Consider the following 72,089-nt stretch of genomic DNA (forward strand, 5'->3'; position numbering starts at 1 on the left):
TGGCCCTACACTAGTGTTTCCATATGAGCTACACAGTTCCTGTCTCTTCCTGCAAAATTCCTCAGCACAGTATTGCTGTGATGCTGTAGCTCTCGGATACCCAGCTGCTCAGTGCCTCTGTCTCTGAAGCAGGTTCTTATCCTGTGCTCCATAGCTGGCCCCCCCGACACATGCTACGCCTCGGTGTCATGCCATTTTTGGTAGCAGCTTTGATCTTCCCGTAGGAATACCACATGAGAGCTGATTTCTCCAACTCCAATACTAGTATTCATGTTAAACCATGCCAGTTCCTCATTTCCACAGCTCCTAAATGATCAGAGAGCCAGCTTCCATCGCCATCCCTTGTTACTTTTGCTCTTGTGCTGCCTCACTGCAGATAGTAGCACCACTACCGAAGAACATTGAGGGCCATCTCTACAGTGTCCCTAGTAAATCAGAACTGTAATAAGAAATACTGAGGCCCAGATCACCTGAATTAGAAGGAATACCAGAGCACTGAGGCAGATGGCGCAGAGGAACACTAGCAGCAGTGTAAATACAGCTGGTGTGTGCTCCATTGAGTTCCCCTTGCAGCCAGCTGCAAACAATTGTCACAGCTTATCTTCAGATCCCAGTTTTTAGGCACTGACACAGTCCTGTCCTTTTCATATTCACTAATACCACAGAGCACAATAATAGTATTCCACATCTAAATTGTTCCATGTTGAAGCTTTCAGTGCTTGCATGCATGCAGAATGAAGGGAAATGGCAATTGTGGCTAGTTGAATACTGGACTATTGGTTTGGGGAACTTACTCTCATGGGGAAACATCAGCTTGTTTGATGTAACAAAAAGTACCCTTGGAAGAAATGAATACTTATGTCCCTATCTGATAATTCTGCATGGGAACTGTGGAGAGTAGGTGCAGCACCCAAATTTAGACTTAAGCAGTCAAACCTCCACACAGCAGATGCATAAGTTAAAAGCTCTTCATACCTTCCAGCTGGAGCAGAGACAATACTGTAAGGCAGAGCATATTTACTGGGACAAGTAGGCTGCAGAAGGGAGAAGAAAGGAAAGATTGCAGTTTCTTCTCCCTCTTAGCATTCTCTTAGTTGAGGAGTATATTATGCTTTTGATTTTACGAAGCAAGATCAATAACTGATCAATCATAAGTAATTTTTGTTGCTGGAGAGAAGCCACTCTGGATAACAAAGATGAAGGTTGACCTGTAAAAAGTTACCAACAGACATTACGATATTGAATGACAGGACAAAAAACAGAAAATGAAATTCAGTGTGGATAATTGTAAAGGAATGCACATGAAAAAAGTCATGTTACATATATACATACATGTATATATACACATATAATGTGTATATAATTTATTTATATATGTGTATGTATGTATGTATGTATGTATATAAAATTATGGTCTTTGAGCCAAAATTTACTACCAAAGAGTGAGATCTAGAAGTTAAATATTTCCATGAAAACATCAGTTCATTTCTCAGTGGTGGTCGAATAACCAAACTGAATGTTACTAGGAAAGGAATATCAGTTATATAAACTGCAAATATTTAATAGATATACTATTTAGACAATGAATTCTAAGGGCGGCAAATGGGAGAAATGGAGTTCATATTACAGAGAACAAAAGACTATAGCGAAATATGCTTCATAAATAGAAGTGGTGATATGACCACCAAAGAACATAGCATATAAAAGATACCAGTTTCGTTTGTAGCAGCTGAGGTAGTGATGATTCCCTGAACTTGTTGCTTCATATGCAAAATGCAAAACCAGCCACGTTCTGCGTAAAATTGGACAACAGTTTCAATGACAGAAGAGACAAATGGCACTCTGTAGAGATTTTTTTTCTGATACTACAAGTAAGCAAATGAATTTTATACCAAAGCAAAGGGCAGAATTATAGCACTTCCACAGAATTATGGAAGTGATATAGACAAATTACATCAGAGCTAAATTAATCACATGCAGCCAGGGCAAAATCAGCCTACATGGCTGGTAAAATGATGCTGGGTTGGTGTGGACTGCATATCCTTGAGTCAAAGGGCAGCTTGCAGGCTATCAGATGATATAAACTTGTGTGTTGAAATTTAAGCATTATGTTCTTACAGCGAAGCTACATCAAAGCTTTGCAAAGTCTCCACATCCATTTTTCCTCTGGACTTTTCTGTCTTTTCATTCTTTCTGTCTCTTTTCTGTCTCAAAAATCCTGACCTACTGGATTTTTATTAATGACAGCTCATATCTGCTTTTTTGAACATCCAACTGGGAGCAGGAGATAAAGCTTTTGTACTCACGGGGACAATGAAGAGGTAATGTCTCAGGCTAGATGGTAAGCTCAGCTGTTAAGACTGTTAATGGAGGAGGGAAGAAATGTGTAGGGCAGCAGCAAATATCAGCATAGGGAGTTCACTCCCATACACCAGTGCCGTAAGCGTTGTCTCCACTTATTCCTTTTATTTGCACCTCTCCTTTATTTCCCCTTGGCTTAGCAATCTTTTCCAGCTCAGGCCTAGTGCAGGTAGCACCTGGCCATGGGATGACATACAGTAGGTGGGTATCCCTACTCACTTTCCCAGAGTGGCAGCCTCATTTTCAAGGCCTTCCATGGTTGTTTTTTTTTTTTCTTCTCATTTCATGTTGAAAATTCAGTTCCTGACTCTTACCCTTCCAAGAATCTCCTTTCTGATCAGAGCCCTCAATGTGGGAAAAGTTCCTTACAAAAATATTTTTAGCTGTATTACTGTCTGCTGTCAAATCTCACTTTGAGTGATGCCTGTAGACAGCTTACAATCAAGCCACCTCACTGATCATCACAAAGTTACTGTTTCCATGTATTCTTTCTTGTATTTTACTCTATGGCTTTAACTTACTTGAGATGAGAATAGGGCCTCTGTCCTGCATTTGTGTAGCACCCAGAACAGCCTGGGACACCTTCCCTGTGCTATGATAAAAAAAATATATTGTCTGAGCAATAAAGAGAGAAAACTGAACTTTGTTTTATTGTCTCCATTTACCCAGATTCAACTTAAAGAGAGGTGAATCCCTCTGCAAATGCGAGGGGATCAATATTATTTGCCTACAATGGTTTCTATTACAAATTCAGAAGTCTCTGGAGCAATGAAGCTGTTTGAGAAAGGTGACCAAAATTAACCAGAACAAAAGACTGGGATGGGGCATTACTATAGCTGCTGGTCCTGTACCTACCCAATATCCTACATCAGGATAGAAATTCAGACAGACATTGCAGGACAACATGCAAGGACATGAGAGAAGCCATAAGCAGACCTAATTATTGAAGTGAAACTATTATTTAGATTTAATACTAAGAAAATGTTAAAGGAAAGCTAGAAGAGAAAACAACTATGTGTGAAGTTGCTTTAACTAGAACCCTTCTCCCCACACACTTACAAGCATACCATCTCCTCTCAGGTTCTACGGCACGTGGTTCTTCATTGTGTTTCCAATATGTTTCATGTTAAATAGTAAAGTGACTATGTGACTCTATCATATGCTTTGTGATGTTTATACTACTTAATTTATTAGCTTTACATCTAAAAACTATGGTGAAGAATGGTGACATATGAAACTACAGAGGGAGGGTACAGAAAAGCTTATTTTACTTCCAGCCATTCAGAGCATACTGAGCATCAAAAAATCTTTAGGGACAAACAGAAAAAGAGGAAACCATGAGACAGATGTCTCAAGCAACATCTTGCCTCCAGAAGAAGCTAAGCCTCACATCATACCTTCTTCTGGGAAAGTAGAAGAACACTTGCCTCACTAATCTCTGCTTAGTATCTTCACAACATCTATGAATCTTCCCAAAGACAGGGAATTGACCACATATCTGCTCAATAGGATGGGTTTTCTTTCTTTTCCCTATATAAAGAAAGGTAAAGGTCCTGATTTAGCACATTAGATTTTAGCTCAAAATTACATTAAATAATCTGTATTGGGTTTTCTCAAACCAAAAGTAAGAAAGTTTGAATCACTCAGTAGGCTTGTTATTGTCTTAGAAAGTTCACCCATCCAGCATACTCTGAGTGTTCTTTGTGTTCTTCAGCTTTTTCCCTGTGTGACTCCCTCTTGCTACCACCAGACTACAAAAACTCATTGCCAGATAAACCATTTTTTCTGATTCTCCTTTCATGGTTTTCAGTCCCTTGAGGAGATGGACTTTTATTTAAACTGAGAGGAAAAAAAAATGGAAATACAAAACCCAGAGTCAAGACAGAGGCTTTTCTCAGAGCCTCTGATCTCACTCTAATTTGGACTTGCCTGGCCTCATCCTTTCTCCTCTGGCTGCAGCACTTCTCAACGACCCACATATTTGTTTTGGCCAATATTCCTTCTAGGAAACACATTACTCACAGAGAAATAGGGTTATCATCTCACCATTCAGCCACTGGGATTTCATATGTGCTGCTGTATCTTCAGTAGGGATATTGCTTTCAACTTTGCTTTTATCAGAAGAACATGATGGCAAAAGGCTTGAGAAACAACTGCATGATGAATAAATACAAACAGCACAGGACAACCTTCTAGCCATGATTACCAGGGGACTAACTAATTCAACAGCTTTGATGAAAGAGCTGGTTAAAAACAGCTGCTGTAATACATTGTTGCCCAGAGAGAATGTGATAGTACCTGGAGAAGCCATGGGCTGGATGGAAGTATCATAGGACACACCACATCTTTGGTGGGGAAAGACACTGAAAAATGTAGAAAGAAATGAACACCTTTGGATCTGTGAGCTAATAAAGCAGGTGTTAGCTGTTTAACAAGGAATCCTATGGCTGAATTTCTCTGCTGTTCCGTAGACGAAAAAATGCTGGCCTTAGAAGGTAAGGGGCCTTAGAAGGTAAGGGGCTCATGAACACCACACAGAGGGAAAGGCTAGAGGCAACATCTAATCTGAAGAGATTAGTTTGAATGTTCAGTTAATCACACAAATTATGATTCGGGCACAGTTGTCAGTGATGTCCTTATTCTAGGCCTGTCCATAAAAACCTCACTTTATGTCAAGTTTTTTGTAAAGCAATCATATAACCTTGCAATAGAAGAGACAAGAAAAATGAAAGCAAATGTTATCATCATAATTTGATTTTAAATAAGAAAGATCTAGCAATTGTGCTTTGGTTTCTTTCCAAATATTTAAGCTTGACATGTTTTCAGCCAAATTTCAGCCAGATCATTCTGCTCCTTGGTTTTATGACATTATACTTCAAACTATTTTCTCCTCTAGTGGGCTATGTTATTATGCTCTCTTCACTCTCACAGACAGTGTCCTGTTGTGCACAGTAGACACACATACATAGGCATTCTCCTTTACGCCCTAATCAGCTGAAGAATATCTGAAGAAAATTTACATTTTGAAAATAAAATGCTGTAAAAAAAAACAATCGTGAATTTGAAGTTCTCAGTGGAAATTATTTCAAGTTCACTAGATAAATTAAATGTGAAATATGAAATACATAACCCCTTAATAAGTTTAAATAACCCTCCCTGAAAAATAGTTTATTTTTATGTTCTTTATTCCATCAAAACTGCATTGCAGTTTTCCAGTCTTTATATTTACATTATTTGCAACTCTTTCCATAAGTGCCAGTACAAATGTAACTGATGATAATCCAGAATAGTCATACAAATGTTCCTGAAAGCAAGGTGCATTTCTGAGCATTTTTTCTGATGCGAAATAATATATATGTATATATTAACAAAGCTTCATAATATAAAATATCTTCCATGGCAAGTAAAACTTCCCCACTTGCAGCTTATTCAGATTTCAGTTACATAGACTTCTGCATTTCAAGTTAGTGCAAATAATGAAAGTAAGAGCCTGAGCAAAATGATGTAAATACAATGGAACAAGAGAAACAGCAAAATTTTACCAACTCCCTGCATATGATTATAACATTTAATTAGTATATTATTAGTATTCTTTATATACAATGTATTTAAATAATTGGCTTGTCTGAACTATAGGCAACAAATTTACAAATTAAAATAAAATAATGTTTCACACAAATATGGAATGTCCGACATATATATGAAAATAAAATGCATCTAGTAACAAAATGTTTTAAATCAAAAAGGTACAAGATGTCTTCTCTGTCTTGGAAAATTTCAAGGCACTTTCTCGGCAAATCAGATTTCTCTCCTTAGTAGAAAGTCTGCAAGAGAAAGAGATATGCCATTTTACAACTAGTTTCAAAACACAGAGGCAGATTGCTCTGTATAATTCTGTTTATAAATCACAGTTTCCTGTGGATTGCATAATCTTAATTCCAGAATGCCAAAGGATCTTGATCTCCTGTGAATAGTAATGAGTTTTGCATTGACAAATCCTCAGTGTTGATGCTAAGAGGTTTAACATATCATAGTCCATGCTGCACGTGTTACAAGAAAATTTTCCATGCATATAGTCATGTGCATTTCCAGATTCGGGATTCCATCAAATGCTTTATTGCCACTTGCAGGTATCTCCTACCACCACACTGTGTGGAATAATCTCCCAAAAGATGAATTAGACAAAATTTACAGAGGCTGTAATGACAAATAAGTGGTACAAACGGGTATTAAAAAGCTTCCCGCATTGTGATTGGTGTAAGCAGCCTGCGAGCTCCCCCAAGGAGCCGCCACCCAGGGCGCCTCACCGGCGGCCTTCTCCATGGTCCTGAAACCGAGCCGGCGGATGCCCATTCAACTCTTACCAGACCTTTTGCTACCAATTTCTTTAGGAAGACTGGCTTTTCCAACCTAAAACTTAATTTCTAAGACGAACACACCACATCCCCTTTTTGTTCCCAGGCCCTGACAGGGGAGGGAAGAAAAAATGTGCATAACAGGACTGCAGTTATTCTTACAGAGAAAATGAGGGTTATTTTAACCCACGCAGAGGAAATGTTATAAAGTGCTTGTAGGCCTTTCGAACAGGTAAGCCTCCTTCTTGGAGACAAGAGAGAATCTCCAAGACTCTCCCAGATGTTAAGGCAAGGGAAGATTCCCTTGTGTAAAGCAGGACTCTGAGCATGCCCTCTCTAAGCTACTGTGAGGGTGGTGAGGGAACAGATCCTCTGAGCCAAAAGGTGGAGTAGAACCAATTATATAATCACCCTGGAAATGCAGCATTATTGAGGGAAGGACACATACCACTCCTGCACCACCCTGTCTAGCCAAGGGGGGAGGAGAGGGGCTCCCGTCACCCTTCATCCTTCTCAGATAAATATTTCCATTCTAAGAAGAAACTGGATAAGAGAAGACATGAAAAGCTGAGCCTGCCTTACTTCTAGTGGAAAATACCCATTCAATATCTACCTGGTAGAGGAACAGAGCAAGGGACCCCACACAGGCAACTGGGATACGCTCAGATCATAGCTCCACTTTTTCCTATAATGTTTTGCTTATTTTTAACAGAGTAGATAGAAAGTCAGCCTAGATACAGTTTTTAATGAACACAATGCACATGAGCTGCTAATGTTGCTTACCATTTAAACCTTCCCTTCCCCACACATCAGCTGACTGAATGCATTTTTGACAGGCAAATTAGAACAGCTGCATTTACAAATCAGGAGCAACTTTTGATCCTTTTCACATTATAAAGCTGGAAATAGACTGGGATAGATGGTTTTGTACTTTAGATACAGAGGCAGATCTTTGACTCATCCTCTTGAAAGAACAGGGAAAAACGTACTGGAACACTCAGAAATCTTTCTGGAATACCTGAGCCATGAATCTAGAGGAGGAAAAGGGATATAGAGGAGGGGGGAAAAAGAGACTAAATAGGTGATAGGAAGTGCAGAAAATGAGAGACTGGTGGTACACCTTAAAGAGAGTTGAGATTTGAAAGAGAAAACTAACAAATTAACAAACAAGAATGTTGGGCACCCAAAGAAAATGAATTAAAGGAGAACATTCAGAAAAAGCTTCCTGCCCTTAGTCACAAAAAGAAGCAATGGCAAAGCAATTTGCAAGAAGCAAATTGGCAAAGCAGTGAAATCCCTAGTCAGTTGCTGGTTCAGTGTCCCAGATATATTCAAACCATCTGGAAGACCTGGAAGGTAAGAGACCAAGCAGACTGAAAATGGTTAGGAAAAGAAAAGGAGAAAGAAATTATGGCATTTCTTCACAGCACTGAAATGTTGACATATTCTTCTAAGTTTTTTCTTACAGTCACCAAAATGGATCCCACCTCCACTTGAGAATCAAATCAGCTAACGTTGACTCACATCCTACTCTTCTTATTTTGATTAGTATGAATTGAAGTCTTGATTCAGGAAGAAGTGATATATACAACTCCCCCAAGCTCCAGGCTTGCAGTACTTTTCAGGAGGAGGTGGGGAGAGGAAACCATGCTACTTTCCAATGACATATTTGAAGATAAATAAATAGATTTATTTTCCCCAATTTTTATAGTTCATTGCCCAATAGTAACTAATGCAGTTTTTCAAATTAGTCTGAGAAGTGTATACATGTTATTGATATTCAAGGTACTGGAGAAAACAACTCTCTCAAAGACATTCCTTTTATCAGTGGCACTGCTGTTTAAGTAACATATTAAATATGCTAGCCATAAACAACAAAGTACTGGTACCTTTCACAGCCTGTTACTTAGTCTTTAATTTTGTCATATCTTTATGTTCAGTTTACTCCCATCACCATGAGGTGCTGTTACCTTTAGACTAGTTCTCAGGAGAAGCTTTGGGAAGGAAAAGTGACCCTGGAGATGAATAAGAGGTGACTCAGAGCATAATTACAACCTATGGTGCCGCAAGTTACTGGTAGGACATTACAGTGGGGTCAAGCCCAGAGGTATATGCGCTTCCATGTATTTCTATGAGAAACCAGTCAGTCCTTAGAAGAGCACAGCACTGACAGAACTGCATGCTGACGTACTCTGATAATACCACATTTCTGTATGCACTCCTGCTAACAAGGTACAAGCATATAGGGAGTTATCAGACCATGCAACAAATAAGAAAATGGGGGTGGGGGAGATTATACTTACATAGCAAACATCCTAGGACTGTGTACACAAAGGGCTCATTGCTAATCTTGTTAGCAATCTTGCACACCTTTTATAATCTATAAAACAAAATTATCCACAGCAGTAATGAGTATCAATTGCCAGATATCCTGGAAAAACTGCATAAAATTAAGTGTTGAACTAGAACTTCAGACACTCTAACAATGAAATTGTTTTCTGATGAAAATTCATGAAATTATTTGTGCAAGATGCAAAACTATATTGTACCTCATCACAGTTAGGACTCTTGGGGAAATGTCAGTGAAGACAGCAGTTCATCTTTTACCAGTTAGCTTCCTCCTAAGAGGTAGAAGACCTAGTTGAATTCCCAACCTTATCTGAAGGAACTCATTAATTGGGAAGGTGTTCTAACCAGAGACTATGAGGTATTTTGAGGTGCAGTTTTCTTCTCTTACTTGGTAAGCATTTGTATTTAAACTTACTAGAAATTGTGCCAAACTGCAGTAGACTGAATGATAAGCTGGGTTCAGTGCTTTAGGGTATGTTTATTTGTACAGAATATAAATATGTCAGTAGGAGACAAAGTAACCCATCTATGGACATCCTATGGCAGCTAGGGTTTCCCTGAAAGAAAATTTCAGATCCCTCTAAAGAGATAGGAAAAGATCCTGGCTATGGTCAGCATTAATAGCTATTCTAAAATTTGAGTGTTTAATAAGATGGAGACAGTTCTGAGGATTTAACCCTTCTTTTTGGATCAACAGAGCACTTCAAGTTGAATGAAACTCTTTGTCTGCTTTGGGTTTGGTTGAAGAAAAGGAGAAAAAAATCTGCTTTGGTTTTAATCACGTTTTTTATTTTACTTTTGTTTTTTGTTTTGAAGGTTGAAACTTAAAAATCAGTTCTTCACACAGCCCTAATTACAATCTTGTTATTAACTTTAACAAAAGCTGTTTAAGTAGAAGAGAAATATTATGACTGTATTTCTTCATCTATAATGTGAAATAACCAGACAAGAAAGGGGAGTCCAAATAATATCCATGTACCATGTATCCATGCACTTAAGGTATGCAATATGCAACCTGCATGTTATCTTTGTTATGCAATATGCAATAGATACATGTTTACCCTGCTCATTATGCCTGCTTACAAAGCTGTATGTTTATCCTTTGAGGATCAGTCTGCATTCCAAATTCTGTTCTATTGCTTCCAAAAGCCAGCAGTGTCACTATTTTTTCATGTTAAGCCCTGAAAAATTTCCAAGCCATACTGCTCTGTAGTGTGTGCTTACATGCCACTAACAGATTTACCTGTTCTAATTAAATGGTATTGCTTATTTTCCACTCAGTGTCTTTGAATTGTCCCTTCCACTACAGAATGCTGGAGTAAATTCTCTTTAAGAAATTTCCATTTTGATTTTTTTTATTTGTTTTTTCATTTAATAATGTCTTAGGACAGTTTTCTTTTTCAGTAAAGCTCTCTGGCAAGTTTGCATTCAGGCCCTGTTAAAGTAAAACTGTTGATCTCATACCGGAATTTTGTCTTTTAAGAATTGCATTTATCAGTATTAGAAATGATGACTTAATAGATTCTTGTTCTTTAACAGTGGGCATAAATTAGAAAATTTTCATCACAAATGGGCATTTACTGAAAAACAATATATAGCCATGCTGCTGATGGTTAAGAGAATGTTGGGAATTGTTCAGATTTTAACTCATTGCGTAAATTAAAGAGTAGAGCTAAAAGGAGAGGGAAAGAGAATATGGCTTCATATCCCACCTCTGCAAAGGCACACCTGACTGATTTTACAGAGTCTAGTTTTAATTTCATTTATGTTAGTCACACTTAGAAGGAACTCTGTTACATGTAATTGACTGTAATTGCAGTAATAGAAAATCTTTGTAAATTAGAAGACCTTGGGTATATTCCATAGTACAGTGCTAAAGTAAAAAGCCAAAGTTACAAAAAAAACAGTCCATCAAAAAATTAGCAGGAAAAGCAAGTTGTTTTTAAAAAAACTATCACAGAATTAAAATGTACTTTAGTTGCTACTTACAAGCTGGTGTTGAACAATCCCTTGTGTTGTGATACAGTCGATGAAAGTGCTTGCTACACTCTGATGAAAATGTGACTGGTCCTGTTTGACAGTAAGCAGGAGTTAATCACAAGCCATCAGTGAAACTATTTTGCAGCTTCAAAGACTGACTTCAATACAGAGAATTAACTTTAATATTTTTTGATAAAATTATGCTCAGTTCTTTACTACAACTTAAAAAATTACGATGCAACACAAGTATAACAATATATGTGACTGAAATAACAGAAAAGAATACTATTACTATGCTACTATGGTCATGATCTGGGTAATAGAAATATGGCCCTTGGAAATGATGGGCTGCTTTTGCCTTGAAATTCCAGCAGTTCAAAATTAACAGCATAACTTGCAATATGGTAAGAAATAGAATGATATGGCTACAACAGTTTGCTCAGTAGTCAGTATTCTCACATAGAAGGAATAATGTAGAAGGAATGTGCATATTATTTCTGAAGTTTATAAAAGCAACATTTTAAGCCAATGTAAGTTTCTAAGCCCTGGAAAGATGAAGTATCTTCGATTTACAATTTGCATGTAGATGATTTATGAGGTTCCTAATATACAATGTGGGTGTTTGTTAAGGAAAAAAATACAGCTGAATATTATCTAGGAACCTTGGGGGATGAGGGGACAGCAGTGGCTGTTGTTTACCTTGTCTTTAGTAAGGCTTTTGCCACTGTCTCCCATAACATCCTCATAAACAAACTTATCAAGTACAGACTAGATAAGTGGTCAGTAAACGTGGATTGAAAAGTGGATGAACTGCCAGGTTCAAAGGGTTGTGATCAGTGGCATGAAGTCCAGATGGAGACTAGTCACAAGCGGTGTTCCCCAGAGGTCTACGCTGGGGCCAATACTGTTTAATATCTTCATTAATGTCTTGGATGAAAGATCATTAACCTGCAGCAAGTTTGCAGATGACACAAAACTGGCAAGAGTGGCTGATACACCAGAGGCAACTGCCATTCAGAAGGACCTTGACAGGCTCGAGAAATGGGCTGATAGGAACCTCACAAAGTTCAAAAAAGGGAAGCGCAAGTCTTGCACCTGGAGAGGAATAACCCCATGCAGCAGTACATGCTGGGGAATGATGCATTGGAGAGCAACTTTGCAGGGAAGGACCTCAGAGTCCTGATGGACAACAAGCTGAACATGGACCAGCAATGTGACCTCGTGACAAAGGCAACCAACAGCATCCTGGGCTACATCACAAAGAATGTTGCCAGCAGGTCAAGGGAGGTGATCCTGTGCTACTCAGCACTGGTGAGGCCACATCTGGATTACTGCGTCCAGTTCTGGGCTCCCTAATACAAGACAGACATGGATGTACTGGAGCAGTCCAGCAAAGGGCTACAAAGATGATGGAAGAACTGGAGCATCTCTCATATGAGGAGAGGCTGAGAGACATGGGAGTGCTCAGTCTGGAGAAGAGAAGGCTCAGGGGGTGATCTTATCAATGTGTATAAGTATCTGAAGGGAGGGTGTCGAGAGGATGGGGCGAGGGTCTCTTCAGCAGTGCCCAGTCAAAGGACAAGAGGCAATGGGCATGAACTGAAACACAGGAAATTCCTCTTGAACATAAGAAAACACTTCTTCACTATGAGGGTGACAGAGCACTAGACCAGGTTGCCCAGAGAGGCTGTGGAGTCTCCATCCTTGGAGATATTCAAAACCTGACTGGACAGGGTCCTGGGCAACCTGATCTAGGTGACTCTGCTTGAGCAGGGAGGTTGACCCAGATGGTCTCTTCCAAACCCAACTATTCTCTGATTCTGTGAACTCGATTTCCTGTTAAAGTAGTCCTAGCTGCAGACCTGCAGGGGGCAGCATGGCTTTTAACGTTTGGTTGAGGCAAATCCCCATGTGCCCAGGGTGTAGAGTGCTGTGTTTCTGCTTTTCCAGCCTGTGCTTCCTTCTCTGGATATAATGGTCAGTGTTATCTATCTGCATTAATATTTGATAAGAACGAATAGCTACACAACTCTGCAATTTTGATTCTCCTGTTCCCTCACACCACTGATCTCCAAACCATGGCTCATACATAACAAGTTGCTCAAGAGCCCTTCCATAATTGCTGATGGTCCCAGGAAAATATTACTGGTGGGATCCAAGTTGAAAAGGAGAGCAAAATATAATGTCCACATCATGTAACCTGCTTGGTAATACTACCTTTGAGAGCTGGGGACCAGTTTTCTGTGATTTAGACAGAAAACACTGACACTAACTGAACAAGACTAAATTTAACTTGCATCCTCTAATTTCAGCACATTTAGCAACCCCAAACAGGACTTTATAACTTGCTTCAGGTTATACTACAAGATGATCCACATGTGAAGCATGACTGCTATGACTGACATTACAGTCAGATAAAGCTGTCAAGCATTTCTGGGCAACAATTATTTATTTCACCACTTGAGAGGTGGTTTACCAGCCTGGTAAAACATAAGAAGCCAATTCGAGCTAGGCAGTGGATTCAGCCTACGCCACAAGCTTGACAGAAGATTCTTTACTATTACAGTGAATGCACTTGAACACCGTTCAGTGTTAATAGTAAGATGTAGATTTTCTGGGATATTTCAGCCACAGATAAGCTTTTGAATAAACACGTCAAAGCAGCCTTTGCAAGTATGAACTGGAAGACTGTCACTATGTTTTATCTGAGTGAGTAACTAGGCTCTACAGAAAGTATGTAATCTGAAATTATCTCAGATATATAGAGGTAGCACCAGCTTTTGTTACTAAATAGATTCCATTTCCCTTCAGATAATATATGGTTTTCCAACTCTCTTCCTTGCCATCAAAAATAGTTTATTAATTTTATTTGTGCTTTATAGGACGTGTGTCAGCTGGCTTTTCAAGCTGTATTGATAGATAGCTTTAAAAGTCACAATATTATTTATGATTATTCCTAGGGTCGAGGATTTTTACATACAGTTCTTATCTGGCTTGAAAATGTGGAAAATTTTCTTGGCATATTAGAAGTGTAGAATAATTTTCTTAACTCTGAAACTGTAAAGATAATGGACTGTAAAGATAATATTGATATCCCCTTCCTTCCCTCTTTTTCTACACCTCCATTCATTTAGGATGTCCTAACACTTGAACTAGTAAGGAATATATCTAAACAGTTTTTATAACTAAGTTGATAGAGAAAGGATTACAATTTGAATGGAATCAAGAAAAATAAAGTTAGACTGTATTTTAAGAAAAAGCCTACAGATTACAGGATCTAATAAAGCTGCGGAACAGGAAAAACAAGTATAAAATCCCATCACCGAAGACCTTAAGAGCATAACTGAAAAAAAAAAGGGGGGGGGGATGTAGGCAAGAATTCTGGGCCAACAAAGACATAAACTTCAAGAATTTTGGATTGAACCTGTTTTCCTTATTCCTTCCTTATTCATTCCAGACAGTCTTTGTCAAATAACTTCAGAATTTTGATGGCAACTACTTATGCAGAACAGGACTATTCATTTAATCAATGGCTTCAGAAATAGGCTTTTAAGTATTTTTTGCCATTTCTCCTTTCTGTGATTTAGTTTTGTGAAAGACTTTCGCTATTGTTTGTGAGTAATGAAACTTGTCCTGTGTGCATTTTTTAGCCTCTCCCATTTCTTATGTTGTGCTTGTGACAGTAGCTGAGCAGTTTCCAAAGTTAAAAATGAAATAGAAATGGACTGATATCAGATAAGCAAAGCTTTCTTGCCTGTCCTCCTGAGGAAAGTAATTTTCAGTATTTCTGTGCTACATAGAAAAGCACAGTGGGAATATCTATGTTCTTTTTGTTTCTTTCTCCTTTGGATTGAAAATGGTGAGGCTTGTAACTATACTGTAATGGTGAAGGGCCAGCCGGGTGTAGCACCTCTCCTGTAGATGCTGTTAGGCTGCAGTTAACAGTTGGCAGAAAGATCCTGAATTTTGTCCTTACGTTAAAGGTTTGATGACACCTACCCCTTGCAAAGGAGACAACAAATGCTTTCCTTTCTTATTAAGGACTGTCATAATTATCTCCATTTCTCTTTTTCTTGCTCCAACAGCCATCTATTTCTCTAGTTTTTAGTTTCACTAATCCCAATAACATTTAAATACCCCAACAGATTTGCAGTGTCATATTCATCAGAGATCTTCATTCTTCTGAATTCCAGAACATTTGGAGCAGGAAAATAAAGATTCAAAACCTTTGTGACAAGCTGCTGTTGGCAGCTTTTTTGCTTATAACCAGAAGGTACAATATTTTCCCCAGCAGTTACAAAATAAAGTCCCAAGGAAAGTATGTTACACAACTCCCTTTCAGTTTTCAAGTATGAAAAAGTATTTGATTGTAATTATCTTAAACTTTCATATTTGTAACAGTGAATGATTTTTCTGATTGATTTTTTCTAATTGATTTGAACTGATTTAACCTTTCTGTGTTTTATTTGTTTGCCTCCTTAAGATAAGTGTCCACAAGGATGAACCACAAGATAGAGATAAAAGACAAAAAGTGCTTCCCTACTACTGTGAAAACTTACACAGGCACATAGATCTGTTTCTGAGTGATATCTACAGCTCAGAGAGAAGTTTTAAAATTAGTGGACTTAAATAAGGTAGGACTGACAAAAATTATGGACAAAATACATATTTATTTAAAGATAAAGATATACCAAGTTCTCTGGCTGAAATATTACTGTCCAGAAATAGCAGATAGGTGTTCATTATATCACATGTTTTAACATCTTACTGCAAATTGTTTGCAATTAGATATACAATGGGTACATACTTCTATACGTTCAGTGTAGCTGCAAATCCACAACCCCAAAATATGGTGATATAAAGAAAACAATAAATTTGAAATCATGAATGTGTTAACTTACCATATTTTTAAAGGTATTTTAGGCTAAGTTACTCAAAGAGAGAATCAAATCTCCATGTGATTAGAGTTCTTTAAAAATTTCTAGCCCTAAGCAATAAAGATTTAACTTCAAAAATGTTAAATTCAGTGCAGAACCTCAGAAAAGCTAATGGTGTGACTATTTTCTTGTGTCTATTTAGAATATGCATATATAGGTAAATTAAGAGCAAGCAGCTTGCTTTACCTGTAAAATGCTTTATGAACTTGTCTTTTAGACTGGAATCTCTTGGAAAAATTTCTGAGGAGAGAAGAAAAAAAATTATTTATGTAGTATAGAGATAATAAATGCCCTGAAGGCATAATATGCTCAGAATTGTGCTGTAAAGTCACACAGTAACTTCCCATATTAATCCAGGTACTTTCATACTCTATACTTTGTGTAAACAACATTACAAAATGTTTCAGGTAATTTGCAGATGAATGCCAAATGGTCATCCTACAACAGGCTATCAGATCTTCTGCTAATCATTTCAACACATCTTAGGGCTGAGGGGAGCTATATTTTTAGAAAGACCCTAAATAATATAAACATGTTATCATGTATAACAAGTATTTGAGTACCTATGCAAATTATATAAAATACCTAGATAAATGCAAACCAAATAGCATACCTTGGGTCTTGAAAAGATAGGTACGTGAAAAGGAAGGTCTCATACAGATCATCTAAGATAAATATGAGCCATATATATTTTCATTGTCACTATTAGCTAAAAAATAGTACTCCTCTCCTCTGAAAACTTTTGTGAATTTCAAAATGCTCTCTTTCCATAAGTGTTTTATTTTCCCCCCAGAAGACACAAAAGAGAGTACATGTCTCAGAATAGCCACAGCAATCAGACAGAACAGAAATTTCAGCTCATACGAATACTCTACTCACTAGGTTATTTTGTCATGGGATGCTGCCTCTGGCTTACAACAGAAACTTCTGATGCAAATAAATATTCTCAGAACTAGTAAACTTCCCCTAAGCTTCACAGCTTTTTCACTGAAAAGCTGTTTTCTTAGAAAATTCTTGGGTAGCTGTAGTCATAACTGCAGACAGTAACCACTGTCTCCCTAAGTATATAACAGCTGTGTATTATGTTAAATTCTTTCTTACCACTAATACAAGGAACATGATAAACTTAGCATTATGGAGCCAGATAAACATATTTAGTCACTAAATGCATTTCCTTACTGCTTATGTTATTTTAAATCATTGTATTATCCTACTGTTTTGTACCCAGTTCCCACAAACAGTAGGAATTTGCTTTACTTGTATTTTATTTTATTATTAGCAATGAATTGAGGATGCAATGAATATGAGCAATGAATTTTCTGAATTAACATTTAGCTCAGAAGAGAGCAAGCTGGTAATCTGCCAAAATAAATACCACTGGCTTTAGGCAGTTTCTAAGGGGACATATGAGTGTATTTTTAGGCTGGGATTTTAAGCTAAAATGAGCAAGTCTTATTGAAGCTCAGCAGGATTAGAGGACCTAATTTACTTAAGATTCATTGACAACCGCAGTCTGAACTGGCATAAATTTAATTTGTTTCCTCATTTCAAGTGCAATACTACCCCTTCCCAATTAAACTTAGAATTTTATGGACATGAAATTTCAGGTGATGTAAAATTATTTGGAGTGCAGCATATGAAAAGCCCAAACAGTGACACAGCTGGGTGAATTGTAAACGGGATGACTTGAGTAAACCAGTAAATAGGAATAACCAAAGTCTGGTACAACTCCACTAAGAATAGGCCATTTTTGCTCTGAAAAAAAAAACATTTAGATCTGGGTCCATTCAAAGTCTGTAGAATTTGGTATGGAACAGTAACTGCCCTTTACCACATAAAATTGTGTAGAAATAGTCTGTAATACAATTCATATCATCAAAGGGGACAGGAGGCCAAAACCCTATGCTTAAATGCACAGAAGGTTAAACAGGATGAAGGATTCGATGCCCACTTTGATGCTTGCTCAGGAAAGAAGCTAGGAATTTCAAGCATAAACTGCAGCTCTACTTCTGTTCTTAAGCCTCAAAATTTATGCTGTTGGGTCTGCATCCCACAAATAACCTACATCAGCCCGAGAGTTCACACCAGCCCAGCTATGCATGTCCCAATTGGGAAAACTAGGTCAGTCATGAGTTGTAAAGTGGCTGAATGATACTGATTGCGTACAGGTTTCTCCCCTGCTGTGGCTGCCATCCCTCCAGGCAGCAATCATCTTTTCAACATGTGCCCACATTTCAGCTTTTCTGAAGTGTCCATTTTGTTATAATGCAGTACTTTCACTTGGTAAAATATGTCAGTGAGCTGCTAGCCCTCTACAAAGACAACCTAAGCTAATTTGTATAAAAAGCACGGGCAGGCACAGGTTACTGGAACACTTCTTTCTACTTATTGTAACAGCAGGGGCAACTCGGCCTGAACTATTAATTGCCCTACACAAGCACAGTAAATTTCTTCTGTCTTCCAGCAGCATGGCTGGGCTGTGGTGCTATTAATGAGACCAGGCAAGCTGGGAAACCATCGCTGCCATAGCTATTTTCTATTTTTTTCCTCAAGGACAGATTTTCAGAATTGTCCGTTTTGAACAGTAGCAAAGTCCTCCTCTCTGTACACACGTGAGGCAAGTTCTCAAAGGACTCAGTATTTAATCAAACCAATAAACATCCTTTTGAATAGAATATTTATCACTGGCTCCCAACCAGATCGCACTGCAGCCAGAAGCAGGATCTCAAGTTCATACAGGAAGCTTTTATAAGTCAGTGAAAAAATCATCAAGACAGAACCTCTATGCTAGGTTATTCTGGCTTCTGACCAACTCCTAGTTGCTCCAGTCATATTTCATGTCTCATTTATCGCCTGTTAAGATAGATATCTTAATATCTACTCTCACAATGCAAGTTCCCATCCTCACAATGCAAGTTAAATTCCTTTGATGGATATTAATTTCACAAAGAAAAAGCACCAATATTTAATATAAATAAAGTGGATTGGCAAAGCATTACTAAAACTAAAACACTATGAAGTGGCACTGGGCAAACAGGAAAATGAAAGAATAAAAAACTGTAGGTGCAAAATCCACATGAACAAGAAGTACTGAGTGAAGAGAGCATTGATTTTTGCCACAAGATCATGTTACATAGGCTGGTAATATACAGTCAGTACACTGCTTAAACATCACAGCCCATCACATGGGATGTGATAACTGTTTTTCATCATGATATAGAATATTCAGCCTGTGGCACAGACTTAGAAAACCTGCACTGCTCATGAAAGAGATTACAGAGGAGTTAAAAGGGACTTGCACCATTGATACATCGGATTCATCCTCAGTATAATCCCATCTTATAACCATAAATAATCTTCTTAAATCAAGGATTTCTTTCTTATTTACATTAGGACCTCTATATGCAGCTTTAAATGATTATTCCTCTGGGGCAAAATGCCATCCATCCTCTATACCCCTTCCACAAGTAGCAATGACCATGGAAAACTATTAACGGTGCTAGGACAGATCCACTACTGCTGTGCTGCCTAAAGAACCAAGAACATTTTAATGGCAAAAATCATGACAAATTTTGAGGGTTTTCCAGATCTGTTCCACAGATGGGATGGTTAAGTTCATACCACATATTTGGTTCTAAACCATCCATACTGTTAATTCTCTTACCCTGTGGTATGGTATATGAGGAAAGGTCTTGGGGATTTAGGTAAAATGCCTCTGGATCTGCCAGAGTTTTATTCCATATATAGGATAAACAGGGTGATGGCGAGTTATTCACGTAGCCTGCTTGAGAGCGAGGCCAGTCTGAGCTCAGAGGCAGGGAGTAACAGCTGCTCCAGCTCTCCCCCATAACCACTCCTGTTTGCTTTGCTCTATCCAAAGCTGATTTAAGAGACTCTTGTCAAGCTTATCCCCTACAAAATTATTCTGTGCACTTTTCAGTCATTACTAAGCACTTCATAGCTGAGACAAATTTCTCATTTTTCACCAATTTGGACACACTCATAGGCAGTTAGAAGACTAAAAGAGTCAAAGCCTGGGGCTCAGGCATGTGCTTAACCTGCAGCATAGATATAGCTGTGTAAGCTGGGATGGAGCATTTCACCTTTCTGTGCCTTTGGTCTCTTTGCGTTTTGCCTGTTCAGCAGGTGCTAATTTTTACCCTGTGTTTGCACTGTGTCCCGCACCATGTTGCCATGATCATGCCTGGAAAATTCATGTCCTGATGTAGGACAAATAACAAGAAGAGATGTGCTCACGGCATTGAAACAAGGCCATGTCCACACAACATGGCTTGTTGGCTCGGGGTGCAAAAACTCCACATCCTCAGGTGTTATCCTCTACGCAGGAAATCAAGATCTCAACTTCAGTTATTCCTACAGCAGGCAGTCCTTGCTTATTCAAGCTCATTGAGGGAAGCAGTTTAAATCAGCTAGCAAAAACTGCTCCTTCTGTTGGCGCAGCCTGGGTCCACACCAAAAGGCCCTAGAACATCCCTGGACGCACTGAACTAGCAGGCAAGTTCAGAAAATGTGAAATATCAGAGCTCAGGTTCTGTTTCATTGGCTAAGTCCCTTTATCTTTTCACGTAAGAAAAAAAGAATCATTAGGAATCTTAATCTTTTGTTTCTGTAAGAATATTCACGCATCTAAAAAAAACCCCAAACCCAGCCCCCCAAACCTAAAGCATTTTTCCTCAACTACTAAAAAAAATTAAGGAAAAAATGAATTCTAAAGGTATGTAGTGGCATTTGGGAAAAACTTCTCCATGGCAGATGAATGTTTCAGGAAAAGGTTAGGATATCCAACAGAAGATAAAAATGGAAATGACATTCACACTATGCCTTTGTCTTCCATCTAAATAGTATTTGTCAAACTTACAGCAGATGCTAAAGTGTCCTCCACAACATATTTCATTTTCAATTACATTTAAGGTTTGGCAGCCTTAGCCAGGTTTACTAATTGTCATTTTTCAGAATAGCGATTGTTAATATTCAGGATATCCACTGTTACTTTGTATAACATTCTTCAAAATGACAGGTCACATGATGGAATAATAGGCTTTTTTGCTTTTATATTGTTCTACATTTTAAGCAGTTATTTAACAGAGTTAGGCAGTTCAAATGATAATCGTTTTACAGAAATGTGTTTACAAACATAGTGCATATAGTTCAAGATATATTATCAGTGTCAATGATAATATATTTTATTACATCTTACAATGATCATATGACCCTGACCTGTTTTTTATTTATTTTGGAACCGCCACTTTGGGTTAACATAATTGTCTGTTTTCAGATAGGGCAATGCTTTAGAATTATCCTTAATTCTTTCTTTTTTTTATTTTCCTAGTCTTGTTGTCTCTTAGTGATAATCCTGTCCAAGGCAAATTAATTTTATTACAAAGCAATACATTTCAGTAGGTCTTGCATTACCAATCTTGCAATCTATTCTTCTGAGTCTCATTTAGGTTTATCTAGATCTTGCACAGCTGCTACACATATGATCTGATGAAAATCTTAGGTTTATACATATTTTGCTTAAAAATATTTTAGAACTGTGGCATTTAGGAAACATAAATGTTTTATTGTGAGTAAGAGGGCAGCAGAAAACTGTCAGAAGTGAGATGCTGCTGACTCTTCCATTTTAAACTGAGATGCTCATGCTTCTAAAAATGTCATTTTGGCATGAAAATAGCATGTGATCTATATTTTTTTTTCAGAGGATCACTTCATGTCATGAAACTGCTTACAACACAGTATGTGTTAGTAAAGTTTTAATTAAAAGTGACAGTTTGAAGGACAAAAAAACTCTTCAAACCTTCCATTTAAACACAGTCTATATTTGTTTGTGGTACAGGGATAAATCTTGCAGTGATAGAAATATCATGCTTCTATAAATATTGGAACATTGTCAGTAAAACTGTCAGGAGTACTTGTTAAAATAGAAATAGCCCATTTATTTGAATGAGTCTTTTCTTTACTAGAGCCTCCCCATAGTGCCTAAAGATGGCAACCCTTGCCTACTGTGATGATATTACAAGATAAAACACTAGTAATAAGTTTGCATACATGAAGCAAAGCCAAGATGGAATTTGTTTATGTAAAAATAAAATGTATGGTGATAAATGTGAAAATAAAATCTTTCAAATGCAAATTCATAAAGAAACTAGTAAGGCGTCAAAAGTACTTAAGCAGTAGAGATGAAAATTGACAGAAAAAAAGAGAAAAATATCCGGTGAAGTGATATACTCTAAAGACAAGTGAATGGAATGACATCGCAATGCCAGGATAAGAGCATCATCAGCATGATTGTACTTTTTCTTAAAAATAAATGAAATCTTTAAGAAAACAGGGCTTATAAAGAAACCACAAAAGATATTCAAAACCCATAATGACTGGAATCATCCCTCCTCCGCCTCATTTTAAATACAGAATAATTTCTACAAATGTTAGGAAGGGATGAAAAGCTTCAATAGAAACGTTTCAGTCAAAATCAATGAATGAAATAGAAAACAGTACAAAGATAAGGCATCCTAGTGGAAAAAAACTTAACATTCATTTTGATAAGAGTAAGGTGTGATGTTGAGGTAACCACAGGCATTTGACTACATTGTCACACATTTCCTTAGAATGGAGTTTGGTGAAAAGCCCGGTCCCGCTTTGTACCTCTTCAGACCACAGAGGGGGAATAGACCTAAGTCCCAAATGGTCAGGAATAGAGGCATGTCATTCTGGTACATTAATTCTTTCCCAGCACTCTTGACTTCTTTGCAGATATTTGCTGGCTGGGGTAGGATAGGCTGGAGGTTTATTTCTAAGAGATTAAGTGTGTGTAGCAAGTGCATTGTGTTCTCCTAGTATGACATTTGTTTCCTTGTAGTGCCTGGATCTAGGCTACCCTGAGGAATCATGTGGCAAAAGATCTTGTGCATAAATGGAGCAAGAAGCATGGATGTAAAGATCTGATCCGGACAGTTCTGCTAGATGGAGATGGTAATATGTGGTCACCACTGCGGGTAGCTGTCACAGGGGGTCGATCCCATTCCCTGGCAGAGGAATTTGCCACCCTGCTGGTTCCTGGTGCTCTGGAGAATGGCTGCTAGAGCAACCCTCAACAGCAGCTGATATTAGGTAGAGCTGGATTAATGAATGACGTATACTTCTGTCTTCAGTACTCTGATGAATTTAAATATCTTAATTTCCTACTTTCATCATCATACTTTGGCTGGGACCATATTGCTCAAAATTATTACTCCTGGACCCACAGCTGGACAAAGGTCTTGTCTGCAAATCTGAGGATTTCCAGCAGCTTTGGTGATATTTCACGTTTCACACTTGTAGCTGCTGCTATCCCGTTGCAACCAGAATGGTATTACTTTTTCTTCTGTAAACAATAGCCATATTAATATAGATTGAAATGTTTCTCTGGATCCTCATGTGATATCTAATACAGCAGAGAAACAGAGTACATAGCTCTTTGTTTAAAATGTGTGATATTTGTATTCTCTACTCAGGGCCCAACAATTGATTCTGGGATCTATCCAAGCATGCTCCATGTCCTCAGGACAAATATACAGTTGTGTTACAACTCAGTTCACAGTCTGACATATTTAATGTATTTTCTATTGCAGTTTTCCATAGGAAGGCAAGAAAACCATTGCTTTGTGCAACAGAGAGCAACTCCTTCCATCATGAAAAATCATAAATCATTAAACATTTTCTATTATTTTGTAGAAATAACTGCCATGTGAGAAAATGTCTACTTAAATGATGTAATTTAATATTTGTTAGTCTCCTCATCTGCGGTTTCTACCACATACACCATATTTCTGCTTTTGTTTTGTTCCTTTTCTTCCAGTTTACCACACTTAAAAGCTTTATAATAATTTTTATTTGCCTCAGTAATTTGTTTACACACACACACGCACACGCACGCACACACACCCTTTTCCCCCAGCAGACTAGCAATTGATTCCTTTAGAAAAGACAAACTATCTATTTCTGTGCACAGTATTCTGAGAAGTTATTGTATTACTACTACCTCTGTTAAGTAACACACACCATTCCCACTTACTGAATGCATTTAGTTTGAGACTTTGAGGGGTACATATTAAGTTCCACAGGACATAGATAGAAAATGATTCAGTGCTCCAGACAGATGCATTCCTTTCTCTATGTAATAGTATTGTCTGAAATTCAAAGCTTACCAGATGCTTACAAGTGGTGTGTAATGAAGATTTCAATAAATTAACAAAGATTTTAGCATTTCCCATTACTGTTTGTACCAACATCTGAGAAATTATCCGGTGTCAGATTTGTGATTTGTGGTATCAAAAAACCCACAAACAAACCCCAAAACAACATTGCTTGGTTTCATAGAGATCATACTGTCTGCTCAAGAGAAAATCCTAAATTAATCTACAACTGCATACCACTGCCATCTACTGAATGTAGAATATGCTGAATGTACTTATGCATATCTTTCTGCTCTGAGAGCTGCATTTGCTAGGCTTCCCATCTACTCCACCCCACGAGAGCCGTTCTTTTACTTCTCGCAATACAAAGTGTAGTCTAGAGCTTAAAAGTTACAAATAGAGTGCAATTAAGAATTTACAATAAATGATTTGGTCAATTTATCTTCTGTTTTCCTAAGAGTAGATATAAATAGTTTTTTAAACTCTTTGGATTTATTTGCTATCCATAAAATCTGTATTCAGTATTTTGACTTTATTTATAGAGAATATTTGGAATGCAAACTATGATATTTGATTGTATTTCATTAGTCAAATCCTAAAATGCTACTTCTGCTAGTCCGTGTCAAATAAATGCTTCCATGCTTATTTACTTGACCAAATTTGAAACTATGTTTCGAAGGATACTTAAATTAGTGACTTAATGCTTACTTTCCCTGATATTCATTCCAGTAATATTTTTCTTATGTGAGCATGGCAAATAATATCCCATTTAAAAAGCTGAGTAATTGGTATCTTTTAAAATTCTCACAATTTTAGTTATGAATACAATATCTGGTGTTACAAATACAAAATTAGAAGTTTATTTGTGTAGAATTCATTCTGTAACAAATGGGCATTAGGAGCTTGAACAATAAAGTGGGCTCTGACATTGGTTATGGCATGACCTCAAAGAGAAAACCTAACAGTGTCTTCTTTCACCACGGCTGGTACAAGTTTACCATTTCAGTCACCACTGGCAAGAGCACTATATTTAGAAAAAACAGTGTAGGTAGTTCTTAAAAATGCTAAAGATGGGCATAAAGCAAAGCACTAGCTTTGTAAAACTCAGTCTTGCCTTTAGTCACCATTTCTACTTTTCTCCTCTCTTCCCTCTGCCAGCCCATCGTGCATAGTGCCAACCATTCGTTCTTAGCCCAGAGTCTTTACTGGCCTGCATCACTCTGCTCTCACTCGTCTTGGTAAGCCTTATCTACACCAGTTGCTCCCTTAAACCCAGTGGGATTAATATTCACGTGGAATTCTCGGGGGGGGGGGTAACTGCATTCTATCTGATTCTACCAAAATTACAATATTGCAAATACTAAACATTTTGCAAAATACAAAAAGTACTGAAGAAGGGATTCCTAAAACAGATTATCAAAACAGATAAGGACACCTTCTACAGACAGTAGCAAAATGAGAAAAAGAACACATTAAAAAAATATATATAAACAGCAAAGGCATGCTGCTTTCCTAATTCAACCTTCCTTGTTTTTGTCTAGAACTGTTTACATGTCCTGGAAACATTTGTTTCAGGGATTGACATTTGTGTGCTACAGTTTGGCACAGATTTGAAATACCCCATTTCTAGTTCATCCCCCTTTGTTTGAAATGCATTCTTTTTCAGATTTCTAAAAATAGTCTTGAAACAGTTTGAAGAGTTACATTTTTATAGTGACCAGGGTCACATTCCACTGTCACTCACAGCTGCATAGTGCCCCTCACTCATCAACAACCCATTAATGGAATTGCCAGGGTATTAAGGAAGGTTTTTTGGACCCAAATATTTTTCAATTGACTATCTGTATTTTTACTACAGAGTCCTTGAGATGGGTACCAAGATAAGGTACTAGATGACTAACTTTAGAAATTTGATTTCATTTGTTTGGATGTATACCCTTTATGTTAGCAAGGGGGCAATAAGTCTTAGCAACACTCTTATAAAAAGTATGAAGGACTGTACATACTAGAATATAATATAAATAGTAACACAAAAAAGCAAGGCTAACGTGACTTGGAACTTTCTTCAAGAAGAAAGGAATATTTATTTATCTCTGCTAAGTGACAAACAAGTCTTACATTAGCTAGGAACATTCCAGTTCTTAGAAAAGTTTATGAACAAGCTCCTAGGATGTGTTGCCTGAAATAGCAGATGGCTGGAGTTAATAAACCCAGTAGGTTCCAGTCATATGATTCTAAGTGTCAGATACTAGGTTTAATTCAACAAATAACTTTCTCATATACATCCTGTGTACTATTATCCCCATTAGGTCACAGCCTACAGGCGCCTAAGAGAGAGGAATTTCTCCTGGCATCCTCACTTCTCTCACCCCCTGGCATCCTTTTGATTAAATGCTATGTATTACATAAAGACTATGTAAGGTTGTAAAGATACAGCATGAGGATACACTCTTTTATCCTGAGTAGGAAATACATTTGTTTGTTACAGCGTGTTATTACTAACTCCTTCATTCTTTGTTTAGGTTAGTTTATTAAATGGTGCTAGTTTCTGAATTAATTTAATTTATTTATTACTACAATACAAAGGAGCACGTGGAATTAGAATTGAAATGTCTCAAGCTCATTGTCACATTTCAAGCACAGGAAAAAGCCGTAACTGCCATCCTACAAATTCATCTGTTTTTTTATGAAAGGAATACCTATTTTTTAGCTTCTTTTTGGATATTCCATGTCTTAAAATACTGCTATTTTCATGAAAAATCATTAATTAACCTGAGGTGTACATCATGAAGTAGTTGAAAAAAACACTTTCTTTAAGTTTCTCTTTCCAAAATCTCAGGAGCACAATTGTGATGCTTTCTCAGAAGGCACAGGTGCTCATTCATATGAGAAACAGAGCTTCATATTCCACTCTACGCAAGAAAACAAAAATTCCAAACTTTCTTCACTGCTAAAGTTTACTGTCTGTTCATCTGTGGTATAAAGTGAATGAAAGCGATGTTTCTCCTCTTCCTTAGAAAGCTAGTATTTCAGCCCCATAATCCATGTAACTCCTTACTGGATCTCATAGGACACAATGAAAGCAAGTGCTCAGGTCACAGCTCCTGTGCTATTACCACTGGCTTCATGTCACTCTTGCTAATATAGACCCTCCCAAGCCCAATCTGTGTGAAAGCTGCCTTGCTTCCTGCAAGGAAAGGGAAGGTGAAGGTGATACAGAGTCCTCAGAAGCAAAGTTTTATCTCTAGTTTTTTACATTTCAGATGAAATTAGTCCTTCAACAGAACCTTTCACAAGATCTAAACAGTAAGAGCAAACAAAGCAAACACATACTAACTTTGTCTGAGTTTGCTCTTTTTCATGCTATTATGCTGCTGCTGCTTTAGAGAGATACAAAAGCTTTTTCTTCTATAATACAACTTTTAGCTGTCTACCACCTTTGAGACAACACAAGTGCTAGTGTTGTCTCAGTTTCTCATTCTCTGTGATCTACATTACTGTACCATACAATAATGAAAGCACCCGTGGCAGTACAAGGGTAGAGGCTGGAACACGCATCCAGAAGCAAGGGGAAAAAAAAAGTAAGAGCCATAGTAGCATTTGACATTCATCTTCTACCCCTGACAGCACCTGGGCAGGATAGAAAGCACAGGAGATGGACAACTACTTATCATTCCTGTCCTCAGTCATACCTAGGTCAATTCTTCCAAAGTTATGGGGGAAACCTATTTTTAAATAACTCCCTCCAGTAATCTGAGTAGTAGAGAAGGCTGACAGGCTCAAAAGCAAGTGGCTTGAGTGATTTAGAGAGAAAAAAATAGAAGCTACAAGGACGTAGAACTACCAAACCCAGTCTGGGCGTAAGGAAATGCTACCCTCTAGAACAACATGAGAGGGAGGAGGGATGCTTTTCACCCTTCTCACAATACTAGTGACAAAAACCAGAAAAAATAAGATTGTTAAAATTCAGTGATAAGGGATTTTTTAAATCTGAGTATGCAGCTTGTGTCCATTGGGAGAAAAACAATAATCAGAGGTAACCGAGCCTGCTGATACTGCTAGCAAATTGTATTGTGTAAGGGCAAACAAGACTTTAGCAACAAAAGTCCCTTCCATATCTTCCACACTCTTGATGGGACATGAAGGAGCAGAGCTGAGTCTTAGGACTATAATCTTCATTAATCATCTTGGTTAAATAGCAGCAATCCCATATCCTCAGACTGGACCTCTGTAAGTATATGAGAAATGAAAGCAGAGAACAACAAACATCCAGGAAATCTCTTATAAGAAAGTAGGGATTTGAACTGCCTTCTCCAGATAATTTGCTCCACTTCCTCCTTCAGGTGCCCTTATTTGTTCAGCCTGTTGTGGACATCACTGTCTAAGTGGGCACAAGGACTCAGCTGGCTGCTTGCTCCAGTGACAGAAATCAAGAGGAAACACCAGCACCTGGTCAGCCACAGTGGGAGAGCAGGACCTACTCTAAACACGAGTGCAAAGTTTCCTGCTCAGTGCAAGGTGTCCCCAGGTAAAGAAGAAGAGGGATTTCATGGGCACCAGAAGACTGTCATGGGAGGGTGATAAAGACTATTCACATTCAACGGCAGGATCCTCCTAGCTGTTGGGAGAGCAGCACGCAGGAGTGCTCCCCCTGCCCATTCCCTGCTCTTCCTCAGCTGTTGTTCTTTGCCTGTTCCCTGCCCTGAGCTTCCTTTGGCCTCCTGGCCTTGGCTGGATTCTGCCAAATGGCGAATAGGATTAGGGAGTGACAAGAATAGTTAGCAGCAATCGTTCCTATGAAGACAATCAACGGCATGAACAATAATTCCAGGGGGGCCTTCCCACTTCTGCAGAGCAGTGACTATTTACAGCCTGAAAGAGGTTGCCAGCCTCCAGTTCAACATCCTCTTAAGGGCAACAGATGATCCCTAGAGTTAGCTCTTCTGAGCCTGGGCACTGAACTGTAGGAAAGAAATAACCTGAGGAAGAAGATAACTTACTCAAGTTACAGATGAAGCATTTAATCAGGTCCAAAGTGCTAGGGAGAGGGGACGGAGAGGATAGTTTTGCCTGCCATCAACCATTCAGGTTTTTAACATTGATAATATTATGTTCCTCCTCCCACCTCCCCAACCCCTTGATTTTTCTTTGATTAACTCATTTTTGAATGGAAAATAATTGCTAACTGCTCAGTCACACTTGTGAGGAAAGGAAATCACACATTGTTGCTGGTTGAAAGACTGCAGTAATGGCATTATTAATGTTATGATCATCCTCATGAGTTTGGAGAGACCGAATCCCTGGAGTCAGGGGACAGAGGCGCTTGCAGCAGTGGGGCAGCCTGTAAGTGCCCCTGTAACACTTCTGACCTGTTGTGGGCACTCAGCTGAAACAGTGAAACAGCTCTTTGGTATCACCCCTTCCTTTTTTCCCTCCCATCCTCTGATGCCCTCTGTGGTCTGAATGCAGAGACCAGCACCTAAAAACTTCCCTGTCTAATCAGAATATTTCCCACAGTATCTTCCAGCCAGAAATGTGTTATGTTACTAAGTGATTTCTTTATATTCCATTCATTTACAATGCCATCAGTAACACATTATACCAACAGTCATTCATTATCCAGCCAGAATTTATAGAAATACATGTCAGTCTGTAAATTGGCTGTAGATCTTTTTAAATGCTTTTCTTCCTGTCACCTGTCTACCAGTATTTCTTTCTGTCAGCAGAATGATGTGCAGGCTCTTAGCCAGGTAATGGAAATGTATTTTCAACTGCACACATGAAGCCTTCTCCCAACATCCTTCACTTCCCCCTGAATGTAAGACTAACAGTCAGCTCTAGGTAATTTTAATTTTGATTGTATCTAAACAATTCTTTAAAATTTTCAGCTGAGACTATCTTTCTTCTGATTGTTTACTCACTTCTGCAGAGCCTTCATGATTAAATATATATATATATATATATATATATATATATATATATAAAAATCTATTAGGGAATTTTAAACTGCCAAAGGAAACATGGAATACTGTGAGTAACTATAAAAGAAAAGAATATTTTATTTGTTTTTATTCATAGAGGTAACAAACACCTCTGACACATTTGTTAGGGAAGAAAAAATTAAAATTTTCACAATAAAGTTAGTTATCAGGCTATCAGATTACTACAGTTACACAGGGGGATACTTTTAAGCTAATACCTTTGAGTTGGTGCATAAGCATAATTTTGAGGCTATCAGAGATTTCATCTAAGAATGCATTAAAAGGAGTAAAATAAGTATAAGTCTCAATGTATCTCTAAAATTGGCTGCTGTCAAAAATTGACATCCAAAACTGGAATTCTGATTTCCACGCTTATAGTCTTAGGTGTCATTGTTTGAAATTTAATATCAAATTTCAAAACAAAAAACAAGAGTAACTAAGGAAATACATTTTGTTTAGAGTCTTAGCTTATGTCTACTGTAATAAAACACAAAGTATTACTAGCAGCTCTCTAGGATTCCTGACTAGTACAAGAAATGACTCCAGGAGCTGTCATATTCACAAGTACAGAATTTTGAAGGCTGAAAGACACTAGAAGAAGCGTATGGCCTCATTCTGTTCTCCTTGATTTCAATAGAAGCAAAAACAGATCCTCAGTCTGTGTGTAATTCACATGATCTACTTAGCTAAACAATTAAGTCACAGCTCTGACATCCGATATTTATTTTAAGTTCTTTGAGCTAGATTCTCCTTTCTGAGCCAAACCTTTTTTCTACTCTAGTGGCACAAAGGCTTTAACAACCATAGATTTTCCCAGCTGGAGATTCTCCCAGCATGAATAAGTCTTTACCTGTCTGGCAAAATCAGCTTTCTTGTTATTTTCTTCTCCTTTGCACCCTCTGAACCTTAGCCATCTTCTATGAAGAACAGTAAGAGACCTGGTTACAGCCTGGTTACCATGCTCCACATATTCTTAGCCTGCATACTTCCCTCTTCAAATTAAAGCTGTTTGGTTAATTTTAAATAATCCAGAGGCTATCTGAACTAAAGTGAAAGCATAGTCTGCTATGATGTTCTTTTGCAGTATTTCATAAGATGTGCAATTGCAGATCCATCCAAAGTGCATTTTCAAGACATCTCTGAAGCTCATAACCATTGTTAAAATGTAGATCACTCTTATCTGTAGAGGCCATGCGTAAGCTATTAAGCATGTTGCAAGATCATCCCAAAATAAAAGAACCCTAATCCAAGCAGTGAAAAAAATCAGGATGGGGTCTATTGCTTCTTATTTGAGCTTACTTGAGGCAATGTTTCAGTGTGGAGTTGATTTGCTAGGAAATGTGAATCCTCACAGAGGGACTGCCCCATAAATATGCTGTGGGAAGCAGAACAACACTAAGCCACTGTGAAGACAGCACCAATTACTCAGAAGTTCATTCCTCTCTTTGAATATATTCACACTGTCAAAGAATGAATCTGAGTCCAGTCTCAAGATGAGGTACACCCACCATCAACACCCTAATCCCTTATGCCTGTGCTCATGTCACCCTCTACCTAAACTCTGGAGCTCTCTGGAAGACAAAGCTCAAGAATATGCTGATACTTAGTGTAGGCTCAAGCTCTTTTCCAAGCATACAGTGGCAGGAGTATCACAAACAGGTGTAAGTACAGCTTCTACTAAGCACCACTGAGGCATTAATGGGGATAGAAAACATGTGACACACTGGTCTCAGGATGCTTAAAGTCACATCTGAGGCCATTTTTCACATTACAGTGTAAACTCTGCCTTGGACAGCTGAAAAGACATTGAGTTCAGAAGTAACTGGAAGTAAGCAGACCTCAACCAAATTGAAGACAAGTACAAGAGTACATATGGAAAGTATGTCTACCCTATTTTCTAAGAAGAAACTAAACATCTACTTGAGCACCCCCCTTTTTTGCTGTATCCCTTTTACCTACAACACAATACCATTGTGCCCTTTTTCTGGACAGAATCCTATTCTAAAGTGTGAGCTTCAGTGAACACTTACACCATTCATTATTTGTAACTACCACAGAACCACAGAATCACAGAATGGTTGAGGTTGGAAGGGACCTCTGGAAATCATCCAGTCCAACCCCCCTGCTCAAGCAGGGCCACCTACAGCACATTACCCAGGACCCTGTCCAGATTGCTTTTGAATATCTTGAAGGAAGGAGACTCCACAACCTCTCTGGGCAACCTGTTCCAGTGCTATATCACCCTCACAGTGAAGAAGTTTTTCCTCATACTCAGATGGAACTTCCTGTGTTTCAGTTTGTGCCCACTGCTTCTTGTCGTGTCACTGGGCACCACTGAAAAGAGTCTGGTCCCATCCTCTTGACATCCTCCCTTTAGATATTTGTATACACTGATAAGATCCCCCCTTAGTCTTCTCCTCTCCAGGCTGAACAGTCCCAGCTCTCTCAGCCTTTCCTCATAGGAGAGATGCTCCAGTCTCTTAATCATCTTCATAGCCCTCCGCTGGACTCTCTCCAGTAGTGCCATGTCTCTCTTGTACTGGGGAGCCCAGAACTGGACACAGTGCTCCAGATGTGGCCTCACCAGGGCTGAGTAGAGGGGGAGGATCACCTCCCTCGACCTGCTGGCAACATTCTTCCTGTTGCACCCCAGGATACCATTGGCCTTCTTGGCCACAAGGGCACATTGCTGGCTTATGGTCAACTTCTTGTTGGCTATGATCCTTCTCTGCAGAGCTGCTTTCCAGCAGGTCAACCCCCAACCTGTACTGGTGCATGGGGCTATTCCTCCCCAGGTGCAGGATTCTGCACTTGCCTTTGTTGAACTTCAGGAGGTTCCTCTCCGCCCACCTCTCCAGCCTGTCCAGGTCTCTCTGAATGGCAGCACAGCCCTCTGGTGTATCGGCCACTCCTCCCAGTTTTGGATCATCAGCAAACTTGCTGAGGGTGCACTCTGTTCCTTCATCCAGGTCATTGATGAAGAAGTTGAACAAGACTGGACCCAGTACTGACCCCTGGGGGACACCGCTAGCTACAGGCCTTCAACTAGACTCTGCACCACTGATCACAACCCTCTGAGCTCTGCCATTCAGCCAGTTCTCAATCCACCTCACTGTCCACTCATCTAGCCTGCGCTTCCTGAGCTTGTCTATGAGGATGTTATGGGAGACAGTGTCGAAAGCCTTGCTGAAGTCAAGGTAGACAACATCCACTGCTCTCCCCTCATCTATCAACCACATTTGACTTCTCAACATGCACTGGCATATAGTGGCCCAGTTAAGAGGTCTCACAGCTTCAATACTAAGACTTCTGGCCAAGGAAAGAAGTCAACTTGGGAGATAAACAACATCATCAAAGAATAACACTCAGAGCGCAGCAGTCTCTTCTGATTCAGTGCTTTCTAATCAGCCAGTTTCCAATAATTCATTAAGATCTGAATAAAGAGATTGAAATGTTGGCTTCTCCTAGGGCTTCAGCCAACCATAGTGAAATTATAACGGAATATATTTACAAGGCTGAATATCTTGAACTCAGCTATAATGATGTTTATTAGCAATTCTTCAATAGCTGCTCAGAAAGCATATTTGTATTAACTAATCCTTGCCTGTGGAGACCTTTATATTTGTTTGGCAAAAGAACATTAAGAAGCATGGATTTCCTTTATTTCCCTCTGTAAATCCCAATTTCCATCAGAGAATGCTATAGGATCAAGAAATAAGCTAAATGTAGTGCATATTTTTACTCTTTTGCTATTGCTATTAGTGATCACCCAAGAAAACAGTTAGAACTGGAATGGAAATGGATCTAACAACATATTCTGACAGGTTTTACATTTACCAAGTGTTCTAAAAGAATTTAGCAACTATACTTTGCATTCCAAGCCCCTTGAATAACAACACACAGATACAAATGGACACTGTGCATAATTCAAAAGCACCCTTTTTCTTCTTTTCTCCTCGTTCAGGAGGATCAGAAATGTGACCCTGGGAAACCCTGAAATACACACCTATTTTGAAAAGCAAAAGAAAAGCCACAAAACAATTACAGATCCGATGTATGGGTTTACCTGAAAGACCTATGATTTCTTCCAAGAGATTCTGATAAATTAAGGTTAAGATATCCCTTCAGCAACTTAAATTAAAAAGTATAAGGCATTACGAAACCTAGGCTATTTTGAATACTAAGTTGTGAATACATGCTTCACTCTTTCAAAGAGGAAAGATGTATTATAATACTAATTGTTCATTACACTATAAAAGGATAAGCTACTGAAAACAACGAGACACATAGATAAGAAGAGCTAAACTATTTGAGGTATTAATTTACTGAAGTTATCTTTTTCTAGTCATATGTTTTCCATAACAAATAACATCTTCCATTTATTCATCAGCTATTTGAAATCACTCAGCTATCAAGGCAAATATTTCAGTTGAATCCACAGACCCCAAGTTATGCCTGGAAAGTTATTGGAAAGCTCTTGATTGAAGGCAGAACAACTCTTAGTATCAGATGTAGAGACTAGCTATTGCTAAATATGAAGCGCAAATTCACTTGTAATTCTGCAACACTCTATACATGTATTCTTTTTTAGCTATCATGGCTGTTAATAAATGTAGATTCTAGAATATTTGCATAAATTAAACACAAGAACAGCTGCAATACATCAAAAGGAACATATGAACTAGTTAAATCATCTGAATGAAAGTTGCTGACATGTGCTTAAATTCATACAAGCCAAACTCAGCACTGACAAACATAGGCAAACTCTACTGGAGTGAAAGAAAATCGAAGGGAGCCTGCCAGAGCTGAATTAGGCCCTGATCTTTTTGAAATATTAATAGGCTTCAGGTTGCTTGCTGTGCAAATGATAATGTTGAACTGTATTTTACATTTCTTATGTTTATTTTAGTAATGTTTCTATTTCTTTCTGAAACAGAACAGATTCCTAAGTACCAGAATAGATTCTCACAGATTCGCAGATTCTCACTTACAACACAAGTACTTCATTCTCTACTGCCAGCTTAAAGGTGTTCCCAGTGAACATATACATGTTTATACCCAGGTTAAAGTCATCTTACTCTGATCGAGTTAGATAAAGAGACATTATCTTAAAAATGATAACTGGGATCAACATGTTTTATTTGAGTATGAAATATAAATGCACCAGATTAAGCCATTTAGACACTGATAATGGAGGTCTTATTCCTAAGAAAGATAAGCAGATGGACAATACGTGCAAACCACATAGAATTTGCTGGGCAAAAAGTGCTGGCCCTAAACAAAAACAGAAAACACTTTACATACTCTGGGACTGAGAAAGTTCTATGTTTCTTTGGTTTTTAATACTGTTCCTACTATTAAAATATTCTGGTACTGTGAGATGGAATATAAGTGCAGAGAAAAGGAACTGGGCAAGCACAAGCCCCATCACTCTGAATGTAATGTTGTACTCTATACTAAGATAAGTATTATCTTGTCAGTATTATATCTCCAGATTTATTCCTTGCTTCACTTCTTACTCAGACAGGAGAGGAACAGCTATTTCAGACAAAAATAAAGAAGCAGAAGCAAGGCTCCTCTGAAAATGTTGCTTAACCCTGGGTCCATGAATTTCAGTATAAATGTACAGTTTAGATCAGTTTTTAAAGATTTTGAAAACCCTGATCACAGTTGAGATAAGGGATCCTCTACTGTCCTGTGCAGCTGAATCACTTTAGACTGAGTGACTCTCCGATGCATGTGATGTAGAGTTATCCTGTTCATGAGTAGAAGGTCTGGGTGTTGAATTTGCTGCACCTGTGCAGATCTTTTCCACACAAATGATTATTTTTGTACTAATCACTTCTCTGGAAGATCATCAATCTGTCAACCAAATTGCCTGACATCTGGAAAAGCTGCTTGTTACTGAAAAAAGGAAGGAAACCTGGCTATGTTAGCTATTCACGCGCGACAAGATTTGATCATATAATAGGGGGAAACACATACTGTATGGGATATCTCACTAAATTATCACTGGCCAATAGGTCCACTCAAAATGGAGGTCCATGATATAAAATGACAGTGTTCCAGATGGTATTACAACCTGCAACATTTCTCAGGAGATCACAAGAAATCCTCATATTGGTATGTTTCGGCAATGAGCATTTGTACAAGTTGTAAGAGACAAGTTCTGAAAATATTTTTTCTAAATTTCCTTTGCAGAATATCCCAGTTTCCCTGTGGACTTGACTAAGGAGAATAAGGATATAGCCATGAAAACTCCATTGTTTCATCTCAAAAAGATTTTAATGCTAAATTTGGAAATTAGACTGTCTCATAGTATCTAAAACTATTCATACTTTCATCCCAAGTGTGAAGGAAGAGATTTAACAGAACTCTATAATGACTGATACATCTCTGCAACTGGTAGGATTAAGATTGTAAAATACTCTGAATTTGTAATGATTTAACTTGCTTGACTGTGGGACAAGCATTTGGAATCTCACAAAGATAATTACAATTCCCAGTAATCTGGGAAGTAATCTGCCAAGTAATCTGTAGGTGGGAGCTGTGAAACAGTCGCAGATGATACAAGCCTAGGTTGGAAAGCACCAGAAACTGTTTTATTTGAGTATGCCAACAGCAGTCTGCATGAAGTTTTGTGAGTGATGAGCTCTAGGGTAGTCAAGGGACTGGCTCCACCAAGTAGGTGCAAAGCTGTTGCAGTTGAGCTTTGGCCAAGAGAGAAGAGAACTGTTAAACCTTTACTAGTGCTGGATGGGGCAGAATTTAAAAAGGTTCCTAAAGCATTTTTCCGAAATCTTTTCCAACAACGGCATACAAGAAAAAAGTTTATTTGCTGGTACAGATAGAAAATTATGATGATATTCATATGATTGTAAATAATATAGGAGTGTAGGTGGATGTAAACAGTCTTGTATATGATATAAAACAGAGTAATTTATTAAAAATTCAGTGACAAATGGGAAGATTCTCATATATTAGGCATAGTATGCCATTAACAGACAAAGAAGAAGTAATTGCTCCATCACAGTTACAGTAATAACCTCACAGCTATCTCCTCAACTATTTTAATCCAATGGGATTTAAAGGTTTTACTAATCTAGTGTATATATCCAGTGCTGCCACATATACTGATGAGGATGTATTTCCCAACGTTTCATTTCAAAGTTTCTTTCTACTGAGACACATATAGCTTGATATCCCAAACAGCAAGGATTAATGAGAGAAAAAAGAAAGTGTCTAACTGCTTTCAGTAGGATTTGGAGAAATTTTGATTAGTCTTTTGCTTGTCATCTTTATTGTACAGGGACATGTAAAAAGGAGAACATAATTTAAGTAGAAAAATCTTACATTTGTGCCATATCAGTGCTAAAGTGGTGCCAATCTGGAAAGTGGCAATGATTGCTTTAGTCATGCACCTTTAATATGTTTATCTTCACCCCAAAGACTTAAATTCCAAATCACATAGCAACAGAAAACATACTAAAATGAAATCTAACCAATTTAGTTGAACTGACAGAGAGAGGCCTAACAGATTAAAAAAAAATTCTTACAAAAAATTGTTGGAATATTCTTAATATACAAAGTCGTGCCTTTCCCATAAGTATTGTTTTGCTGGATTATTTAAGTTAACCATTTTAACTGTATTTTTAAACAACAAAATATTAAGATTAATAAGTATGAACAATTTCTAACTCCAAATAAATTCAATTTAGATCTCTCCACCACCCTTTCATAAAAAAAGGAGAGAATAGCCTTGTATTTTCCATTGGTGCTAAGGTTTGTATTAAACAAACATATGTTTTAGTAAAATCAGTGGGGCAATTGCACATCAATAATTTTTGTCCAGTAGACATAATAAAAATAGGATAAAACAAAAATGGCCACTAATCAATCAAATGCTTGGATCCTTCATGTGTTAAATCTTGTTTATATCCTAGAGATAAGGAATTGTACCCTCAGTACGTAATCAATTTTCAATCAATTCTCTCACTAGAACAACTGTATTCCAACTGACTGACATTTAAAAATGCCCAAAACACAAGTGAATATCCTATAGGATTGCCATTAAAGTAGCAATCTCTAATTTAAAAGTGACAAAATGAAGTATGCATCCTTATATAAATCAGGAAAGCCTAACCATTTACTGAGGCTAGCAGAGGAGATCAGCTTCACTTTTGCTAGCAAAGTACTTTCCATCAGGTATTTTCTCCTGATTTCTAGCTCTTTTGCAAGTTCCATTTTGACATATTTTCCTCTCCAGAGTAAGTTCCACTCATGGTCCCATGGACAGGGAATTTTTTTAAGGGTCAGGAAAAAAAAAAAAAAGCATCTGCCACAGAAGATTTTCTTCCAGTAAAAATATACTATCTTGTTCTGTGTAACACAGTTCATGTGTGCATTTTACATGCCACATGCAGGCACTAACCATTATACTCTTTTGTAACAGTCTGCTTGAATATTCTCCCTCACCATCAAAAGTAAATGTAAACAACATACAAATAATCCAAGAAATGTTGCCTTTCAATACAACATAAATTGAATGCTTTTACTGAAAAGGAAGACATTTAATACAGCTATAAGAGTGCAATTGTTTGTTATGATTTAAAACAAGTCTTACAAAATACTATCCAGCAAAAACATAGGATTTGATCACTTTTTTGGTAACCTTTTCAGTGAAAAGTACTAGACAAAAACATTGAAAACTGTAATTCTCTATAAAACAGTTGTAGCACAAATAATAAGAGGTATTACAGGCAGTTACGTGCTTGTAGCCACTCTGAAGAGAAACCTCTGTTTTATTTATTATCTACTTCCCTGCAAACTGGAGGAATCCTGGTGTTCTTCAAGTACAGTCCTGGTGTAATTTGGTGAGAATCCTGACATTCATTTTTCTGAGACTAGAACCATACACATTAGTAATGGTGTCTCTTGTCATGCTAAATACAAGTATACATTTTAAATCTTGAAATAGGACTTAAAGAAAAAACAGATCTTCCCCTATTGAACAACAAATAAATCACTGACTTTTAGTACATAGGAGCTAAAGAAAAGAGCTTTTCCGTTTGATGAACTCGTTTCTTGCTCCTAATATGGTTTATCTACCATCTGAAATGCTTACTTCCCTGCGTACCGCAACTCCATAAGGTCTGGTCACTCATGTGCCAGTGTAGCACTCAACATCACGTCCCCCTCTACAAAGTTACTGAGCTACTTCATTAGCATCGCTACATTTTCCATATGGTCTCAATCAAGTATCTCATCAGATACTTTAAATCTCTGCTTTAGACCAGTTACATAAGTTGTCCTCATTTGCCTTTCTGATAATTTACTACTGTACTAGCAGCCAGTTGAGTTCACAGCCTAAAATACATGATTAACATTAATATGTGGGTTCTGTAAGGTATCGAGCACCTCAGTTTGCATTGTAATTAATGAAGGTTAAGAGCAGAAGTCCCTTGGAGAATCAGTATAATCGTTGCATTTGAAGGACTACTCTAATGGACTTTATTATATTTTAAAACTCAGTGTAGGTGCCATACTTTTGTATTTGACCACTAACCAGCTGTCAAGGTTCATCCATGGACTTGACGTTCTCCAGCATGATACTGAAGACTTCTAGCTTATCCTAGATTTCAGATTCATCTGTCCAGTGGTCTAGCTCTAGGCCCTTGCAGTCATGTTTGGCAAATGCACAATGTTGCTGTTACAAGCCATACTGCACAATACACCCAAGAACCAAGCAGTCAGGGAAAGAAAGGTATCAGCAGAGTAACAGGTTGTAAAGACATATTCATGAGGGAGTTAAACACGATAGATCCAAGCATTTGAACTGAACTGAAGGTTGAGGGAATATACATTCTCTGCAGCTTTTGGGGCTTATTTAAATCAGAAACTAAGAAACCTGGCATACAAACTAGATGCCATAAAATCAAGCACATATGTTACAGTTGTGGGCAATTACATAGAGAGGTAACACTTTCCAGACAGAAATGCCTGGTAAGAAATAACAGCTGACCTGGACAAAAGGCAGTAAAGTCAAATCAAGGTTCATTCCATAAAAACAGCAAAAATGTTGTTGGAAAAAGCATAGACAAATACGCACATTGTCAGAAATAAAACTAGTGATGTGTGGAACTATATATTTATTACAGAACACAATAAATAATGGATCATTAAAAAAAAAACAATATCAATTTGTACAGGAGAATTTATCACAGAAAATTTGAGGATGACTTTCTGAGAGCGAAACAGTATTGACTACAATAGAATTAATGAAAAGCAATTCCTTCTCCTCACCCAAATGAAACACTATAGAACTCAAATCTATCCTGCATTCCTTGTATTTTTCATCTAGAGCTGACACCTAATCTCAATACCAACAGAGATAATGACTATTTCCACTGAACTCATTGGAATTGTTCATATTTGTTCATCATGGTGTGGGGAAATACCCATAGACCCTCCAACCCCACCTCAGCAACCATTAGCCTGGGCTGCACACTGCACTGTGGTATATATACTGCTTCCAATAATGTGCATTATTCTTAAAGCTGGTGCACTGTAAACTTGCAAAACCTCAAAGTAAATGACCTAAATAAAAAGTGAGAACAATGTCTGAAATGGTAATCCAGACACTTCATTTCTACTTTGAAACATTTATCTCACCTCTCATTTCCTCCAGAATATTTCACTAGTCCAGCCGAAAAGGTTTCTCCACAAAACAGAAAAAAATCAGAACAGGCAACTAAGCCACAAAATACTTGGTATGACCAGGTCTTAAAGAAAGTTCTTATTTCTGAAACAAAGGACACTGAAAAGTTCATCCTAAGTCATTATACAACAAATATGTGAATTAACTGAAGTTTGATGACTCTTCGAATGCCATATGGATGTTCTGCTTTGAGAAATAATGTCCAGAGATTCACTAGAAGAAAATAAATTCTGGTTTGGCTGCAGTCTGTTGATTCCACGAGAACCTATTTGTTTTCTTTTAAATACTAGATCATATATGTATATATATGTGTATATATATATGTGTGGGTGTATATATATATATATATATATATATATATATATGCACAGTTATAATCTTACTTGCCTATCATGTCCTTCCCACTAAAAATAAATAAGTCTCTTAAACTGTTTGGAATAGCTACTACCTTAAGGCACAGAAAGCAGAATAAATCTGCCCAGTTTTGTTCCAGGAAAGCTTATTCACCAACTTCACAGTAAAAATAATTTATTCAAGAGCTTCAGATATGGAATCAACATTAATTACTCTAATCAAACAAAAATTACTTTGATTTTTAATGTGACAGAAATAATCTCCTTTTAAAATGACTCCATCCACTACTTTGCTAATCTCTGAGGTAACGTCCATTTTGGTAAATGTGATTTGGCAGAATGTCATTTTGATTAACTCTCATTTTCTTTTGTCCCTTCTGAATACCCAGCAATACCTATTTACACAATATACTAAAAAAGGCTATTTTATTATGAGGAATAATAATTGGACAAGACATAAGTATTACAAAGTACTGTGCGTATTATGCCTTAACATACATTTTAATTTCCTAGAGACAAGGTTTACATTCCTCATTGGTCTCTCCATTTTTATTTTTTTTTAATTTCAGGTCTGTAATTACATTCACTAAAGTAGTTTAATATTAAGCACAACGGGTCTTAGAGAATTAGGGACTTGCAACTGTAACTACTACTACACTTACAAGAGAGTTTTTAAGTGAGTAAAAAAAACTATTTTTCATATGCCTTACATAAGCTTACACGTTTTTGATTCAGTCACAAACTAAAATAACCCTCAGACAAATCTTTCAAAGGTAACTCATTATGAATAACGGTTACATTAGCATTGTGTCATGGGACAACCTACAGTTTTCTTCTGTAGATGTGTATGAAATTTTGGCATAAAACTCAACTTTTATGTTTAACCTTAAAGTTTAATATTTTAAGGGCCAAATTCTCTTCTCAGATATGTTATTCTAAATCTGAAGTAGATATGCTCAGGAGGCTAATTAGAACATATTGGTTAACTGAGAGCAATATTTATCTTCATTCCTTTATGCTTGAAAAAATAATTAATCAAAATGTTTTAAAATGCCTTGCTGGTCTCCCAGCACAAAGACAAATTTCAGCTCCTTTCCTCTTGTAAATTTAGATAACTCACGTCTCTACTGTTGTGGTGAAAGCATATGTAAGAAAAAGATAGTTAATACAGACTATCCACTTGCCAAGATTTCTTTAAATCTAATTACATGGAAGCTATTATGGTTCTGCAGAATGTGTTTGGTTAAAGGTAACAAAGAAAATCTCAGAAGAATAACAAACTATTCTTGTTCCTCCAACATGATATTCAAAAAGAACTTGATGCTGAATCCTACCTTTGTGAAAATACATGTTTGAGCACTTCATGAAAAACTGACTTTGTCTGGACATCATGTCATTTCTTAACGACTGAAGGAACCACAGTCACACATCAGGGGGTAGTTATGAAAAGGAGGACTCATGAGGAGTTTTCAGTACTAGGCTTAAATACTTTATGAGACACTTAATGCAAAAAAGCCTCTCTCAAGCATGGAAATCAGGCAAAGGATGTTGTGACAGAAAATTTAATCCCACTAGAAATAATTCAAAGGAACAACTTGTATTTTTAGTGACATCCTAACAGAAATCCTAGCAAAAGATGAAGATTGACTTCTGGTTAGTTGGAAGATATTATTTCTTCTGAGTATAGTCTTCAGAAGAAGTGCTCACTCATTAATAAGGTCACAAAGAAAAATACAGTAGGATCTGCATGAGAGAAGACTTCTGAACATGTAGGGATAAAAGGGAGAGGCAGTTAAGAAAGCTGAAGTGATGGTGAAACCAGTATCTTTATTTCATAGGTGGGCATCCTTCTTGGTCCTCAGAGATACATAGTACTTCAAATCTTCATAAGGCCAAGAAGCACATGACACACTATATATCCCTGATAAGAAGCACACAACGTGCTATACATCCCTGATGCCTAAGGGGGGAAAGGCCTTCAGAGTACTTTACAGGCAGCTATAAACTACTTTTACAATCACAGCAGCTCCACCGTCCCAGCAGGGCAGGGAAGGGATGAGTGTCCCTCCTATTTCAGCACTGTCGGCAGTGGCTGTCCATGCTGTCCTGACCCCTTTCTCCCCAACAACCCTGTGGGAGTGGAGCACTGCTGTCATTCCCATGACATAGCTCCAGCCTGGGACCTGCCCTTCAGTGCCCTGTGAGCCACATTCAGACAGGGGTCACAGATCAACCACTTTGACTTTATATAACTTTACATCTTATTTACGCATCTATACATAAGGGGTACATGGAGGATGTCTGACATCTCATCGCACATCTCTGCCCAAACTCACTGAAGACACCCTATGATGTTGTGCTTTTAGATTAAGGCCTGAGCTAAATGAACAAATCACTATGCAGTAAGGAGGAGGTACCATTTCCACTCAACTCCTTGCTCCTGGTCATGTGCTCCAGGCACTTTCCTTATGCTGCTCCTAGAATTCACCTAATCGTATGTTAGGCCAGCTCATTTCACTAAGTAAACACCAAACTCACTCAGAAAAATGAGAAAATCTGAAAGAAAAGGCGGGGGGGGGGGGGGGGAAGGATTGCGGATAAGTGAGTTGGACTAGCTCATTGCATGGTTAGACTAGAGCTAGAAGCAGTCCTGAGAGTGAAGGTGGAGAACAAGAGGCGAAGAGGAGGGGAAGCAAATTTCAACCTTTCTGCTATAGCAAGTTGCTATTCAGCTCATTAGTAATATGGAGTAGTAGTCTGAGAAAAGGAAAAAAAAACATAAAAAATAGTGCTACTTCCGTTCTCTATCCTGTACGTGTCAGTGATTTGGATGCCTTGTGTGTCAAACAGAAGCAGAAATAGGACTGCTGAGTTCACTTTTAAAGCAAAACGTCGTGTTTGATTTTCTGCAATAAAAGAGACAACCCAAATATGTAACTCTGGTTTTAAATACTTGGTTGAGTAGTCGGCTGAATGAAACACCCTTCTTACCAATGTAAAGTTTAGCCATTCTCTTCAGCTGACACTCAGGTGCCGCCAGCTGGAGTAAAAGGTTGTTAATGTGTTGGTGACAGGACTTACAAGAAGAAGGTTGAGGACTTGTAATAAAAGCCTACTACACAGTTATCTGCCCCAAAACAAACACCATCACAAGAGGTACTAACTTATATCCTTACTATTTGTTATCAAAAAAATGAAATGAATGTGAAAACTAGACTATTTCTTAAACTGTAGGTCTGTCCTTCATAGGTCAGAGAGGAAGCTAAGTTTGTGGCTGCCCATATGACACTGAACCTGCTCCAGTGACAACTGGAGAACTCCCCTATTTAAGGATGTTTAGCAATTTCGCCCTGTTTGCGAGTGCTATATTTATTAAACTAACAATTAATAGAAAGCAAAGCCTTATTATAGATAATACTGACAAATTCAAGAAAAATCCCCTTCAAAGTTATATAAAGCATAAATATTTCATAATACTTATCTTTTATAGTCCAATACAATTATTTACAGAGTTAGGAATAAACATCTCTACTGTTGTTGATAATAGACTTTTTCCTTAAACCACCTGATACTGGTAGCATTTGTTTTCAAGTTTATACTTTCCTTTCTCCTCTTGGAAAGAAGACATTTTGTATTCTTCCTTGAAAAGACCTTTTTGTTTTTTTTCTTGACAAGCATACATTGGGGGTTTGCTCACAGCACACAAAGAATTCAAGTCACTGTAAGTAATCACTCATGACCATTCATATTGCTATCCAGCAGTATCTTTTTTTTAATAAGCATGTGAATCTGTCACAGTCTGGTTTGAGCTGGCTTTTCCTTAACTGCAACCTGAGACTGCTCTGCAGAAGCAAGAAAATATGACAGTTTACTGGGACACTACAGCCACTTATTGATGGACAGCTCAATACTTGGGGGAGATCACACTCAGCAGAAACATCCAAGGTCAAAACTTGAATTACTTTTTGCTTGATTTGAGTTCTTTTAGTCCAGTTTCCTTAGACTGTACAGTGATCATGCTGCCTGCCTTACCAATCGGTTGTCTCCTACTAACTTCTAAACTTGTCACACAACTTCAAGTTTTTCACAAATGGCAAATTCAATTTTCCTTAAAAATCAACCACAGGACAGAAGGGCGATTCTACCAGGGCAGCTTGGGAAAGGCTGCAACTCAACTTCACCTATTGCCAGACATCAGAGAATCCACAACGGTGCTCTCATGGGAGACAAATCCCTCAGAAACCAAATTTCATTGGTTTCTCTGATCTTGGTTTCTCTCCTGTAGGGTCTCTGACAGGCAATGAGAGAAAATGTTAGTGGGCTACAGCCAAGAGGCAGTCACTATTTGATCTTTCTGCTGAAGTGTACCAGCCTAACCTACGCAATCTCCTTACGTAGCTTTACTGGGTAGCAGCAAATGTTCTGTGTGGCTCTGCATCAAAACTAGTTGCTCCAGAGGTGACCTGCCTCCTGGCTGAGCATGGTCTGTGACCATCACCAGGCAGCTGCCCCACCTTCGAACTGCCCCCGCTTGTCACGGCCAGACCTGACCTGTGCTGGCATTCAGGATGGCTCCCTGCCCCAGCATCCCCCCCGGGAGACAAAACAAACCCCACAGGCCCACTAGAAACCAGATCCCCAGCAAACCTGCAAAGCACAAGAACTGGTCAAGCTGAAAAGGAAGTTTAAAGCAGTAAGTCCAGACATCTGGATCAGTCTTTTTTCTCTTTGTTCAAGTCAGAAGAACAGAGCCACCAGTTTTAAGTTTGGGGAGAAAGGGGGCTTCCTGGGAACTGGCTGTGTTGCAACACAGCAAAGTTAAGAACTGTATTCAGAGGGACCGTACATCAGCTTTTGCCACAACCAACCTCCACGGGAAAGGCAGGGAAGCCCGAGTGACCCGATCCTCCCTTCTCCCCTCGGGTCCTCCCCGCGGCTGAGCTCCCGCCGGGAGCAGAGCCAAGGACGGAGCAGGGATAACAGCGCTGCCGCCGCGGCCCGGAGCAGCCCGCGCTGCCGGGGGACCCGCACGGCAGCGCGACCGGGGGCGACCGCACCGCCCGGGCTGGGCTGAGCGGGGCTCGACCCCGCCAGGGCACCGCTGCCCCCGGGGCTGCCGCGACGGCGGTGGAGGCGAACCCCCTCGTCCCAGGGACGCTTTGCCGCCCCGTCCCCCCTTCCCGCCCCGCCGCTCGCTGCCGCCTGCCTGCGGGGCCGCCGGCGCGGAGACGCCGTCGGGGCTGGCCGCCGCGGAGACGAGGAGCCGCGGGGGGGAGCGGAGGGGCGCGGAGAACGCTGCGCGCCCGCGGGGACGAGCTGCCCCGAGCCTGCGCGGGAGCAGCGCGGCGGCCCTTACCTCCGTGCCGGGCGGCGGCGAAGAGCCTGGGGGGCGGCGGGGCGGCGGCGGCGAGGGGCTCCCGGGGGGCGGCGATGGCGCGGGGGTCGGGCGGCGGGGCGCCGCCGCCGCCGCTGAGCCGCCGCGAGATCACCCGGTCCCGCCGCGGCGGGCGAGGCGGCGGAAGCGGGCGGCCGCCGTCGCCGTCGGCCAGCGCCTGGAGGAGGAGGTCGAGGAGCGCCCCCCGCTCCCCTCCCGCCGCCGGCAGCTCCCTGCCCTCGGCGCCCGGCGGCGGCGGGGCCGAGGCCAGCAGCAGGAGGACGATGGCAGGCAGCGCCTGGCGGTTCTTCGCCCCTCGCATCTCCGCGGCTCTGGGAGGAGGCAGAGAGCAAAAGGCGGTTAGCTCCGGGCCGCGCCCGCGCCCAGCCCGCTCCGCATGCCGCCGCCGGGGGCTCCCCCGCGGGCGCGGAGGCGGTGCGCGCCCGCCCTCCGCTCCCGCACGCGAGCGCCGGGCGCGGCGGGCGCAGCCCCTCCGGGCGCCGGGCGGAGGCCGCGCTCTGCGGCCCCGACGGCCGGGCCGGGCCCTGCGCGCCTCCCCGCCCCCGGGCGCCCGGCTCCCTGGAGGGCGCATTTATAGACACGGATTAGAGGAAGGGTTTTAGCCCAGCCGCACGTATTGCAGGCTTTGCAGGGGATTTGCTCGGCTTTCTGCGCCCCAGCGTTGCTGCGCCGGGGGTGCCGCCTCAGTCCGCCCGCGGGCGCGGAGCAGCGCGGTGCGGCGGTAGTGGCGAGCCGCGCCGACAAAGCGCGGCAGCAGGTAGCGGTGGCGCGCGCCCGCTCCGCGGCTCCTCCGCGCCCCCCCGCGCAGCGGCGCCGCAAGAGCTCCGTGGCCGTCCGGCAACCGCACGTGGAAGTAGGGCGCGGTGGTTGTCGGAGTGAGATCTTACGGGAGGGCAACCAGACGGAGTTTAGTTATTGCCGAGTTACATCGGAAACTGCCGCGAATCGGAGTTTAAAGCGCAAAAACAGTTACGACAGGCTGAGGCTTCGAAGGCAGTGCCTAACGCCCCCAAGGAAAGCTATTCTAATTACAGCGAACAATTAGGACTAAGGGAGCGGGGGAGGAAAAATCAGTTATTGACAAACTGCCTAACACTGCGTCTCTCTTGCAACTCCTCTCTGGCGAAAGAGTTAACAGGAGCGGCCGGGGAGTAGTCTCTGCCCGACGGCCTCGGGCTCTCCCTCTCTCCCTGCCTCCCTACCTGCCTCTCTCCCGCGGCCGCCGGAGCCGCGGCGGCCCCGGCCGAGCGCCCCTCGGCGAGGCGCCGGCTGCAGCGCTTACCGTGGAGCAGCGGCCGGGCGTGCGCGGGGCTCGCGGGCTGCGGCGCGGCTCCCTCCGCCGGCGCTCGGGGTCCCCGCGGAGGTCGCGCGGAGGAGCGCGGCGGTCGGTGCTGTGGACGGAGCGAGGGGACGCGCCCTCCACGGCCATGCGCTTCGCTTATATAGCCCGCATCGGCGTCCTCGTCTGAGTACTATCGACTTTAGGTGGGTGGCAGTCGATGGAGACACCTCTGGTAATCACTCTTGGGCTCAGAGACGGTCTTTTCTGACAAACTTCCTCCTCCCGGTCTGTCCCCCGGTGGATGGCAACCGAAAGCCGCGTTTGAAGTGGCTCTGATCTATTTGCGAAATTAGATTTCCCTGTAGATTAGGAAACACTTACTAATAAAGCTGCCGGCTCAAGAGATTAAAATGCACTTTAACTTAGTGGGATTCCCTTGGGAATACAGCAAGAGAACAGCAAGAGAACTATTTTTTTTTCTGTCTCTCACATTTTATGGAATAAAGAAGCAAAGTCTGAAGTGTATATAAATTGAACAAATCCTGGTGTGCCATGGTCCGAATTGGATCTATGCTGACAGCTAGGAGAGTGGTAGGCTGTCTTTGGTGCATGAATCCATAAACTAAAGACCTTGTAAAAGTTGGTTTCTTCAAAACAGCTTTGTTTTTTCTTTAATTTTTGACAATAAAATCTAATGAAAGCTAACAAAAGAGATAGTGATCTAATGAAATCATTAATCCCGCAGGTTAACTTGCCTCCTAGAGCCATAAAAATTAAGCACATAATTGGGGAATGAGTTCTCTACTTTCAGAGAGCACTGAATACAAGTGGTTTTGAAGTAGACAGAAAAACAATACAATTTTTTAAAAAATCATGCCAGACATTATGCCAGAATTGGTACTTCACATTGTGACAGAATTTGCAAGTATAACTCTTTGAGATGATCACTTAATGAGTGTGGGGGGGAAAGGACTTGAAATACCCTTGAACACATGAAAATGAGGATTTCAGGGTTGGAGGAGGTTTAAACTATTCTGCATGGTTTAAATCTGTCTGACATACGACATTTGACATTTCCCTACAAACTTTTTCTCTGTCCCACAAACCTCTGTCATTCAAACCCGTCGCCAGTAATGTCTGGCACAGCACAAGCAGGGCCGTAACTCACCGGGTTGCATCGCCTCTGCTGAGGGGAAGCCAGCTTCTTCCCCGCATCCTCCTACTCTTGTGTCACCTTCCACGTGGGGGGAGGAGATACCACAGAGTTTGCGAATCAACCCAAATTTAGCTAATGGTGGGTTACGACAGTTACAAAGTTACCACAAAACTTTTTGCAGCAGTCAATGGACCGCACAATAAACTGGTTTGGCCTGGGAGTTCCCAGAGTACCAGAAGGGAGGTGGCGCTCTTTTTCTTACTACACTCTTTCCTGTGCCGATCTGTTTACTGAGAGACTTGTAAGAAGCTTTGGTCAAGCTGACAGTCATGTCGAGTGAGCAGAAGTAGGGAGAGCTTGCATAAGCTGAGAAATAAAGTAGCATTTTAGTTTACCAGCTCCAAAACAAATCCCAAGGCTCCTCTCCATTTTTTCTTAAATATTTATTTCATCCTTATATTGCTGCCACAGAAGGGGACTGAACTGGTCTATAGAAATGACTAAAGTGTTACTACCCTGATTTGAGCACCTCTGCCCACCTTCATAACCTGTCATGGGTAAGGTTTACATCCTCTTTTAGCCTTGGAAGCAGGTCACACAGAAAGGAAGTCTATATGGCACTGTTAAGACAGAAGAAGAATTTTTGTGCTCATAACACACACATTCTTTAACTTACATGATGAGGATTTAGGGGTTTAAAGCTCTGTATCACTCAACTAGGTGTCTTTACCATTTTGGGCCACCCAGTTTTGGCCTTCTCCTTTATCTCTGCTTGCTTCCCTCTTTGAGAAGAATTACATCCTTCTTTTCTTGGTTTGACATTATAGGCACCCAGGGGGCAATAAAGTGTTTTTTAATTACTGTTTTAAATTAAATCAAATTGACATAGTAACTGCCTCATTTGTTACCTTTTGCACCTAGACTTTCCTTTCTCTATTTTCAAAAGAATAAACAAGAGGTCAAGAAAACAAGAGGGTGGGTGTACCTACAGAGTAGTTTAACAGGCAGATCTATCAGGCACTAAAGCTACTGCAGTGATTCCCATTCAGTGCTGTGGGAGTTGGATCAAGCCTTTAAAATAATGAAAAGAACCAATTAAAGCCAATGCACATCTAAATCACAATTTTTAAGGTTTTTTTCAGATTTTTTTATGCCCAAGAGCCTTAAAGACTTATTTTAAAAAAATAGTATTTTCTATTATTGTGCAAAGCCTTGTCTCTTTTAAATTGCGTAGATATTTGCATTCTTCAGAGAGTATTTCAAAGAATGACAACCAGAGAGCAAACATAGGAGGACGACAGCTTTACTAATCCCAGGCAATTCTGGCATTCTCAGGTCACGATTGCATTTGGCCCTTTTGTCAGTGGCTGTAATGTGCCTCCTCATCATCATATGAAGAAAGAATCCCAGCATGAGATTTACACCAAAGAGAGTAAACCCTAATCTTAAGACTAAACTCAGTTTCTTATTTAGGAACTAAAAACATATTCACAGTCGACCTATGTAAGCATGGTTATTTGCCTCCTGTCCATGTATTCAAACTAGTGCATCACATTTTTTCCTGTGGCATGTTCTTTTTATTTTCTGTTCTGTCTTAGCCACAAGTCTATGTTTGAGTGAAATTAAAAGCAAGCTGGTTAAATCAAAGAATCATGGGGCTGACAGGCACTTTGAGAGATGATCTAGTGCTTTCTGTTGCCCAAAGCAGAATCAACTGTACCTATGTTATTAGTAAGAAACCTAACTTTTAATTTTTCCCATGAAGCTCAATTACTACAACTGAAATTCATTAAATGAACTATTTGCAAGTTGGTGTAGTAGTGACGTTTTACCTTAGGATTTACACTGAGATATAAAAATTATCTAAATTTATTCCCAAAGCATGCACTCACATAAATAAAAGACAGGCTAAAGCAAAGATTTAAAATGTAGGTGTCTCACTGCTTCAAAATAAATCTGTCAGCAAAAGATTTCCATGGCCACTCAACTAAATCAAGAAGAAAAACAGACCAAAAACTGGTTCTGTTAAAGTCTATGGGAATTTTCCTTTTGACTTTGATGAGCTGGGATTTAATGCAGGGTGTTGCTGAAGGAGAGGTGAGGAAGTGAAAAAATACCTTAAAAATATGAAGGTATTAGCCAAGACAGTAATTTATAGATGCCTGGAGTAATTTCTGATAACTAATAGAAGATTCCATCTGCTTTTTAGATCGCATGGAATTTCTTAAAATCAGAGTTTTTAAACAGCCATAGATATGTCTCCTGAGGCTGATATAAATAAACTTGGTCCTGCCTCAGTGCAAGGGACTCGGTCAGATGATCTCTTGAGCATCTTTTGCAGTCCTTTATTTCTGTGACTCTACAATTTTTTTAGAGTTTCTGCAAACAGCTTTTAAGCTATAGGACATACTAATGAACTATTTGACAATGGAATGCCATTCAACTAAAGAGGTGAAACAGTATTACAAAAGTAGATGTGAGAATTAATGTGTCATATATACATCATAACTGAAAACTTCATTCATTTCTTGATGCTATTTATTCAGCATTTTATTGTAGAAATAGCATAGCAGAGAATCGCGGTATATTCTTAACTGAATTTTAGATATTGCATCAGCTATATTGCAGCAAAAGTGAAGTTACAACTATAAATGTTTATTCCATAAAATAAGATGGAGATCATTGTCTTTCCAATTAAAATATAGCAAATAAGTTTTATTTTTGTAAACATATCTAAATAGTTTTGATTACAAAGCTATAATGGTATTTACTGGCTTTATCATCAAGAAATTCTGTCCTGAAGTCATCCCTGTTTGGGTTTTGGGGGGTTTTAGCCCTTGTGACTTAGACATAACAAAAGTCATTTTTGAAGGACCTTTGACTCCACTTTGCTTTGGAAGGCTCAGCTGGAAACATTAAGCGGCTTCTGACTGAGATTTTCAAGCAAAAAGCTAAAACTAACCTGCAAATTGTTCAGCAGGAAGTAAAGAGAGGGATAGGGGAGAAAGCTGGGAGGAGTAGATACTGTGGCAGAACTGTGAAATAAATCTTTCTTCATCCTTTTATTTTTCCTGAAACAGTTTCAGTAGTGAAGTTCTTTCACCATCTGACTAAGTGTCTGTAGCTGAGACTATTCAGTTGAAGGAGAAATGTGGGAGAAACCAACTCATTCAAAAGTATAATCTCACTACATACAGTCTCAGAGTCTATACGTTATTTCGCAAGAATCTCATTTGAATAGTTTTTTTTCTTTAGGCCAATTGGTATTGAGAACTTAAGAGCAAGAAATGAACATTGTATAACTTGTAAACTGTCCTGGACAAGATCTTCTGCATACCTTCTGAAGAAGAAAAATGAAAAGATTTTAAAAAACTGAAATAGTTCTCAGGACCTGTGGCATACTGAGGAGAGCAGGACTCTTGGCTGAGCAATACTCAGTCTGACCAGAGGACCCTTTTGAATTGCTTGCAGTCCTTTGCTATGGATGACTTGAAAACAATTATTTGGATTACCATGACTCTGAAGATTGATAATTTATCTTAGAAAACTTTCAGTAGTTGCTTGGCTTATTACAAGCTTCGGGTTTGGCCAGAATTTCTTTTAGGAAAGGCACGCCAGACCATGCAAGAGTCTGGCAGCAGGCACTTGCTTTTATCTTACTCCATCACCAAACCAAAAAGAGGTATCAAGTATCCCTACAAATTCAAGTCCTTCTCTTTTGAACTCAATCCTGGATTCTCGGTTGTATTAGATGTACCACAGAAGATAAAGGCCTGTTATAAAGGACATGACAGCTTGTTACAGCTGTCCTTACAGCTGTCAAAGAATTAATCAACAGGTGTGGTCGGTCAAGAATAAATCTTTTGCCTGACACAGGAGACATCTTCACCATGTGCCCTTCATGATAGTAGACAGGAGCTCACTAACACCACCAGAAAGCCAGCTGGTGACCAGAATAACTTTGCAGGTGACAATGTGTTCCTTAAGAGCACTATCTGGCCAGCATGAGAACCATCCTCTAAGTGACATTTCCCTTCAACAACACCAAAAATTTACAAACATTTTCAGAGTTTGGCAGCTAGGGCAATACCAAGCAAAAGGCCTTATATTTAAATCCTGGAGTCCCTGATTCAGCAAAAGACTTTGATTTCCTCTCACAGTGACAGCCTTGAATCAGGGGAACATGGATCTAGCGATTTTTGGAGGAACAGGTTCACGGGCAAGTACACCGCAGATGGAGAGTCATTGTAGGTGTGCTGCACTGCAGATTGGCATAAGAGTCTAGAGCTCATCAACACCCTCTGCTGAGGTAATCATCTTTGAAAGAAAGAACATTTTGATAGAAATTTTCTGCCAGGAGTAATCCACAGTGGTAAAAGAGGAAGCTTCAAAAGTTTTAGAACAATGAACTGTAGAGAGAAAATAGGAAAGTCTTCTAGCTCAGGTTCGTGCCACTTCCAGAGCAGAAGTTGGGACATGTGATGTCCTTCCACACAGCAAAAAAATTTCTGCAGTGGTCCCTTATGGATTATCTCTGATTTCCTGTCTGATTTCTCAGTGTATTGGTAACACCAGAAATTTCAGAACTAGTAGAATCACTCTGATTTGATGACAGCAGAGGCAGACATCAAAGATTTCCTAACAGAAGCCAGCAATTAAGCAGAAGATGACACAGCCTGTGTAGCCCTATACATGTGCAGAGAGGGTCAGATGTGCAGGGCATATGGCGCAAAGTTCCCAGACCTACTGCTCACTGATGGTGCCTGTGCAACAGATTTCTAAGAAACATTTGACTTTGTGCCACATGACAATTCAGTCAAGAACTTAGAAAATTAACGTGGCCTGAAGTCAGTGGATTAAAAACTGGTTACTAATATGTTTCATTGCAAAAAGTAAATAGGCTATCATCATTTAGTTGAAAACATGTAAATCATGTTTGATCTGGGGAAAGATTTTCAGCAGGAATCAATTTTTAGCCTGGCAACTAATAAAGAAAACTGGTCTCTGTTGTAGACCAATTTGAGTGCTGGACCAAGAGGGCACAATCAATCCAGATGCAGAGTGAAGCTATGTGAGTGCAGACTCAAACCTGAAAAGCAGTAGCTCTGAAAAAAAAAAGACATAATTAGCCAAAGCAATGCTGTTGGTGTCCACAAAGAGGAATCTTAGCTAAAACTATTTCTTATAGGTGAGACTATTCAGATCTTGTACAAACCCTTCCTCAGGCAAACGAGGCATCTAAGGGACAAAAAGTTGGTCCCTATTTTCATCAGGTGACTCATGAAAACATGGAGTTAATGCGATAAAAGTTGAGTAGGCAAGTAGTGATCCAGTGACTTCCAAGTCCACTTGGACATATCCATCAATTACTTCTAACAGACTGGTTATTAGGTATGGCACTGTTTCATTAACAGAGGGAGTGGAACCAATAGATTCCTTCTTTTTCCAGATTTCTTAATAATTTTCCATTACTTAAATAACAGAGTTTAGAGGGATGTTGATAGTAGGATTTACCTATTTTTTAAGATGTCCATCCAAGCAAATAAAAATTAATTTATAAAAGTCTTGTTACAGAGAAAATCATCCTATAACAAACCATATCAATGCCTTTGGGCCTCATATGCCAAAGAAATGAGCTGTTTAAATTGTTTACATCAGGTTTTAAATTCTTTTAAAGATCTTTCCATGTCCTTGCTCCCAATTGTAGCTTTTGATGATGAGCTGCACAGGTAAATTATGTGTTGTGTAAAAGATGTATTTTTTCTAATAAGTTTGAAACGAACAAGCATTTTGCTTTGTTTTCCCTTCTCTTGTATTACAACACTGGACTGCTGAGGAACCCAGCTCCAAAATCATACCAGTAAAGAATTAAGTCTTCCTAACTCTTTTACTTGTGTCTCTTTTTGTCATCATTTCTTATTGCCTTTATGCCATGATACTCCTAAATCTGAAATAGTCACCTCACCTATTCCTTTAGCTGCCTCTGTTTTCCCCTTGTATGCACTGTTTGATCCTGCCTTCCTCTTTTCTGCTATCTATCCCCCACCTTGTTCTGTTTCTTTTAAATTAAAACGACATATGACACTACAGCTGAATTATCGAACATTATTATACTGCAAGTGGATGTCACTCATGCAGATTTTACACATCCCTTATGCTTTTAAGAAACAGAAAGATGTATATTAGGCTTTTCATTTAACAAGGAAAAGAAGAAGAAATCATGCTAAACACATAAAATTTCTGCTTGACATTTGTTTCTTGCTACCCGAGCTAGGGCAATTTAATAAACAAGGTAAGTAAAACTTTTTACTTTTTATGTTTTAATCTTAATGATGGTGATTCTTTTGTTAGTGGTGGTGTATTTTCTTTTTCCGTGGTTCTTCAAAGCAACTTGGACACTTTTAAGGGAATAAAGACTAACTGAATAAGCAAATCAGGAAGTGAGTGATCAAGCTGTGTTAATTACAAGCTGTACTGTTGTTGGGGTTTTATTTTTAGTTTAGTTGAAACCAATATTAAAACTGTAAGTTGTGCTGAGGTTGTACATTCCTTTTTCTACCACACTTCCCACACTTATGTGCAATGTGAACCTATGGGAGCTAAACAGCGCCTGTCTAACAAGTTCCATTTATCCCTTTTTAAGCACAACTGAGGTTTGGGTAAACTGCTTTTACATCAGCATCATCTCTCTGTTGAAACTGTGGATCCTGCAATAGAAAAGAAACCCTGCTGGTGTAGAAATGGCAAAATGGAGCAGAAAAAAAAAAAAAAAAAAGATATATCAACCCCTCTCAGTCCCTGGCAGGATTAATACAAAGTACTCCATGATGCTGCATTAGAGATTTTTCGGAGAGCTTTAAATGAGCTAGCTCAGCTGCTTGGAAGCAACAGCACTTGTAGCAGTACGTACAGCCACTTTCCAGGCTCAGGAAAGCAGCTGACCTTGCTCTGACGGATAACAAAATGCGGGAACTGGCAAGCGGCCAAAGGATCTGAAGGTGCAGGGAGAGGGGAATCTTGCCCTGTCCAAGGGAACATCCCAAGGCACTGAGGAATGGTATTTATTGTTTTTGGTTGATGACTGCTTTTTGGCTGATAAATGCCATATAAAGCCTATTTGGAGAGGCTTTTTACCAAAATGGCCATGGCAGTTACGTGCCTTGAACTGAAGGACAGAGAGGACAGCCTATGAAATCCACTTCCAGTGATTTACCTACTGCTCAGTTTTACCTCTCAACACTACTCTGTTATTCATAACCAGAAAGTAACACTTTTTGAAGTGAACACTTTTGAACAAATGAACACTTTTTATACTTTGTTAGAATCTTTCTTTCTTTGGCCTGTTTTCCTGAGGCAGTGAATTCTCACTCGATTACATTATTTGTCTGTAGCTTCATGCACAATTTAAACCAATATAATTTGGAATGGCTGCCAAAAAGATCAGTGCCATACTCTGCATGCCTCTGGCCACTGAATTTCTGCCCTTGAGCCGCCCTCTCTGTTATGCTGGCACAAGAGTTTAGGTGGTTGCTTGCTGAACCGGATCAGGAAACTCATCCAGGCTAAAATTAGTCCCCAAAAGGCTAGTGCCCCCATGCAGCCTACCATATAGCACACAACTACTTTCATAGATGTGAAGAAGCAGATAGCATGGAGACATCCATGAGGAACTGGTAGCAAGGGAGAGGCAGAACTACTTATTTCAGTAGCAATGCTGACTTACAGCATTCGGAAATACATGGTTGCACACGAGACTGTGATGCTCTCTGCCCATCCGGACAGTGTTTGAATCCACTGGTCATTTCAGCCAGGCTGAAAGAGGGGTAATAAAAGATAAAGATGTCCTCACAGTTCTCTGACTATGAGTAGCCAATGTGGAGGGAACACTTCATTAGCATTCCTGCTATGGGAAAGGCATCCATGTAAGATCACTCTTTCTTGCTAGACATAACAATCATATACTGATCCACTTGGAGCTTGAAGCCTTGCAGGTATAAAAGGCTCCAACCACATGATTCAAATCCATAGGAAACCTGGCTCCATTGGCTCCTCTGCTCTCCGAACTGTCCGTTGTTCGAGGGAGCTCAGTGGGCAGCAAAGGAGCTATGCTATCCAGATATGGATACCCACTAAGCCAAAATGGAGACATGATGGTTCTTACATAGGTTGTCCAAGGCAATTTGATTTCCCAGATCTTAATATTTAGAATTTAAGAGGGGTCTCAGCAAAGCTTTCCTTTGTTCTAGTTGCTTCTGAGCAGTCTTTCTCTGGAAAGAGATGTGCTAAGTACTTTGACCTTACATGGTTGTATGTGAAAGACCACAGAGCAGAGTTTTAGCTGTGATGACAGCAGTCCATAAGGATCTGAACTCAGCCCCACTTGCACCACAAAATGCGGGCCTGAGGTGCACCTCTGAGGCAGTGTTTTATACGAACCTGCAGAAATGTTTCCAAATGTTACAGGGACTCCTGGCTGCCCCTGCCTCTGCCTTGTTCTTCAAATTGTCTCTCCAAGTAAAGCTGCTGAACAATGGAAGGGACTAAAAATCTTTAAAAGAGATGCCTTGCCCTCCTCCTTCCGACGAGGTCAAGAGAAAATCCACTCACCAGGATGTTGCACCCAGTACTGCATTCATTATTGCTACATCTCTCCTGCCTTATATCCTGTTTTCCCTCCTTCACAACTGTGATTTCATTATCAGTACAAGGAACTGGGACATGTTGCTGAGCAAACTGCACAAGCCTCTTGCCACAGGTGTGCAACTCACCTGCTAGGTAGTACCAAGAGCACAGCAATGCGAAACTGAACTTAAAGCTAGACAAAGGCTACATTTCTGAAGTCCCCTCTTTCCATCACTTCTAAATAAAAGAATATGAAATAGATTTCAGCTGCCAAACATGATGCTTTAGAATGTCTTTAAAATGCTATGAAAAAATGTGTTATTACAGCTAGCAGATCTAAGATAAGCAGATCTTCTTGGCCCAGTCAAAGACCCTTGACTGTTTGAGGAGGAAAACGAAGTGTAGGGTTAGTCTCTCATGCTGCTTGCAACATACTGACCTTTACTAAATCTAATTTGAGTAGGTTTAATTTATTTGGATGTAAGCCTATTAAATATCCAGAGAGTAATTCAGCTTAAAAAAACCACAACCCCCTTTTTCATCTGTGTGTCAGTGTCAGCTCCATAGGGCAAAAAAAAAAAAATACTGCAGACAACATTGGCAAAGAAAGAAGAATATAGACATCTTTCTTTGACAAATGGCTCCAGTGACACAGTCAAAACATTCCCACTCCCTTGTCCTAAGCAGCTGTTTATTTAAAATGTACTTCACAGGTGCTTTAATTCCTAGTTCAATTTTCTCCTAGTAGAAGACTACTAAAACAAACAAACAAAAAACCATGCAGAACTGCACAACAAGGACTTCATTGTTTCTTTAGGTGCCGTTGCCTTTTTCACTCCTACTCACCTCACCTTTGTCTCTATAGTCTCTGTTTCAAGTCTTTTGCTCATTGTAAAAAGCTCCTTTTTTACTACTATTCTTAATAATAATAACACAAAGTGACTCAAAGGAGAAAATTTAGATAGGAAAGATAATGAGCTGAGTGGAGGAGGTAGAAAAACTGATGGAAGGACTGTTAAGTGAATGCAGAAGCAGTGATACAGGGAAGAGGAAAGATGAAAAGCAAGGAAGGATTAAGAGAGGAGGAAAAAGTCTGAGTCAATGCAGAGTAGGAGGAGATGATTGATTAAGAAGGAATCAAAAAGTTGAATGTTAAATGGAAGGAAGAATTTTGTTATAGTGAAATCAGAAGGGCAAGGAAAAAGAAATGGAAAGACAGAGAAAATCTTGAATAGGGTGAAGGAAGGAAATTGTACTCCACACCTTTTCTATAATGTGAAGAAACTGAAGAAGAAATGAAGGAATTAGAATAGATAAAGGTAGAAAAGATGGAAAGAATAGTAGGCTGGGGGAGGAAAAGAAATTAGAAAAAGTAAAAAAAGAAGTATTAATATATGGAAGAGAAAGAGCTGAGGGATATTGTTGGAGGTTTGAAATACTATATTCAGCTTATTTTCTTCAAAAATGATGGTGTCTTTCTACAGGAAGGGTTAAATTTGATTTGGATGAACAGAAAAAAAAAAGAAGGAAAAAAACACCAAAAACATTTTTGAGTTGGGAATAGGGTCACTTACAAGAGAAATACTACTTTAAAACATAGGAATTTACAGAGAAAGACTGTTGTCAAAATGCCATCAAATACAAACCCGTAACACATATAGATGAGTCAGATACATTTCATACACTTTTCTATAATATGCATTGTCTTAAATAGATTTATTTGGTATGTTAGTTTGATTTTATGCTATTCCAGCTGAAAAAAAAAACCCAAAAAACAAAGCAAAACATTTTCCCTGGCACAGGGAATTAGGTTGGCTTTTGGCCTGCTACTCATGCACGTGAAAGACCATGGACTTGGCTTTACTGTTGCATAACCACAGATGATGTTCTTTAACTATTATCTACTCATACAACAATCTTGAGCTTTTATAAAACAACTTCGAGCATTTCCAAAGCATGACACATTCATAGCTTTCTAATATCTAAAAGATAAATATGTTGGCTTTTCAGGAAGGATTTCCAAAAAAATTATCTCCATTCTCTTAGATCATTCATATCTTCAGGATATGCCCTACTTGCTCCTTTTTTGTAGTGCCTGTGTGTCTTTGAGTGTCATCAGCTTCCAATACCTCCATGGTTTTCCTTTTATTTTTCTCAAATCCTATTTGAAAACTGTTCTGATACCTCTGTATTTCTCAAAAGTATCTTGAAAAAAAAGCATTATTACAGTGTAGCTAAAAGATGCATGTAAGAACAGCACTTAATTCTTCTACACACCACAGAAACATTAAAGCTAGTTAATTTTTGTCTCTGATGGAAATCTGTTTCATCAGAGCATATTGATTAACCAGGGCATATGGATTCTGCAGGAATCCATCAAAAAATCCAGCAGAAATAATACAGGTTTCCAGGCAGATTGCCTTGACAATGCACTAGCCAGTTGGCTGGCAGCAAGGTGGGCAGGTTGCCTGACTCCCTGGGATCTTCAACTTCCCTGTCCGAGCAGCTGGCTCCTCAGCCAGCCAGCAAGCTGGCTCAGCAGCTGGGGAACTCAGGGTCCAGGAGAGCAATCAAAGAGAGGGGGAAGCAAAGGAGTTTGGCAGCTGGAAAATCAACAGAGACATCAGAGGAATCTCATTCCCATGAAAAATGTTGAGTTTCTGACTTTTAGTCCTGATTCAGGAGTAAATACACACACACACACACACACACACACACACATATATATATCCATGTAAATATATATACATACCTGTTTTTAAATACTATTTCTTGTAAGAAAGGAAATCCTTTGTTCCAACTATCTGAAATTAATTCTTGCTGTCCTCCGCTATGAAGAGTCTAAGTAAACAAATATAGGCCAAAACTAGAAAAGTTAATTTCAAGGAGCCCAGCTGATTAAGGGAGATGTCATGACATTGTCACTGTACATGATTACAATTAAATACAATCCAGAGGATGGGATCAAAATGAGAGAGTTTAGCTTTTTTGGTCCTGCATCAAACAATCATCACTAAATGTCTGTTAAAGCTCTTTCAGGCATGAGGAAAATAGGAAGAAGAGAGGCAAAAAGTAATATAAATTATGAAGTAGATCTTCTGTGTCACAATACTTGTTCTTAACTTTATTCTGCACTTATTTTTTATAAGAAAAAAAATCCTCAGTTTGGCGATCTTCAGGAATAAGAGAAAATATGAGCTGAAAGGATCTAGAGTTCTTTCTGAGGCTTTTCTGATCCTGATTCTTGAAGTCAAAGGGCAAATTAAGGGAAAGATTAAAGCAAAGAATAGCATAGGCAGGAAATGCTGCTGCCTTCTGTTTCTGTTATGGACTCCTGTATCATCACTGCTTCCAACAGGTAGGCAAGCCACTCTGTCTTAGCCGTTCATAGAAGTGGCAAATGGGAGCTACAGGAGTCTGTTGAGGAGGTTACTTTCAGCTGGCCAAAGGCTCAAGTAGTGTTTTGAGAGAAGAGGTCTTGGATGGCTGAACTAATTTTCTTAATTTTGTCTGCCAATGTACAGAATAGGGAAGAGAAGGAAGGCTGAGGTGGAGACAGACTGTGACTTGCTGAAAAGCCAGGTCTCCTCACTGCTCCTGCAGACCTTTACCCACATGGCCACGTCTCCTCTGCTTGTTATGTTCTGGAGGTCTTTTTTTTTTGTTTTTAATTACAAAATAACTTAAAATCAGAAGTGACTGACTGAAGAACAAACAACACAAACCCTAGCCACAGTTAACACTTTTTTTTTAAGTCTCTTTATCCTCCCCTTGTACCTATGACAAGAGAGAATTCTAACAGTAAAGAAATATAAAAGAAGCAGAAAATCTCCTCATTTCAAGATTTGGTTATCTTGGGTATGAAAACCACTACTTTCCCTAACCCTTCCTCCTAATTTCTCTCCCTGGCACTTTTCACTACAACATATGTGCAAGGGGTAGTGCTAGATAGCTCTGCCACCGAGAGCTCTTACAAAGGTCCCAGCTAAATTTTTTTTTTTACTTCTCTAAAAGAGAATTCCCACAGAAGCTGTTAACAATCACCCCCTGGCTAATGCTGGCTATCAAACCCCCCTCTCTTTTTTTCTTCCTGTCTCACTGAGAAGTGATGACCCTCTTTCCCTGGGTTTCCAGATGTGACTATCCTTGCTGTGTTGCTATATGTTTCTGCCTGTGCCACCATCACAGCTCCGAGAGCCGTCGTAGCCAGCTCTCTCTGCCTGGGTCCATGCAACACCTCATCTGTGCACCTGTAGGAAGTTCCAAATCAGTAGCTAAGTATACCTGATTGCTTTGATGACTTAAGTCCCATAGGAAGATTCCCTAACGAAGAGTCAATGGAATAGGAGGTCTCATGAAGGTATTTTTCATGTTAGCAATGTTTCATCTGATTGTTTTGTGAACTAAGGTCAATAATGAAAGCGAAAAACACATTTTTAAACCCATATTTAATGTAAACAAGTAAAGAAAAAACAAAAAAATCCACGAACTTTTCTTTACCTTTAATTTTACTTTTAAATTTTTCAAATATTATTTATTATATATTGTTAAATTAAAGAGACTCCTGAAGGAAACAAGTCTAAACTAAAGCTAGCAATATAATATTTCTTCTTTTATTGATAGTGAAATGCTTATTCTCTTCTAAAGGACCTAAATAATCTAATACAGTAAACCTGCAACATAAATTATAGCTATTGATGCCAACATGCTTTGATCTTCTTAATACTGGCAGGCCTCTGTTGCCTCCTACTCTTGATTTTGCTAACAGTAATTTAAACAACAATCCTTTTGAGATAAAAGGATTACAACTTTACTAAAATATTCTCTTACAAAATTCAAACAAAGATTCATAAAACTTGTCAGACAGCTTTGCTTGTACTTCCACAGGGCAGGACTCTGAAATCCTTATTCTGAGCAGTTTCCTCATGCAAGTAGCAGTCCCCAGGGATAGTAAAGACCTGTTGCGGGACAATACCAAAACCTCTTGCTCTACTAAACCACCTGTGGGACATTGTCTCCTGTGTGCATGTCGCACAGACACACACAGGAGCTGCTGGCTTTCTCAAGTGACATTTCAGCACCACCGGGGATGTGCAAGCCCTGCTCAGCCAGGTAGCTCTAACAACTGCAGAGTCGCGGTGCATCCGCAGGGATATTCCCTTCCCCTGGCTCAGCAGTGCTGCCTGAGCCCCGAGCGGCTCAGCCTGCTTCCACCGGGCCACATTTTGCTTTTGGTCTTTTCGATGATGGCAGAAACAGGCGGCTCATATCATTGCATCAGATATCTAGTTAGCGCATCATCTCTTTTTCCATAGCCAGAGTGCACCACTTGTTACTAAATATCAAACAAGCTAGGAACAAAAATGAGACAAACATGCCCAAATACATGGAAATAGCTAGTTAGTTTCTATAAGAGATTTTCTCATATAAAAGGAATAAAATAAATATTCTTTAATAATTTTCTGTGTGGTTTTATGACTAAGCTCCTTAATAATGCCAGAAACATTTTTTTCCCCATCCATTTAGTTTCTTGAATTGTAAATCAATAGATTTTATTTCCTGTGATCAGTCTTAACTTTTGGTTCAAGATTCTAAAGTTTTTTTCACTAATCCAAGGATCTGGGAAACATAGCTTTAATGATTGAAAAATGAAAATTTAGGATATTTATTTGACCCAATATTCCACTTTTACATAAATTATGTTATCATCTTCTGCAGTGAATCTAGATTATACAGTGATTATTTATAGAAAAAGATGTCCATTGAAGTAATTCAAGTCTCAGTCACTAATTGGCAACACAAGCATCATGGATGAAATTTGAGGTACTTGAAAAATATACCAGTTAATTTGTAAGAGACCTTCCTTTGCAAAGAGAATTTGTAATTTGTAAGAGAACTTCTCTCGTAACATGTTTAGAAAAGGGAGAGTTTCTATAAACCATTTACAAAAAATGGAATAAAAATAATTTCTCCCTTCAAAATTTATTTTATGTCCAATTCCCTAATTTAGATTTCAAATTATATTACTGAAGTATAAAGCAGTATAAAGTAAAAATCTTTACTTTTGTGTTAATTATAACACAGCTGCAATTATGGCATTACTCATGATGCATTTGTGCCATCATCTTTCTACCTTAAATAGCTGCAACTTCTAATGAAGTTAGTAATGTTGGGCCCTTAAAGACCTGCTTAAAATTAGTTTTGATTAATTTATTTCTAGGAATGTTGAACAAGAAAATTATATAGTTCATTATTACATTTGCTAGTTCTATGCACTTTTAGTATCCTCATTAAAGAGTATTCTACATGGAGATAAATGTTTTAAATATTAATAAGAGATTAATCACTTATTTGGCTTTAGCTTTGATTAATTTCATAGATGATTGTAGGGACAATTCTCCTGTACACATTCTAATTACATAGAAAACACAAATAATTAGTGTTTCCGTGTTGCTTTTTTTTTCTATCAAGTCCATTATGATAATGATAAATAAAAATTCGGCAATCCATATCTTTCATCTAAAAGGTCTCACCATACTTCTTCTCACCAGTTTTATGCCATGAGTGAGCAATATCTCCCTCAGGCAACCAAGTCATCTCATACTTGGGAATTCCAATTTGTTAATCCCCTGGAGCTCTCCAAGCCAGGTGTTTTCTTTTGAAAGCGTGAGCATAGTCTTATATATATCATATAAATGGAGAGCTGTGTTGCAACAGACAACAGCTAAGCAATATAAAGAAAAGCTAGGATAAATGGTGTACATTTTATGTCCTGTAATACTTTCATTTTAAAAAATAATCATGATACTCAGTAGGCTGAGAAGATATATAATCATCTTTAACAGCACAGCATGTTCAATTTCAGGTAAATTATGCAATTTCTAGTGCTTTATCATAGGGGGACAGTAACGTTAGCTTATTTCTTTTACCAATAGATGGCAGTGATCACTCAGTTTCCTGCAAGAGTAAAAAACGTGGAACAAAAGTCAGGTGTCAGGAAATGGGTAAGTATTCAAGCAGATCCGTCTGTAAAACCTGAGTCATTGTTATTATTTTGCTCTTAACTAGAACATTATCATACTTTCATAAGTGCAGCTATCAAGTACTCCTTAGATGAAGGAAACTTTCTTTGAAACCTACTCTGTGACCTGGTATCAACCTCTTGGATTGAAGCCTTCACTGTGAGTTATTCATCTCCTCACAGGAGGCAGGTGACAGGTATGATTCGTTTGCTACCATATATTAAATGGTTTATAGGCATCTCTTCTCTGCCTCCTTCCCTTTCTGCTTTCTGCTTTCTGATGTTCAATGGGCAGCTACCAAGGGGCCTTTCAGGAGACAGTCACTGATCCCTTCGGAAAGGTACACTCAAAAGCAGAGCTGGTGGACAAATAAACATTGGGGGACAAGAATGTGAAATCATCTGGATAAACAGTTTTGTGCCACTGGCAGCCTCAAGAACCCCTCAGCTGGAGTATGAAATAAGTTCAAAAATTTTCCTTTCACTTCCTGTGAGCAAACCAGAAATCATCTTGCTTGCTGTGCTATCAGCAAGCAACAGAAGACAAAAAAGCAGATCTTGAGTTCCAGTTAGTCTCTTTCTGATCCAGATGGTTCTTACAGGACTTGAATCTGCCATAGCTCTCCACAGTGTGAATGGGTTTTTTTGAATGATTAAGAACATGTGAACGCAGATTATTCAAGTTCACTCCTCACAGGGATCAGCTAACTCCTGGAAGGATCTGAGTGTGCAAATGATTAATTATGCAACACACAATCAAAATCCTCTCTTCCAGCACTTGCACATTGCAGGACTTCATCTTCAGTCTACTGTTGGATTTGCTGTTTTGGAAAAGCTTGCAGAGACACATTGATGACTCTGCAGCTCAAAACCTATCTCTGATAACTGTGCCTTCTCCAACATATTTAAGTTCAGATTTAACCATATCATAGCTCTGAAAAGGGAGTTAGCTACTTTCCCTGTCTTTACTACCTTATGGCCACTCTCAGGTATTTACTTTGCGCTGCCTTAAGTGGCAATGCACCCTTCCCAACCACATCTCAAGTCTTCAGGTGTCTTTTGAGTTGACTGATCACCAAATACCTGTAAAAGGGTTTAGGCATTTAAATCCTACTTTAAATATCTAAGTTCAAAGCGTACATCCTCAAAATATCACACTTATTTATCACTTAATCATGGCAGCATCTATAGTCTCAAGGCACTTCTGGTTCCATAGAGTCTTCTAAATGTTTGATGATGAGCCAGACATCTGCACTATATCAAAACTTCAGCAAGATTCACAGATTAAGCCCTTGCTGAGCTGATTCTATAGCAAATTCAGAACAATATTTACACCCTCACCCCTCCCCAAGGAGAAGTAGCAGTGTCAGTACCTTTTTACTCATTAGCACGGTGGTTATGAATTTACCTGGAATGGAGAAAACTAAGGCTAATTCTCTTTTCTACCTGAGGCTCTTTCAGACCACACCTCTGAGGAGGATGCCCTAACTATAGGGCTATAAAATGGTTTGAATTTTTCCAGCTGCTTCAATATGTATAGCAGAAAATTCATATGAAGAGAGGCTGAGTCCAATCCTCACCTTCCCTAAAGACTTCCCAAACCATTAAGTCATTTTTTACTTCTCTCTCCCCTCCTCTCTTTCCTATTTTCATTTATATGAAGGTATTTCTAAATACAGGGTAAGCATCAAGGACATTCCAACAGGAAGAAATTCCCTTTTTCTAGCCTCAAGCTATGTTCCTAACTTCCTAGGAGGAACTAGCAATTGCTGTAGATCTATATCAGAGCCTTACAGAAAGACAGAAGGGATGGCTTTCTACATTACTGCAAGTACCAACTAAATTTCTGCTCCTTTCTTTAGTGAAATCAACTAAGTATTGTATCCGGGATATTTTCCTTACAAGCAAAACTCTCCCCTACTCAGAGGACTAGAGTCTCCAGATCCTGGCCGCAATACACTAATTAACATGGACTAGTAAACATGTGAAGACAACAATTCTTTACAAATTTTGGTTATAGTACCTTAGGATGGGAACATACTGGATTTTTAAGGTAGTCACTGTAGGGATGAAAATGCATTCCTCACCTGCTGAGCTTCTACTGTATTATTACAAACAATTAGATGGTAATTTTCTGTAAGCATCTCAGTAATGAGTCAGTTGGTAGAGTGGGTTTTTCATTCAGATCAGTAATATCACCAAAACACTTGGTCATGCTACTTTAGTATTCACACTCTTGCTCTCATCTGGAAGACAAAGATGTTACAGAAAGCAAAATATGCCTACTTCATTTTCATTGAAAGTTTTGAATCTTTCCACTTTCCCTAAATTGGTGTATGTATTCACATGCAAGGAAACTGTGTTTTCCTGTGAGGATTATTATTTTTTTAGTAGCATTAATAAATCTGTATATAAGGCTCTTTTGTACTAGACATTCTTTTAGGTAATGCAGCCTTGCCCAAAGGGCCTCTCTATATAAATAGACATGACAGATAAAAAGGCTGGAAGTGTTGCTATCTCTGTTTTACAGATGAAACACTGAGATACAGAGTGATTAAATGACTTGTTCACTTATGCCCATAGCAGAAACTGAAACTAAACCAAGGTCTCTGAGGTCCCAAATCACCACCTTAAAAACAAGGTAATTCTTCCTCTTACACGATGAAGATGTCATCACAGGAGATGCCCGCTTACAGTAAAATGTTTCTGTGTGAGGTCACGGTCCTCAGGCAGCCTGCAGACGTGGCTGCTGTGAATGCGCAGAACATAACTAGCAGTGATCAAATGGCATGTGTCTTATATAGGAAACTTCAACAACATCTCCCCTGCCCCCATTGCCGTCACATACACATCTCTTCTTGGAAAGAGAAGCATCATTATTATTCCTCTTATAAGGGACCTGGGTATCAGGGTGATTTTTTACCATATTTTTCAAGAAAGTAAAGATAAGAACCAGCTGTGAAAAAATGCAGAGGGACTTTACAAGATTGAATGACTGGGCCACAGATTGACTGATGAAGTTCGATGTAAATAAAGGGAATGTAATACACATGGGAAAAAATAATTCTAACTTCACATATAAAATTAAGCTCTGAGATGACTATTAGTGCTCAGGAGTAAGATGATGGATCTATGACAAATAGTTCCATGAAATGTCAGCTCAGAGCGCATGAGCAGTCAAAAAAAAAAAAAAAAAGACCAAATGTCAGGCATTACTAGGAAAGGAACAGAGGGCAAAACAAAAGAGGACAAAGCACAAAGCATTGTTCTGCCACTTACAGATCTATGGTTTAGATCTGCACCATGTATGTATTCTCATTCTCTCATCTCAGAAACGATGAAGTAAAAGTGAAAAAATACTTGGAGGTGGACAACCAGACTGGTCAAATGCGTGGAGTGGCCTCTATCCTAAGGACCAAAGAAGGACTCTGTAATCTGGAAAAGACAAAATTGTGGGACATTATGACAGAAGTCTACAAATTCATGAGTGTCACAGACAAAGAGAGAGGATTATTCACTTTGTCTTCTGCTACAAGAAACTAGGGAGCATCAAACGTTTAAGTAGGAGCCATGTTCAAATCAAACAAAAGGCAATGGTATTCCATGCATCAGATATTTTTAACTATGCACTTCCTTGCCACAGGATGTTGTGGATGCTAACAGTTAACACGAGCTTAAGGGAAGACTGGACTGCACAGAAGAGGAATTTTTTGAAAGTCACTAATTGCACAAAGAAATGTATCTTTAGTTCCTCAGCATAAAATGGTTAGAATCTGGGAAATTATTAAGGGGAAGTTTTCTATAAGCTTACCTGGTCTTATATTCTTCCCTTGGGCATCTGCTTTTGGCAGAAGCCAGAAACAGGATATGGAACCTTTGGTGTTTTATTATGTGCCATATGATGAAAGACAATTTGAAAGAATATACCATGAAATTCCTAAAGGTTCTAAAATTCTGCTACATCAGCCTGAAATTATTTCACTACAAGAGCTACTTAAAAAACTCCAAGGTTTCAATTGACGTTGTTTAGAATTGTGCAACATTAAATAATCCTGAATAAATTTGGAAGATAGAGAAGCATCTTAACTTTTTTCTTTATATATATAGCATATTCAGAGAAAAATCAGCCTACCTTTACACTGAGGGTTTGAGACCACCCTTGTAAAACAAATGTAACTACATTTTGTTGCACTGCTACTTTTAAAAGTGAAAATTTTATATTATTCCTCTGTAAAAAATGTCCATGTATATTTCATATACTACATCTGGTAGGATGAGCCAGCACAGCTCACAACCAGTCCAAGGTAAGACCGCCTCATCATGAGCTATTTTTCTTGCAGACTGAGTGAAGAGAGAGTCACAGACAATGATGCTTCAGAAGGAGAATTAATGTGATGACTTCTTTGCAAAGGCAAATCACTTGGATCTGTTTGTCTTTCATTCTTGTATTGAAGGGGCTGGACTGGTCATGAGGGGGGACAGGAATCTCTTTCCCAGTGATTAGCTGATTACAGGTCCCTAGCACTTTACTTGGATTGAGTAGCTATGAATTGTACTCTTTGGTTTCACACTGCTGTAGGAAGCATATGAAGAAACTGAAATGCTGCTGCTGCAGAGAGGATGCAAAAAACTGCTAGAGAGCCAGTGGGGGCAGGCAGAGAGTAAGGGGAAGGTCACACAGCTCAGAGCCAATGAACCAGGTGAGTCTTAAAATCAGGGAGACACACATCATATTTCACATATCCTGTGCGTTTATCAGCCTCTGCAGAGCTCCCAACAATAACATAAACAATGTACGTACAAGAACTTAAGGCTATCCTCAGTTTCAATCTGACCTTCACGACTTTTTAAGTATGCATGTTTTTTTGGTCATTGGTTATGGAAAGAACTTTTGTATTTTCATACAGTGACAAACAAATATTTGCTCTTTACTGGACAGGGGAAGTAAAGAGCCATCACTGTCTGAAGAACTGTATTTTCCTGTTTTCCACATAGTCTAGCCTGGGTATACTCAGCAGAAATATTAACATGGTGCAAAAAAACCCTGTAGGACAAGATGAAAAGGGCAGATAATCAATTGCATCTTTCTCCTTAGAATTCCTCCAACACAACTGAATTGGGCTAAACCTGAACCCAAAATGCAGAACTCGCAGTCACCTCGTTTCTCTATTGCACCTCTTAGGTAGTTGGTAACAATAACATCCCATCCAGTATTATTCCCATTTTAATATTATCCAACAGGAGGAAGGAATGGAAAGGAATAGAATGAGAAATAGAAGAGACAAAGAAACCAGTTGAATTTTCTATGCCCTCCTGCCTTATCTTACACTATCAACGAGACAGACAGCTTTTAATAATGAATGTTCATATGTTGCTTTGTTTCTTTTCACATATAAATCTATGTTTAATTTGGCATTAGATTTGTTTTCTGCTTTGAATCTAAAGAATCAGCCCAGACTCTAGAAGAATAGATCATATTTTTTGGCATGTATTTCACTAGAAAGTATTCCAATGTAAAATTTTAACTTGGCTTTGGCCCACACTTCCACAGCTGACTCAGTGCATGCCATTCATAAATAATGTAATTTATTACAAAAACTTAATACCACTAAGATAAGAAGGCAGGAATTTTTCCCAGATCAGAATGCTTTTTTTTAATGCAAGCCTCCATAGGTGTTAACAACTTTTTTTGACCTTTTTAGAAAGAAGCATAGACTTCTCACTCCTGAATTGTAGCTACTGCAGAGCAGAATGCCATGACCATATCTGGATTTCCTGAGTCCCTCCAATCAGTGCCAAAAGTGAGCTTATTTAACAAATTATCTGCTGTTTATTTATAACTTTCATTCATTTCTCATTCACTTCTGAATACAGTCTTTAATGCTTGCCTTAAAACTGCATGAGTTTTGCATCTCAGAAGCATGAGAAACTACATGGCTTTCCATCTGTTACAGTAGCTCTGGGATGTTAAACCCTCTATGTAATTGGCTTTAGAAGAATTTTTAAGGTTGTGTTGACTTCTAGGTCACAGCACCAGACTTGTTGCTGTCCTCAAGCAGAAGTCTGAGAGGAGTAGAGGTGGCTGAAAGTATACTTGTTTCGATTTCTTGGAGAAGCAAGAAAATATTATTAGATTTTTAATTCCATGCTCAGATCTATAACAAACATATTTTGTAATGCAAATAATTAGTATATTAGAATCCATGTGTAATCCATCAATCCATGTGTAATAAATAATAGGAAACACAGATCATTTGTTAAGCTCAGGTGTCAGGCAATATTCTGCCCTAACAATATCATTCTTAGATACAGTGAGAAATCCACAGGAACGCTTCAATAATTAAAAAATATGTATATGGATGAGGAGCAGTCTCCTAATCAGCTAGGTCCCATACATAATATACAAAGTTTTAGAAGAGAAAATCAATCCAGAATAATCCTTGCCAGGAATGTATTTCAATACTTGGTTGGTATCTCCCTAGAAGGGCAAATAATGTAATAGGTTGCAAAGATTAGAGCTCTTCTGTCCATTGATTTTCTTTTTTATAAGACAGAGATTATACTAGAGCTGATAAAATATTTAATTTAAGCATTTGTCCAATTAATATGTGAAAGTTGTATTCTGCTACCAAATGCACTGGAAAAGGAGGGAGGGAGAGGTGGTACAAACTGAGACGGATATTGACACCACCTAACAGGTCACCACTCAAGATCATTTCCAAGTCACATAGAGAAGTTGCAGTAGATTATGACCCTGACAACTGCATGTGTTTTTGCTCCCTTGGTAGCTTTAATAAGATTCCTTTTCTCTGGTATGTCCCACTTACCAATACAACTAGAAGTTAGTTTGCCATGAAGAGTTTGGGGCAGGGTGTAAATCTATTCTTTTCAAAGCAAGAAGTTATTTTTGACATTAAAGTCAAAAATCAAAGTCAACATCCACAAAACAACAAGGCATAGAACAATAAATTCATTTTACTATTACACCCATAATTTGCAACTCTTGTATAGGTTCCATTCTGGAATAGTTATCTTAGTGATGACATGTATTTGTTTAATCATGACACATATATAATACCTTCCTCTCCTGCTTTTAGTTTCTGGCTAACTTTCTAAGATACTGATTAGAAAAGTCTCATTTATAAAACCCAAGTATTTCATATTAACATATAAGTGTTAAAATACAACATGATCTCTCATTAAACACAGATGCAAATAAACATGTTCTCAGGCAAATAAATATAGGGAACAAATACAAAATACTATCTATTAAAACACGATGAAGAGTTCTAAACTACAAAGTTTAGAAGAAGTAAATGTAACAACATGCAAACTACCAAGGCAAGATTTTCGATTGAGAAAAATAATTAATCACCAAGCTCTAA

The 72,089-nt window shown here is 39.0% G+C and overlaps 1 protein-coding gene across 1 annotated transcript; it reads right to left on the bottom strand.

Moving 5' to 3' along the window:
• Positions 1-6,056: 6,056 nt before the first annotated feature.
• ALKAL1 (ALK and LTK ligand 1) lies at positions 6,057-46,924 on the bottom strand. Its single transcript, XM_067290017.1, has 5 exons — positions 46,585-46,924; positions 16,169-16,222; positions 11,055-11,135; positions 9,020-9,096; positions 6,057-6,185 (listed from the first exon to the last, which is right to left on the bottom strand). Exons 1-4 carry the CDS (start codon positions 46,922-46,924, stop codon positions 9,032-9,034), a joined length of 540 nt encoding a protein of 179 aa, XP_067146118.1. The 3' UTR covers positions 6,057-6,185; positions 9,020-9,031.
• Positions 46,925-72,089: the final 25,165 nt, after the last annotated feature.

Source organism: Apteryx mantelli, chromosome 2 (assembly GCF_036417845.1).
Source record: "Apteryx mantelli isolate bAptMan1 chromosome 2, bAptMan1.hap1, whole genome shotgun sequence".
Lineage (NCBI taxonomy): Eukaryota > Metazoa > Chordata > Aves > Apterygiformes > Apterygidae > Apteryx > Apteryx mantelli.

Coding starts and splice junctions, on each gene's coding strand:
- ALKAL1 (XM_067290017.1), bottom strand. CDS start 46,924: ATGCGAGGGGCGAAGAACCGCCAGGCGCTGCCTGCCATCGTCCTCCTG. Junction 16,223..46,584: donor CGCCGCCGCCCGGCACGGAG/GTAAGGGCCGCC, acceptor TTCTCTCCTCAG/AAATTTTTCCAAGAGATTCC. Junction 9,097..11,054: donor GGATTGTTCAACACCAGCTT/GTAAGTAGCAAC, acceptor TTTGTTTTATAG/ATTATAAAAGGTGTGCAAGA.